The sequence below is a fragment of the Lytechinus variegatus genome, chromosome 1 (genome assembly GCF_018143015.1).
Source record: "Lytechinus variegatus isolate NC3 chromosome 1, Lvar_3.0, whole genome shotgun sequence".
NCBI lineage: Eukaryota > Metazoa > Echinodermata > Echinoidea > Temnopleuroida > Toxopneustidae > Lytechinus > Lytechinus variegatus.
Window position 1 is genome coordinate 70,382,640 of NC_054740.1, and position 72,089 is coordinate 70,454,728.

Below are 72,089 nucleotides of genomic sequence, written 5' to 3' on the forward strand. Positions count from 1 at the left end.
ACTAGCCGAGTTTACAGTACCTGTATTATCCTCAAATGTCGCGTGTGACAGTTTTTAAAAGAAGAGTCACGTTCTTAATTTTCAATGCAAATATCATATGTTTGTCATTTTTTTTTCAGATTATATTTTCCCTATCCTAAAATTCACAAAGTTTACAGAAACGGCAACTTATTTGGGACGGCCGTCTCGGCCTCCTTCATCCGCCGCCATTGTTATATTGATAAAATTTTGATGAATAGATCTTAATGATTGAGGTAATTCCTCAGTATATTAAATGCTAGGGTATATGAAGCAATTCTTTCGTGAACATGAACATTGTTTATTTTCTTTTATTTCATTTACAGGAACACAATTACACTCATAACAATAGTTAATTTCAACCGGAACATTATTCATTACAATACTCAAGTGAAGTGTTATGGCAGTATCATTTGCCCCCTTCTTTATTGTGTTTTTTTTATCCTATATTCCTCCCCCCTTCCTTCTTCTTCGTTTTCTTCACTTTCTTCTGCTTTTTTTATATTCTTTCTCTCGTTTTTATTTTCACTGCCAATAAGAAAAAGGGAGAAGCAACTCCCCAAACCCGCCTTTGATTTGGGTTAGGTCTATTTTTCACTTTAGGGCCCCATTGCACTACCAGTTCACTACCATGGCAACAGCATTGAATAGCCAATCAAAATTAATGATTTCATGGACGTGACTGTAACTTTTATGAAATGGGACCCAGGATTTCATTTTCAAAACTTCTGAAGGTAAAATGCATGTAATGGGAATATAGAACATCTTTTTATTTAACAAGGCCACACTGTAAGATACTATTTCAATGTATCGATTTTGGTTTTAAAGACCTAAGATGGATTTACAATTACGCATTACAAACTGATAACAAAATAGCAAGCATGTATATCTTTCAACTCTTAATTTGGTTAAAAATATGATTATATCGTTTGCACGTCTTAGAATTTTCTATAAAAGGAAGATCGCAATATCAGTGAAATTCATGGTACACATGCACTGTCCTAACAATTCCACAGATATATGACAACAAAAACATGTGTGCTACAGTTTTCTAGTTCATCATTCTTTATCATTTTTATTATTCTCCTCAGAAACTTCCTTTAATGGCCAAAATTTCCCTGGAAAAAATCTTTACGAAATGCTGAAAGCCTTCATTAAAAAAATATATGATGCATTTAAGTGAATATAATTTGTCAAAAGCCATTCAGAAAAATCATGGTTAAATCTTGTTAACGTAACTAGACTATAATCTGCATAGGTATGACTACATAATAGTTTCTATTACATTAAGGGTCGACTTCCTTCTCATCTTGTTTGGATATGGGTCCATCACAAAAGGGGCTCAAAGACAGCTTGATATTCCCGTGACTTCAAGAAGAACGCACTGAAATTTTCTTCGATATCGAATTTCATTTCCGACGACAGAGTAATTTGGAAGTGTCGGAGCAGGCTTATGGTAGTTTTGAAGAAAGTCATCCGAGGGATCAGCTCTCCTGGACAGGATCTTTTCCCTGCATGGATATCAAAGGGTTGGACAAAAGAGAGTGAAATAGGTGTGAAACTGAACACAAATTATTAGAAATCTGGTTTGGGTAAAGCTGTATGGTTGTCATTGAAAATTCGGCTTTATCCTTTGATAAAAAAATAAAAAGATATTTCGGATCCGCCCAATTCATCAATGTTGTCAGAGTGATCCATGTTGCAAGAGATCCTATTGACTCAAAGCAAGGTAAATCAATTAAGACAGAATGTGATATACGAGTTTACACATAAATAATGCAATACACATTTCAGTTACTGTGGATTATTTTGTCTCCGCGCAAGTATAACTGTGGATTACCTGTCTCTTTAGAAAAAAGACTCACCCGCAGAAAATGGTGTCACTCTACTGGCATTGACAGATATCGGGTCAAACGTCAGTTCTTCGCCATTCCATCGCAGAAACCTCGTGGCATTGAAGACGTCAGGGTTTTTCCAATCGTCCGGGTTGTTATGTATGGCATACAGGTTTGGTATGATCCTGGTGTTCTTCTTTACATCGAAGCCACCTATTTTCCCATCAGCGTTCGCCACGTGTGTCAGTCCAAATGGAACCAATGTATGGGCGCGGAGAATCTCGTAGAGGAAAGACATCGTGCGTGGAATCTTCAAGCGATCTTCGTAAGTAACGTCAGAATCAACACCATTGATTTCCTGACGAATCTGAGGGAGAAATATATAAAAACAGAGAGGGAGAGAAAGTGGGAAATCAATAAAAAGAAGTTTGACAAAAAGTTTGTATTTCTTTGCTTGTATTTGCTATTTTAGCATTTAGCGGTGTTGACGGATCATTATTAAACCTTTTTTTTCTGTTTAAAAAATATATCGAAACCGCGACCTCCCGTTCTGAGGCGGGCGTTCTACCGCTGAACCATCATCTAAATTTTTAGTCAAATCATGCTACCTCCATGGTCAAATGGGATCAGGCCTACAAACGTATCGAAAAAAAAGAATTACCCTGTTCTGAAGGTCCTGATCTTCAGCAAGATGGTAAATAACATAAGCGAGTCCTTCAGCAACGTTGGTCCTGCCTGCCAAAAATATGTCAAACATAAACCGCCAAGCGTCCTCTGGCTGTGCAATAGGGGAGTCAAGGTTAGCTAGGTAATCTTTTAGACGTCCTGCAAGAGAATCTGTGTTGCTGGCAGCCGCTGATGTACGATCTTGAAGGTATGATACCACGCCTCTCAACTGAAATTAACAAAATGGTTAAAAGAAAAAAAAATGACATTTAAAACATCTGGAGCCAAACAAGATAAACCTCATTTCATAATTCTAGCTTTAAGTTTATTTTAGCACTATATTATGAATCAGATAGCAAAATGTAGAAATTTATTGCACTGATACTATTTTCGATCTTAAAAAGTAGCGAGGGAAAGTTATAAGTAAAACGAGGATTGGTTTATAGGTACAAAGTATTATGTACACTAAATTGAAATAAGACTATCTTGGCATTAGAATAAAGGACAAATCGACCTAGTGACGTTTGTAACGCGGACCTACAATGGTTGGACGTATCAAACGGCAATCAGACCTTCTAGTAGGCCTAATCATTGCAATTGATAGCAAACCAAAGGGGTTTAACCATGATGACGTTAGACGGAGAGGTACTGGGATTAGGAAACAGCACTAGCGTACCTACGGGGGGCAGATTGGGCAGACTGCCCCCCCTGACGAGTCACAACCCATGCAAGGGACGTATCCCTGCCCCCTCCCCCCCCCCCCCTGACGAGCCATAATTGAATCTGAAGACCTTTTTTCTCTCTTTTTTTTTTCTGGTACAAATCCGTTATTTGTGGTTGAAAACCTTTATTTTTTTTGCTTGTCAAACTTTTTTCTGGTACAAAATCCATTATTTGTGGTTGAAGACCTTTTTTTGACTTGTCAAATATAAAACCGTATGAAATAAGTGGCTTGTGAGTGGTTAAAGGACAAGTCCACCCGAACAAAAAGTTGATTTGAATAAAAAGAGAAAAATCCAACAAGCAAACCACTGAAAATTTGTATCATAATCGGATGTAAAATAAGAAAGTTATGACATTTTCAAGTTTTGCTTTATTTCAGAAACAGTTATATGCACATCCTGGTCAATGAGGGGAGTGGTGACATCACTAACTCCCTATTTCTTTTGTATTTTATTATACGAAATATGAAATATTTTAATTTTCTCCTCTATGGGATATAAAGTTTTATTCCTCCCTGATCTAATGTGGAATTAATATTGTTTAACATGTTGTGGTTGAGTCAAGTTGGTCATTATTGTCAAATCTGTAAATTTTAAACTGAAATATTGTATAATTCAATGAAACACAAAAGAAATAATGAGTAACATTTTGTGAAAAAAAAATCGAAACTTCAAAATGTCATAACTTTCTTTACATCCGATTTTGATGAAATTTTCAGTGTTGTGCTAGTTTGATTTTTCGGTATTGATTCAAATCAACATTTTTCTGAGGTGGACTTGACCTTTAAGAGCGAGACAGCTCTCTACTAATGGGGATGCTGGGGAATTAAAGGACAGGGGGAGAACGCGTTGGCCATTGAAAAGCGTGAAAATGATATGCGTAGGAACGGCTGGCAAGGCGTCAAAGGAGGGTCCGAGGGGCCACACACCCATACTTGCCGATTGGTCATAAACTGAAAAGAAGAGATCCTCACCTCGGATGAATCGCCTGGTCTGGGAGTAAATAAGAGTGGTTCGAACAGTTGGTACGTTATAGTATTGAGATTGGATCCAAAAGAACCTGGTGACAAATCATAACTGCCAGGTCCATCAAATGCTATGCGTTGAAAGAGGTCTTGGCTGTAACCAAGCAGCGATTCGATGACCGTGACATCGCCAGTGCTTTCCTTCAACTTATCTATCAAGACTAGAAGCGCCTCGTCGATTCGTGGAGCTACAATTTCCTCCATGAAGTCAGGGTTCTTGATGGTGAGCTTGACAAAGTCTTGGATTTCTTTATGAGCCGAACCATTGTTTCGAATAGTACCTATATCGAAAAAGAGTTGAAAGTTAATTGAGCTGTATGTAGATATTCTAGACATGATTGACAAGGGAATGCTTTTGCCCTACGTACAGCGGAGGCGGTTTTATGCTCTGACCGTTGTACACAATCTGAATTGAGCTGTCAAATGAGAACTGTATACTCGATGTTAAGTGAGGGAGCGGAATTGGTGGGAAATCGAAGTTACCACTTGGCGCCAACGCACTGTAGATTCCCCGCCAGTTCAGTCAAGCTGAAGAAGTGTCCCGGATCTGATGTGAAACTGTTCTCCGTTTCAGTAAAATTAAGTAAAGATGAACAGAATTATTTTTTCATCGTATCAGTGAATTTGACAAATATTGACAAATGGACATTGTCGGGAATATAAAAAAAGGAGTTTGTTGCTCGTTTTGTTGGTTCGTGATTGAAAAGTGAGTTGACCAAATAAAAAAGATCTGTGGAGCAAAAATATGATATAAATGTATGGTTTTAGATATGATCTTTATTGCCTGATTTTATAATTTACACTTCAACCAACACTCGTTCCCTTGGAGAGGTGCCGTGGCCGAGTAATATCAAGGCGCCAGACAAAACAATGAAAGTCCGGGGTTCAATTCCCGGTACGGCCAGATCCAAGTATCTAAATTGTTCTTTTATCTTGCATCAAAATAATTATATGAAAATGCTTTATGCATTTGTCGATACCAACGTTTGCATGCATTTAAAACAAAAATCGTTCCCTGCGCTCGCTTTTATTACAGAGATTCGGATGGTGATGCTAATAGATGCAAACGGATTCTTCCGGAAGCTTAAAAGTGCAAGTGCAACCCAGATGTTCATATAGTCATCTGGTCATGTCTACATCTCTTAGGCAGTGAGGGAAAAGGGTAAGATGACGAGATCTCGAATCTCTCGTCATATATACATCCCGTGGGGGAGATGATCAGATGACAAGATCTTAGATCTCGCCATGCCTAAATCCCGTGTGAGAGATGATCAGATGACAAGATCTCGGATCTCGTCATGTCTACATCCTGTGGGAGTGATGATCAGATGGCAGGATTTTGGTTCTCGTCATGTCTACATCCTGTGAGAGAGATGATCAGATGATAAGATGTTGGATCTCGTCATATCTATACCGTTTAGGCATGTTAGGAGAGAATTTATCAGATGGCAAGATCTCGGATCTCATCATGTCTAACATCCTGTGGGAGAGATGATCAGATGACAAGATCTTGCATCTGAGATCTTGCCATCTAATCTCCCCCCTTTTCTATTTTTCTTGCTCCGCCCATAGGGGGCTCGGAACCCTCGGGCCCCCTTGATCCGTCTTTGCTAAAGTATAGTTTTGGAAAGTAAAAAAATCTATATAGATGAGCGAGATGGTCGAACTTTACCATCGTCCCTGCTGTATTTGATCTTGCCTTAACGTAAATGTATACCCTTTTCTTGCATCGCTCGCTCGCTTGTAAAAATCAATGACAGTGTATAAAATTTTGACGAAGCCAGGTATCAATATAAATTTTGTCATGTATTTTTTTTTATTTGCAAAGAATATTTTTACAAAATAAATAACTCCTTCTGATTTTTTTTTACCTACGTGATATCCATGGCTCGCTCTCAGATAAGAAATTTCTCTCCTCATTGTAGAAAGTTTCACAGAAAAATCTATAAGAGGCATATCGATCCACAGACGTATTGTTTGAAATTCAATGTCGTGCACGCGGGAGGGAGCGGCGGTCGTGAGACATATATGTAGGCACCATCGCAACGAAATCTTGGTCTTCACTCTGCATCAAAATGTCCAAGTGACGCCCCCATGTGAACAGTCCATGCATGTTACAATCGTAAAAATGAAGAAAATTAATTCTTTACATAGAAAAGTGGAAACATTTTCCATTGGCGGATCCAGGAGGGGGGGGGGGCTATTTCGACACCGCTAAAAGATAAGCATTGAATCATCTTAATCTATTCCCTTTTTCCTGGTTCTAAACCGTCGCTGGTTAAGAATATTTTGGGCTTCCTGTGTCGTACCCGGTGCCAATCTATAGTAATCAGCGCCAACTGGTTATCAATCAGCGCCGATCAAGAAAAAAATGGCACTGCCTGACTTTAAATCGGCGTCGATCAAGAACAATAAGCGCCACTTAAAGTCGGCACCAGTTCAAGAAAAATCGGTGCTTTTCGCCTCTCAACCGCCGCCGATAAAAACCAATCAAAGCGTCTTGATTCTATACCACCGACGCCGTTGAATACTTATCGGCGCTACTCAATTCCAACACCGGCGACGCCGGTTTAAATTAATTGGCCCTATTGCGTCCGTGTGTGCCGGTGAAAACTAATCGTCGTCTATTGATTTCGATAGCGTATTTTAGCATCCACTTAGCAAACGCTTTCTTCAACTTTCACAATCTATAGAATATGCCCATCAAATCAGTGGTCACTGTCAACAGTAATTGTCTTAAGATGCAGACCAGAAAAACTATGCAAATAATTATGTCGTTTGTCCAGAATCCAGTACGACACTGCTGTTTTGATTATCCGATTTTTGACAAAGGCTGCTTGAAGGGCTTTTGATAAAGGATTATCTGCGTTATACAAAGCGTCAGCGAAGTGATTTCTAAAAAATAATGTCGTATTAACTTCGATGCCGAAAAAAAAAAATCAAAGCCTCTGGATTCTAACGGTGGGGGGCCGGCGAATGATCGGCGCTACGCAATTTCAACACCAACGCCGGTTAAAACTAATTGGCGCCTAGTTAATGTTAATACCAGCACCCGTTAAATCTAATTGGGGTCTATTAATTTCAACGGTAAAAACTAATCGGCATCTATCGATTTCAACAACGGCGACGGTGAAATCTAATCGGCACTTCTTAATTCCAACAATAGCGTTGGTAAAACCTATCGGCACCTCTTTTTTCAGCAACGGTACATGCGATAGTCTTCTTTTTTTCAAGTAATGTTACTTTTATTTGCATATTTCAAACCAAATTTTTGTACAGTTATAATTGCAGATATATGGGCAATAACAAAATAATTTCTTAACCTCCTTTCCAGCTTACTTACACTCTAAAAAATGAAGTGCTGATTTAGCTCTTAAAGAACGTGTATAGTGACTGCACTTCGGAGTGCTGATTTGTCTAGTTCAAATATTCTGTTTTTGAAAAATAAAGTATTGAAGGTTAAAGATTTATATTATTTTCAACTTGGACAGTTAATGTACAAGTTTATTAATAAACAATTACCGTTAACTTTTTAATGATATGTTTGTAAAAAATAATACAATCCATAAGCACTTCACTCGTTACTCGCCAGGCAAGTTCCTCTCATTTACCTCTGAATAGAACATCGTTTGCACAGAAGACATTTGTTTTTACTGGTCCAAAATTATGGAATTCTTTTTCAAAGGATATTATACAATGTAATTCAATACAAAATTTCAAAGGAAAAACTTAAAAAATGTCTTCTGAATTCATACTAGATTATCGTTTTTTTTCACAAAGTAATTCAGAACTTAATATGTAAATGTGTTTGCTAATTTCTCTTTGTATATATGTTTAATCGTTTTATGATTTCTGTATACAGTATATACTGATTCATTTATTTTTATTTATTTTCAATTTTTGTTTATTTTTTCTTCATCATATATATGTATTGTTTATTTCTTTATTCTATCTCATTTTTTATTCATAAAATGTACTTATGAAAGGGGACCTTCACCCTACAAGCTCTGCTTTTTAGTTGGTCTCCTCTTTCGATTTCATAGTATTATTGTATTATAGAAATGATTTATATGTTATATATTGTAAATATGTATATTGAACTATCATTGTAAATGTAAAAAGATTGAAAGAGAAAATGAATGAATTGAATTGAATATGTTGCCCAACATTTCTAAGAGTGTATAATTTTATATAACAAAATAAGAGGATAATGGCGTATGGCATCATCAGCTCGAACGCCGGAATAGCACGGTCTATTATGTGATGAAAATAAACTTTTATTCTAGCACCCATTTAATACTAGATTTTTAAAGGTTAATGTGAATCAATGTTGTTGTGGTCATTATGCGTACAAAAGTTTCTTTATTAAGATTTATACCTACCAGCCAATGGCAGCGGTAAATTGGCAAAGTTGGACTTGATGTCCGTATCTAAGAATATATCTTGTTCAAATGCCTCCCTCAAGTAATCAACGTTGTTGATGAATGTCATCTTTGTTCCGATATAGTCGACGTCGAGTTGAAGAATCCCACCATCAAGTCCAAGTTCCACGTTCTTTTGAGCAACCTGAAAGAGCTGCTCATATGCCGGTGTCTATATAAAAGATACATAGAGAGCTGAAAGGATGAGGTGAAGTCCTGACAATATTGAGAAGGTTAACGACGAAGAGTATAGAAGAGTCGGTGGAGAGTAAATCCGATGAGGTTTTGGCGTTCTGAGCAGCTTGGCTGTCCGTCACCGTAGTCGCTCCTTCTCAACTCATATCAATCCTCTTCTACTCCAAGTCATTATTTTCACCTGATTTACAGTCCTGTATAAGGACTACACTATCACTTCTCACTCTCGCCATCCCCTGGCACGCCTCTCAATGTTCATTTTAATATCTTCTCCATCCAAGAGTCATTTCCTCAACGTTGTATTTACTTATTGTTTGGCATTTAATTTGTTTTTGAAAATGGAGAAAATTAAGGAAAATGAAATGAAATGAATTACGAAAAGGTTTTAATATAAATCATAGAAAAATTATTTCAGCACTTTCCTCTTTGGCAGATTAAGAGCTGCTAAAACATTTTGATGTTTAAGAAAAAGCTTGATTTTTTTTTAAACAGGTCTATTTTAATGAAGTAATCTTCGTTTAAAAATGATCAAAGAAAGGGTTAATGCTAAAATCAATCAAGGTATCATATGATACTTACAGTTGGCGGAAGATCTTTCAAAAATAATTTCAGGAAAAGGAACCAATTAGGAGAAGGAAAAGAAGGACCGGGTGGAAGGTTTTGATCGGACTGGGTTTCGTCAATCTCGTCAGATCTGCTGTCGTCCGAATCGTTCTCGTCCGATCGATCGTCAATGGGTTTAGGTCTGACTTTGCCTCCATTGCTGCTCGTGGTCATTATCATGACCACCATCACCAGCCAAAGAAGTTTCATTGTCGCCTTGAATGACATTCTTGATCCACTACCTCAAGCTTTCTCTGATGATTCCAGAGTGCGCCGAGATTCACATACATAATGAATTTTATACGTTTCAAAAAGGCCATAGTCATCCTCATTTGTTCGCGTATGTAATGCATTTATTTGCATTTGACGATTTTCTTATTGAATAGATATATATCTATTCATGTCTCGCATATGACATTCAGGTCTACCAACCCAGTAGACATGGTAGATAATAAATATTTTTACTTTTATTATCCTGAAATATCACGTGTGACAGTTTATGAAAAAGGAGTCACGTTTTATCGTGATTTTATTTTATATATATTAAAAAAAAGGTCACATGCAGTTATCATTATGTGCACGTCATTTGCACGTGACGATTTTGTTTTATATAACTATATGTCTAGTACGTCTCTCGCAAAACGGTCTACCAAAACATTTCAGTATAATAAAAGACAAAGATGTCATTACACCAGCCGAGACTATATACATTTTCTATTGTATTTTCCTCAAACATCGCGTGTGACAGTTTATAAAAGAAGAGTCACGTTCTATTTTTTAATGTAAATATCTTTTGTTTATCAATATTTTTCAAATAATATTTTCCCTGTCCTATAATTCATAAATTTTACATAAACGGCATCTTATTTGGGTTGTCTTGGATTTGCAGATGATCTGTCACTGTTAGCTCCAACAAAGAAAGGATTACAGAAATTTATATGCACAGAGTATGCCCATGAACATGATATATTATTCTGTGGAAACGAATGTCAGTTTTTAATGACATGTTTTAATGAAGATGAGTTACACCAATTGATTTTGCGTGTGTGTGTTTGACATGATAATATATTTGAGTGTATGTATGGTGGTGCCGTGGCCGAGTGGTATATTCATAGGTCTATTCACCTATCAGCTAAACAAATCTTGCAAGGCCAAAATAATTAAGCAAATAATAATAATAGAATATATCAGACTCGCCATCTGGCTGCATGGTAGATTATTTACTTCCTTAGGTGCAGGATACTGCCCAACTACCCTAATAAGGGTCAAACGGGCAGGGGTAAGGTGCACTGATGGTCGTTACGCGGAGGCGAGAGGCGTTATTAGTATTGATTTTGGTTTGTAAAGTACTTCATACCTTAATTTTTTCTTTGTCGAGAATTTATTATTATTATTGGCTTGAAATATGTTTCGTGACATGCTTGATTTTTTGCCTTCTGGCCCTGCTTTTTGTGTGATTTTCATATATGAACTTTTATTGATATATATTCAGGCCATGATCTTAAGAGGGGCGTCCTTCATTTTCAAGCCTTTAATTGTGCTTGTCCCCTTCCCCCCTTCCCCGGGCCCCTCCCATGCAGTGACTGTTATTTATTGTTATTATACCGTGAAACATTGTCTTTTAATTTTAATTAGGTTGCATGGAAATAAATAAAGCAACGGTTACTAAGCTTGAGTCCTTGCTATAGAGCCATGAATCTGACGTTGAGTTTCTCAGTAAGTTTTGTACTGGGGTTTTGTATCAGGCAAATCGGGCATATATATATATATATATATATATATATATATATATATATATATATATATATATATTCATAGGTCTATTCACTTATCAGCTTAACAAATCTTGCAAGGCCAAAATAATTAAGCAAGTATAGTGATAATCATAATAAAATATATTAGACTCGCCATCTTGCTGCATGTTAGATTATTTACTTAATTACTTAGTTGCAGGATACTGCCTAACAACTCCCCTAAAAGGGGTCAAACGGGCAGGGGTAAGGTGGGGGGGGGGGGTAGACAGCTGGCAGCATTGGCGGCGGAAGCCAAAAATTTTAGGAGGGGACAACCAAAAAAATTTTGACAAGCAAAGAAAAAAAAAAGGTTCTCAACCCAAAAATTTTAGGGGGGACGTAGGAAAATAAATTAACAAGCAAAAAAAAAAAAAAAAAAAAAGGTCATCAACAGCAAATTTAGGGGGGGGGGGACCGTCCCCCTCTCCTCAAATTTAGGGGGGGACACGTCCCCCCCGCTTCCGCCGCCTATGGCTGGCAGCCGTCTGTTTCGAGTTTTTTTTTACATTTTTTTTTAAATTTCTCCTCTTTATCTGTATTTGGTGAGTAAAAGCCAACGCCACCAACACAACAGAGCTAGAGACCGAAGCCTTTGGTCTGGGGGGGGGGGGGGGGAGCGGGAGTATCCTGCCCTCTTGTTTATTGCTGATAGATCGGACTCGAGATCGGAGACGGAGTCAAGAAAAAAGGCAGATGAATGGAAAGCTGAAAAGAAATCTCTCGTCTCGTCAACATTTAAACAGTTGCAGCTACATGTCAAGATAAGATAGAATGAGTTCTTTCTGGCAAGTTAGTACAAAAGCAAATTATTATTATAAAGATCTAACCGTTACGTTACAGATGTTTTGGTAGTTTGCTACTTTGTTACTGTTAGTGTTAGTATGGTCCCATGTGCTATTTTCTGTGTCTGCTGTCTTATTCTTCCAGAGACAGAGTAATAAGTTTAAGGACGTTCCACAATTAAAATTAAGTCCATGTCATTTTCACCAAATTTTGCAGAGTTACTTTGGTAAGGCATTGGTATCTATGCATTATGAAAATGCAAAAATTAATTTAGGTTGATGTGCTTATTTTTTTTCTACGGAGTACGGGTCTTCTATGACTATGTCTCCATATTTGAATGATATGCAATCTTGCGCAATCAAGAGAATTATGCCTCTGTAGACCTCACGAATTCACCAAACGAGATTAAATCATCTTTACTGAGTAGATGCCGCATCAAACTTCATCAAATTTTCAAAATATATTACACCAAAGTAAGAGAAAGTCTTTTAATTGGTAAAACTATATCTATTTGGAGTCAACAGTGCCTCATTTGGCGAGAATGGTGCTTAAAAATTCGGAAAAGGCAAAATCTTCAAAGACATGAATCTACTCAAAAGTTTAAAAGGTATTTTGTAAGCTGCACTTTTTCAAAATCCATGTCATTTTCACAAAATTCTGCTAAAATGTAGATCTAGAGGAATGCATAATGAAGGTGTAGGGAAGTTAAAAATATGGGGTCCATTTACTGCGGCAGCCCGAACATGTACTGAAGACGTGTCGAGGTCCCCGGGGCAAGGGGTCCATGTGCTTGTTTTTTAACTACGAGTGTCCAAAGTGATGCAAGTTGGCATGAAAATCGCTGAAAAAAGTGCCCAAAATGTGCAAAAGTCTAATTATACCGCCTAAAATGCAAATGGTTCAGTAGTTTTGCTCCCAAACATTCAAAATCCATGTCATTTTCATCATACTCTAAATTTGTAGAAGAATATATTTTGAAGACATCAAAATATTAAGAATATGGGGTCCATGTGCTCGTTTTAAACTATTGGTGTCCGAAGTGTTGCAAGTTGGAAATCGTCTAAAAAGCGCAGAAAGCATGCAAAAGTCTCTTAATACCCACTAAAATGCAAATGGTTCCATATTTCGTTCCCAAACATTCAAAATCCATGTCATTTTCATCATACTCTCTAGATTTGTAGAGGAATATATTCTGAAGACATTAAAATATTTGAAGTATGGGCTCCTAGGGACAGTGATTTTCAATTTCAAAAAGTTGCCTTTTCCATTTCAAAAATCTCAAATTCTGTTTCAGCATGTCAAAAAAGGGAAATTCGGTTTCCCCATAGACTTTGTACACACGGAAAAGTGACAATTCCGTTTACACATTGAATTGCAAAATCACAACACGTAATGTACATGCGCACTGGTCAAAATTTGTATCTGCTACCGTACCAACAACACAATAGAATCCGTTCTAATTGGATCTATGCCGGTGCACAAAATATTTTTACAAATACACATTTAGCATGCATACATCCTCACCTTTCACATTATTAGCATATTTTACCATGAAATTAAATTTCATTGATAATTTTGGTTGTTTTGGGACATCATTGTCATCAATCCGCCATCTTTGATTTTAAGACCACGATATCGTGCAGTTACATCTTCAAACGTAGAGGTTAGCAGCACACGACCGTTTAGTTGGAGCGATATGTGTGCATGTAAAGCCCAACCCGGCTGGCAGCCCGGTACGGGCGTGGGGTACAATCGAGTGTACATGTGCTGATGTTGAGTGCAGTCACGATTTATGAATTGTGATGATTGTAGCAAAGTGAGATCGCGTTTTCTGGGGTTTTGTGGCCATTTATAGTATTAAATAATACTCATTCCACATGTTCAGGGAGGAATTAATCGTTGTTTTTCGTGACAATGAGGAGAAAAATAGAATATTTCCTATTTCATATAATATAATAAAATACAAAGAAATAGTGAGTGGATGATGTCATCAGTCTCCTCATTTGCATATCCACCAGGATGTGCATGTAACTATTTTGTGAAATTAAGAAAAATTTAAAAATGTCATAACTTTCTTATTTTACATCCGATTTTGATGAAATTTTCAGTGTTATGCTTGTTGGATTTTTCTCTTTTATTCAAGTCAACTTTTTGTATGGGTGGACTTGTCCTTTAAATACAATTCTTTATGAAAGGTCCCCCCCCCCCCGAATCCTACCAAGATCAGAAAATACCAAGTATTACATGTATGTCAGTGTAAACATAAAGTAGTGTAATTCTAATTGGAAATCTTTGAGAAAAGCCTAAACTAACAAACATAGAACAAATAAGAAAAGAAAAGAAAGAAAAGAGGTAGAAAAAAAGAAGAAAAAGAAAACAAAAAAAAGAAAGATGCACAGAAACAAAAACAAAAGGAGAAAAAATGGGGAAAATGAGAAGGAAAATAGGAAAGTAAAATATATAAAAGGAAGGATGAAGGGAAAGATGCTTTTTATCCTCTCAAAGAAGGCTCCAAATTAAAGCAGTGGCAAAAATAATCATTTTTTGACTGGTTGCCAACACACCACAAGACAGAAAAAGAAGAAGAGGGCGGCTACATATGGCTGCCAGTTTTGCATCATTAGCAAACAATTTAAAAAATGAAGGAATAAATCATCAGTATATTTTTTGTATTTTATTTGAAAATTAGTAGTAACAAAAGAAAGCATAGAGTCTAAAGAAAAATGTGGGCCATCGTTATGATGTTATGTCATTTAGACCAAAATAAAAATCTAGACAAACACTATACATGTAAGCCCGAATTTGGCGACATGATTACACATGCAGGTATCAAAATTTGGTATCAAGATCCAGCCGGTCACGATACCGCTGCATTTACCACACAGGAGTGCAAGCACGGAGGGGGAAATAAAGTTTTCTTCCTCCCTGTCATACAGGTACTGCATCACGGAAGCGATATCGGCAGCAACGCATTGAAAATGGGGCCAACGTACACATACAAATTTCAAGCACATCTGTGGCAGCGCCATCTAGCGCTCATTGCCAAGCCTATTCATGTTGTTTACTTCAGCTGACCTGATTCATATTTCAAACTTAAATTCTTTAAAAGACTAGAGAATGGCACTCAGTCATTTAATGTGAAGTCAAAGAAAAATAATCTTGCAAAACTGATGTACTGTAGCCTGTGATTTTATAGCTGATTAGCAATTACATGAAAGGTGATATCATCTATCATCACCAAGCTAATTCATGGGAAATATACCTTCCTTTTTCAGGTCTGAGGTGAGCCAAATATGCCTCCATTCAGAGAAGGAAACGGCCATGGAGGAATGGAAGAGAACTCGTACTAGTGTGCATCAGATTACCATTGAATAGACCATGCAATGACTTTTTTTTTAATATTGAATGATGTAAAGTACAAGTATCGTCATGGGAACAGGAAGCTCCTTCCCCAATGATGGGGATGACGATGACCAGCCCGGGGTCATCAAACGTATCCCGATTGAGATGAAACCGAGGCGGACACTGGGTAGTGCTCTGCGTTCGGTGGGGTCTTTTGGACGCAGACCCAAGGGCATGAGTCTTCGGTCTTCATTGTCTGTGGAGTTGGAAAGCACAGAGGTAGAGAAGCTGAGGAGGGATTTTGAGATGTTCAAAATTGCAAAGCAGAATGAGATGAGCGACCTGCTGAAGAAGGAGAAAAAACTGGAGTCGGAGAATAGACGTTTGAGAGCAGAGTTACAGGTGCTTTTCTCTTTATTTTTTTTCACTGTAACCACCCACCCCACTGATTGCTTGTTTTTTCAGTGGATTCTCCATTTCATATTCAAATTATGCCCATTTCACAATTGGATTCTATACCTGTGAACTTTTTTTTATGAAAAGCTCATGTATGTGTGTGTTGGGAGGAGTGAACTAGATTTAGATTCGGTTTAAACTCTGGTCTAAGGTTGTGGTATAACTATGGACAGTCAGTTGTGACACAAATCTCTAACAATACTAGATTTTCAACTAGTCAACAAATTTGGTGCTTAATTCTTTCATAACCATCTATGAATAATGAATTCCTAGTTTTTCCATGAAAACATGGGCTGAAAACAATGTTCATGTCCGTAAGAAACATACAGTGTAAACAAGATTTTTTACATTTTTGGCTTCCTGCAAGTTTAAGCACTAGAGCTAGACATTGGATCAACTTCTACTATACTTCATAATATGAACCATTGTGCTCTGTTCACCTACAGGCTTTACAGAAAACGTGCAATAAACTAAGACTTGAGAGAGACATGGCACTGGATGCTGAATACCAAGCTCTTGAAAGAGCAGCAACCTTTGAACATGATAGGAACAAAGTTCAGAGACAATTCAAGGTCAGTATAGTGTGAACATGATCCTGTGTGTTTCATAATTCCCTAGAGTCCCCAGTTTTTCCATTTTCAAAATTACTACATGTGGATAAGTGTTTTAAACATCACATTCAGTATTCTTCTGGGACATTAAAAAAATGTAAAGAAATTTGATGATAATCTCATGTAAAATAAAGTTTCAATGCAGATAAAGCATGCTGATTTTTTCACTTAATCACAGGTTTGCTCTTTTAGATATTGCTTGGAATTTCTTAATTTAAATTTTTGGGGCCTGAAAATCGTGTTTTGTGTAAAATTCTGAGAATTCTGTATTATTTCTGAATTCTGTGAATTTGTTCCATTTTCTATGTCACCAAAAAACTGGGCATTTGACTTGTACCAGTTAATAGTACTTGAACATTAGCTATATTGTGCAGAAATCTAAATGTAAATGCTTAGTTGATAGTGTTTCTTGAATGTAATACCCCCACTTTAGGTTACTAGATTTTCATTACTTGTGACTTGCTACTAAGCGCCTGTAATTACAAAATTGACTGAAGTCCATAATTTCTTAGATTGTTCTGACTTTTGTTTAATTGCCGGATTGTTTGTGTAATCTTGGTGGGTTGTCATCACATTCTATGCAGTAAAGTAGAATACTCCACTGATGATGTTGATGTATTAACATCATGTACTTGAATCACATACAATCTGAACAGGAAACTGATGTCAAATGATATCCATATCATACATGTACCTATTTCTTGATGTGCTGTGTATGGAGAGAACAGAAGAAAATTTTCATCTGCATTGATATAGTCGAAGCCAGAAATTAAGAGTAACTAGGCCGCTGAATTATATGTTGCCCAAGCTGATGCCAAGACCAGCTTGGGCAATTGTTATTCAGAGATAGGCCTACTGCTATAACCATCCATGTAGGTGAACTATTTCATCTTATCTTTGTCTTAGACTTATGCATTGAGGGCGTTGTGGCATGCGCCAGTAATCCAAGCTGTGGGGAAGTTACAAATTGATGCAGAGGTTCGAGCCCTGGTCACGTCTTTCAGATGGTGACGTTAAAGGTCGGTCTCAGACGTAAATAATCATTTCTGATTGATACACGTCTGAAAAAACTGAAACACACACACACGCATTGTTATTTCTTACATTTTTGTTCTCTCACTTTGACTACCGTACACACATTTATCCTGATAGCTTTTTCGAGAGAGCAAAGAGAGTGAGATTCGTGATCTGTTGAGAGTTAGACAGGACCTGGAAGAAACACTTCATTGGGCTAAACCAGTTGATGGTCAACCTCAAGACTCTAACATCCAGGAACCACAAGGTGAATTCATTATCTTTTCATCATGCAAACATTTTAATGAATACCTTGGGAGCAACTCATTAAATTCTTGATTTGTCAGACTTTTTTATTCATGAAATAAGTAACTTATTTTGGTATAAATAAATGTAACAAAACCCTTAGTCCCCCCTCAGTTCCTTCCTTTATTCCTTTGCTCCATCTTTTGCATTTCTTTCCCCACCTTCTGCCATTCTCCCTTGCCCCTCCCCCCACCCCTTTCAGTCATTGATTGTCTCTGAAATATATCCGGTACTTGTTTTATTTAGTTCAACTTGACTTTGATATTTGCAAAGAGAACAAATTTTAAGGGGGAGGCAAAATAAAGGCGAGAGTAAGTGCCATTTAGTGAACAACAGATCGCAGAGAGTGTTTATCATCACCTGTAGATCTGTTACCTGTGAAATATAATGTTCGGGTTTAATTTCTCTTGACAGGTGGTAACCCAGGAGATTGGTGGACAGTATTAGAGAGTGAGCCCTCTCTTGGCAGCATGTCACAACTCCAGCCTCTCAGGGATACCAATGTGTTTGATATGGATGGTAACTCTAGCAGTGATGGTAAAGGTAAATGAAGTTTATTCTTGGGCTGTATATAGCTCTGCGGAAGTTATGTTAGTTATGTGTATTGGAGGTGTTCGTAATTAGTATTTGTAGGAATAGAGGAAATAAAGATAATTCTGCACAAGTTAAAACTCTTGGGACCACAGAAACTTGTTTGACATAGAAGTTTTTGTAGAATAAGTAAATAACACAATTTACATAATAATGGCTGTAAAATTGTTTTGGCTATTAATGTATGGAATGTTGACTATAAATATATACATGTACTTTACTGTATGTAATCACAGTATGACGTTGAATGGTGTAATTCATCTTATTTATCCTTCGTCCTTTCACTTATTTTTTTATTATTTTTTATCATTATTTTCAGGAGAGATAAGTGGTATTGCAGCCTCTGCACTCAATCAAATGCTGAGTAGCCTCTCCAGTCCTGCCCTGTTCAATGTGATAAGAGTCTACATATGTGCACCACACGACATGAGTGAAGAGGCGTCCTTATTACAGAAGGTTTGTAATTGCTTATGGCTGAAAGTTGTGCTCCGATCATGAAACTACCACACTTAAGAAAGATTAATTAGTTTTCATCTAGTCTTGTATTCTAGTTTCATGCTGATGCATTTTTTTATGAAGTGGAATTATTACTTGGTGAACTATGTATTGCATATAGATTGGTCATCTTTATGAAATATATGGTGGAAGATTGCTTGATTTTTGTAAATTGAAATAATTTATTTATGTTCCAGTAAATTCCATGAAATTTACTTTGTATGTTCCATTATGTAAACTGCAATTATCATTTAGGATGCAATGAATATCTCGCTTTTACATTTATTGCCCTTTTTTTTCACAAAACAAAACAGGACTATGGTAGCAAGCTTCGCTCCTTGGGTGATGGTGAAGGTCGCTTTGTGCTTCTTGTACATCTGACCTTTGACCCTGAAAGTGCAAATACCTCTCTCTTAGATGAGGATCTACTTAGACTTCACTCGGTGAGACAGAGGGAAGTTGAGTTCTGCACCATCTTTGTCAGTTTCTTGGGCGAGCTTGTTGATAGGTGAGTTTTTGTTGTTTTTTGGTTTTTAACTGCACTCTCTCACTTTAAAAAAATGCATCATTCATGGGTTTTTAAACTTTTTTTCAAAAGCAGAAAGGGCATTTTGAAATGTCTTTGTTAAACTCTGGTAAAAGCATGGTAGATCAAGAAAGTTCTGTTTAGCCTCATTCTTTAAAGGCTTGATGCTCTGATCTATCAGCTTACATTGCAAAGTGTATTTAGAAATAGTCATCTACATGTTTGTTGAGAGTGCCAGTTGGCATGATAGAAAATCTGCAAAAATTAAAGTAAAACACGAACATGATCTCAAATCCCTAACAACAGCCACCATAAATATAATCAAAATTTTAATGCTAATCCTCTAATTGTTCTGAGCCCATAACTCTATTTAACCCTAACCCTAGGACTGGGGGCATGGTGTTTCCCCTCAATGTTTCAAGTTTTTCTGAAGCTCTTCTCATAGCTATTTATGATGTTTTCCCCTTAAAATCTTGTGCAAGTATTGGAGAACAAATTGACATGAGGATGGAGCTTAGTGATGCCACATGTGTGCAAAGTCAATGGAAGATGAGATTTTATTCTAATTGGTCCTTAATGAATACCTCTGAAATACCTCAGTGTTGAGACAGGAGCAATTGTTGGAGGATTTTTGAAGTCTATAAAGTTTATGAGGCTTGTGTGGTCATAGGAGCTATTGTTGCAGTTCACATATAACAAGTTTGGATGTAATTGATTGGTTTTATCCAGGTTTACCTTGGAGGAAGTAGAACTTGGCCATCTTCATGATCCTGGGACCAAGCCAGCCATATTCTGTTTTACCAATAATAGGTAAGCTTATTGACAGTGATAGTGTAAGTTACACTCTGGGAACATCATATTACTGTCAGAAATCATATGTGAAAGTAAATACTGTCTTTCAAAACCTGATTGGGCTTTCTTTTTGTACATCTGTGGAGTTAACAGAGAATAGTTATTAAGGCCTTAAGACTCAAATCAAGAACAGTGGGACTGATATGATCATGGGAGGTTTAGACACCACTAGGGAGAGAGTAGATGTCTTTAAAAATCAGATATTTCTTTTGTCTTTTGTTGATCTGTTGGGCCAGAAGAGAATAGTTCTGAAGGCTCAGATCAACCACAGTGGAAATGCTAAGATCTTGGAAGGTTTAGACACCACTAGGGTGAGTAGATGCTGTCTTTTAAAACCTGATGATATTTCTTTGTCTTTGTGTAGGTCTGTTGAGCCAGAAGAGAATAGTTCTGAAGGTCTGAAGACTCAAATCAAGAACAGTGGAAATGCTAAGATCCTGGAAGGATTAGAGAACACCAGGGAGAGAGTAGATGCTGTCCATCAAGAACTTGAGAAAATCATCAAACTGGTGAGTAATAATGCAACTTCGGATTGTAAGTTCTAACTATTTCAGTTACTGTGTTCAACTGAACCTGGTACAACCTGTCACATTGATTCAGATTTGCAGCGTTTCAGTGATCCATTGTTTCTGAAACCATGTTTGAAACTATTCTTCATGCAGAAATACTTTATAAATTAATATGCTTAATTTAGGTTGTACATTGAGAAACATTCGATATTGAGAGCATATACTTATCACAGGATGCTTGATTTACAGATATTTACTTTTGTTCTGGTGTGAGACCCTTAAATGGTGTTGTCATGGTGTAGTGTTAAGAGATATTTAAGCAAATGTAATTATTTTTAAATAAGCCTACAATGTCAAATTAAAATTTTATTAATTTATGTAGGAATTTTCTTAGGAATTTATTGAAACCATTCAATGTCAAAGGTCTTTGGCACAGGAAAAGGGTTAATGATATTGATATCATCCAGTATGCTGTGTTTGATTATGACCTCTGACATTTCTTCTTCTGTTCAGGAGCTTGGTATTGAATCTGCAGTGACCTCCGAGATGTCATCAGAGTTTCAGAGTGAACTGGATGAGAGTACAGAAGAGAGATGTGGTGGACTGCAATGGGATATTCACGGAGATGGAGAGCAACAGGAAATATTAGCTAACATCGCCAAGGAGGCCACATGTGAGCTCACTTTTGAAAAGGTAATCCACCAGATGTTGTTTGTAAAGTCTGACCTGCCCTTATTATTGACCATTTCTATAGAAGGACCACCTTTCTATGAAGATGAAAATTTCATTTTCTCCTGAAATATTTTCCCACTTGAAACAGGTATAAAAGGAACCTGTCCGTAAAGACCACCTGCTTATATTATAAAGACCATTATTTTGTGTCTCTTTTAGGTGGTCTTCACATGTAGGTTTTTCTTTATAAGGGACTATTGTTATGACATCAACATGAGCTACAGCTCTATATTGATGCATCAAACAGTTTTGATGAGTTGTGTTTTCTTATAAGTTGACAGCTTGAATAAAGAATTAATCTACAAGGCTATTGGCTTTTGCAAATGGTCATACAGCATTTTTGTTTGTCATAGGCGGCGGAAGCAGGGGGATGGGGGGGGACGTGTCCCCCCCTAAATTTTCTTTTGATACTTTTTTTTTTTCCTTTTTTTGCTTGTCAATTTTCTTTCCTGCGTCCCCCTAAATTCACATGGACCTCCCCTGAAACGTGTATTGTCCCCCCCCTAAAATTTAGGTTGATGACCTTTTTTTTTATTGCTTGTCAAAAATTTTTGGTTAGTCACTCCTAAAATTTAGGTTGATAACCTTTTTTTCACCTGTGTCCATCCCAAAATTTCAGGTGGACTCTTCCTAAATTTTTTGGCTTCTGCTGCCAATGTTGTTTGTGATATATTATTCAAACATTGCAGTTTTGAAAGATTGCAATCCATGAACTGATTAATTGGCATTTCATGGCTTGCCATTGAGTATCTATGTTTCGTCAAATCGCATTATCGTCAAGAATTTTGTTTCATCCTTCCTAGGTATTGGTGAAGTTTTTACCAGCTCTTATTTGTCTTAGGAATTGTATTATGACTCTAGGGTACAATGTGATAGATATGTGTGATACACCTGTGCTCCTGAACATGAAGCATAGCAATTGATTGTGGTACTGATCTTTATGATTGCTCATGAAGAAAAGTCAATGGAGTCAATCATAGAAATCAGCCTCATGATCAATAGCTATTAAGGCTTGGGCCCACAGCACAGAGAGGATATAAAGCGGAAAAGAATCTTGCCATCCTTTGGAAAACGTTATGTATCCAATATGTACTCTTTGCATACATGTTTTATACGCTCTGTATCCATCGAGCATCTGTCCACTGTGATTTCATTGTTCGCCCATTTTGTCCATTGTCTTGAGCGGATGAAAATGGATGGAGCCAACCCGAAACTTTGCCCTGTCCACTGTATCCGTTATGAATAAGTTTTGTGTCCATGGCCAGTGGGACCAGGCCTTAAAGATTCATGTTACAGGCCCAGAACAGCATATTTTCATAAAAATCATCAAGCAATCACCTGAAATTACAATGCATCATCTCTCTCTCTCTCAGCACTATGAGAGCATCAGTGAGCATGTAGCAGCAGCCGGCCCCTTACCTCCTCTCCTGGTGAGTGGTGTCCCTGGGAGCGGAAAGTCCTTGCTGCTCGCTAAATGGGTCCAGCTAAAGCAGAGAGATGCCCCACCTGGCTTGGTTCTATATCACTTCACCGGGTCACCAAACTCGTCCAGTGCCAATGCTGTCACCATGATCAGGAGAATGACTGCACAGGTGAATAGCTCTGAAATATTTAAATCGCGAAGGGGGTGTTGCTTTAAATGTTTGCAATAACTTGAAGATTTACAGTTGATATGTCAATTGTAACTAAAGCAAGTAAATTTTTAATGCTTGTTGCAAGGAGGATACCAGCAATCAAGTGCAAATTTTAAATTGCGATACTTATCAATATTTTGACCCAAAATATACTTGTGATTAATTGCAAGTTTCTTGCAATACCCCATAAGTCTTAGAACTTAAGTTTCAGTCCATTGTCTATAACCAAAGAATACAATTAATCTTGCAATCAATTATAAGTATATTGTACATTTGTTGCTTAGAATTCCAATCAATATAATTCAAATATTTTGTGTAAGGTATAGGGTGCATTTCTTGTTGTGTTTTACATTCACATACTATGACATGTAGCCAACAATATTACAAGCCTTGCATGACTGCCACAAGTTATGAAGGACACAAAATCCAACGTAACATATGATTTATCCAAGTTTATTCCAATCAATCAGAGCCTTGAAAACTGCAAAAATGAATAGTATTCACAATTAATGATGGATCGAATACATACATTGTGATAATCTCTTCTCCAATGAAATACATATCATTCAAGTCATCTTAGGTTGTTCTCTCAATGAATTTCCTCATATATTTTATATACTGAAACTTTATCTCTTTCAGTTGATGCAGCATGTTTCTTCTCCTCCTGCTCTGTCTTGCGAACCATCGAGATTGGTAGAAGAGTTCCCTAAATGGTTGGAGAAAGTTTCATCGAGGGTAGCTGGTGGTATCACCATCATCATTGATTCCTTGGATAATCTCCAGGTTAGATATTGCATCTGATGATGATGATTATGATGGTAATAGCGGTGTTGGTAGTGATTTAGGCCATCAGGATTTGGGGGGTTTCTTCTCATTTTAGGTGTTTTTGACACTATATTTGCATTCTGCATCTACCTGTGAAAAACACCCCTTTGTCTGCATTTTCCTTGTCATGGATGTTGTCCACTGTTGAATGGCGGTGACCCCCTGTCCCCAGAGTACTGTTGTACAATTCAAGGCAAAAACATAGGTGGCCATCTTTTTTTTTCCTTCTCAGAATCGAGATTCTCACCTTGGATGGTTATTAGACCCTCTTCCAGTAGATACCAGAGTGATCGCTTCGGCCAATCCAGAAAACTGCCTACCTGCTTGGAAGTAAGTAATCCTCTGAATGTATGAGTAATTTATTTTTTTGAATTTCCACATATGTTGCCGTCTAGATCAAGCTATTTTAGGAAATGTAAGATGGCCTCTTTTAATTGGGGTTGTTGATATTATTAATTTCATTCAAATAACATGACTACTTGAGTTTTAATTGTAAGCTATAATGTTCGTAGCAAATTACAAAGAATTAAAATCAACTGTGTGAGATTAAATTATGATCATTATCATAAGCATCTTTTTCATTATGTTATCATAATTGTTATCACTCTCATCTTCTTCATAAAAAACATCATCATTATCTCCATCAACAACATCATCATCATCATTATTTGCCACCACCATCACCATTACCACCACCATCATCATATCTTTTTCATCTTCATCATATCCGTTGTCTTTATCATCTTCATCATCATCATAATGCAACTTCATTGTTATTTTTATCATATTATTACTCTTATTCACTGCTGTCATTTATACAATATCATCATGGTATTTCCTGTTAGATCATTACAAAGACCTCAATCCAATCATCAATTCCATCTCCTTCCAGATCCTGGCCAACGCTCCACCTGGAACCCCTGTCTCCATCCCACTCCAAGGACCTCATCCACGCCCTGGGCCAGTCCCGTGGTCTCCAGGTCTCCCCGGAGCACGAAGCCCTCTCCCTGGCCCACTGCCGCACCCCTGCCACCCGTACCCCTCTCTTCATCACGTTGATGGTGGATGAGCTGGCGTACAGCGATCGTTCGGTGCCCATCAGTGAGAAGCTTGCTGCGGGATGTCTGGACCATGGGGATTCAGTGGAGCTGTATCAGTATATCCTGGAATCCCTGGAGACAGACCATGAAGATGCTACGTGTAGAGGTCTTGTAAAGAAGGTAAGTTCGTATACTATATACATATTAATGATGATAATAAAGCATTTATTATGCGCAAAACATATCCACCCTATTAGGGGTACTCAACAAGGCGCTTACAATAAACTTAACTCACTACTGGTACAACTTACAATTTGGCCTTTAGATAAGTTTTCAAAGTGGCCTTGAAATGTTCTACTGATCTACAGTCTTTTAGTTTAGTTGGAAGATTGTTCCATAGATGCAAATGCACAATCTCCCCATGACCGTCTGGTTTTTGGAATAGAAAGATCGAGAGTAGAAGTCTTAGAAGAGCGAAGACCAGAGGGACCAGGTTTGCGAAAATCAAAAAGAGTGATGTATTCTGGTGAAGAGAAGATCAGCGTACGATATGCTATCAGAAGAATTTTATAGATGAGACGATGTTGAACAGGAAGCCAATGAGGGGACTTAAGGACTGGTGTGATATGGGAAGATCTCGGCTTATAGGAAACTAGATGTGCAGCGGCATTCTGAACAAGAGCCTCTTTACTTGAGACAAGGGAATGCCGTAAAATGAAGAGTTACAACAATCAATATGAGAAGTAACAAATGCATGAACAAGCTGCTCAGCCTTTTTTTTGTTATTCATATTTTTGTTGATATTGTTCATAACTTTCGGTGTGTTGGCTCAGGTTGTAGAGATATACAAAAAATTCTAAAGATTATCAGGATTCAGATTCATGTTATTAGACAATATTATATACAAAGAAACAAAGTTATTCCAATAGTACCTCCTGCTTTCTTCCTGGTGCCATTAAGCCATTCCATAGCATAATCTGGGTCTACTTGGGTGAACGTATGAGGGGATCGTTTGACAACAAAGTATCCCTTTCAGAATTCTGACTGCACTGATTGTGGAAGTTGGTGCATCTCCGCTAGGTAAAATGGACCCCATCTGGCATAATTGAAATGGTCGTATCTCATGAAGAAGGGCAACATCTGGCTGAATGATCTGAGATGGAGATCCCAATTTTCTTCACTCATGGCTCGAGTAAACTGAAGTAGAATTTATACCATTTCAATGTAATTCCAGCAGTACTTTCAGTTCATGTTGTCAGCTTTACTTTCGACAAAGTTTTTGACAACTTTGTTAAGCTGTTCTTGCATCACATACATGGTCAGTTGTGCAATCTGCTCTGGGTTCTCCACAGTTTTCATCTCCGTGAGCACATTGTGGCTTCTTCGTTTCTGCAAACAAGATGAATTCAGGGTTTACAAAACACTCCACAAGGACTGCAAAGTAATTTTATGTGCTCTCATGGCCTTGTTATATGACTTCCCCTACATGGCCAGCTGCATAGCCCCCTCTCCAAGCAGTCCACTTTCTAACCACAGTTCAGTTAGACCAGAACTAGCCATGTAGTCTTGAGGAAATTCATTGTGGTATGGACACTACAAGGCCTGCAAAGTAATTTTATGTGCTCTTATGACCTTGTTAAATGACTTACCCGACATGGCAAGCTGCATAGCACCCTCTTCAAGCAGTCCACTTTCTAACCACAGTTCCCTTAGTCCAGAACTAACCATGCGATCTCCAGTAGTCTTGAGGAAATATTTTGAGGTGTGGAGACCTCCAAGGCGAGCAATCAGCTTCTCTTTGTATTCATCAACACTCCACTTAAGTTCCATAAGTCTGCAATACTGAGCTTGATCTACTGTAATAACCGTGTTCTGTCCAAAATGTGCGGATATTGTCATGCACCTTTTAACAACTGTATTTAGGGTATCAAACTCATACGCATTATTTTTTTTTTCAATATATCCAATTATTCATATCTGTATTCTGGTTGAGCAAATCATAACACACCAAGATACATAAATTCTTGAGGCTGAATTTTCCGACAAGGTATGTACAATATTGTACAATTGTAAATCCAGAAGTCCCCCTACCCTGGGAGGGGGACACCTCGCATACCCACTCCCCCTCGGTCGCTCTGCTCCCTCGCAATAATAGGTTCGGCTTTCTGCATTTCAAATGTTTGCAAGTCTGATATAGATCCATATCTAAGAAGTTCCAAAGAGTTCTTGCAATTTCTGACATCTTAACCAGCACTGACCCAATGGAAAAACTCACGGGAACTTTTCATTCAAGAGAAAATCCTCATTTCATACAGCTGAAAAAGGAAATTTGAAATTAGAATACAAATGGAGAAAATGAAAACTTAATACGATAAGGCAATTTATTGAGAATTAATGAATCCAAATTCACAGAAAGTGTGCAGGTCTATACTGTGCGAGTGTATTACTTTGTGAAAGAGCATGTTTCTATTCCTGTTGAAGTGTCTCCTGTTGAAACAGTTTTATTGATTCGCATACTTTATATGAAAATGGATGAAATGTCAATCAGAGAGAAATAATTGTTTATATGAATTCATGTTTGAACCAAAAAATTATTTCTGCTACATCAATGCCAAGCTGGTATTAACCAATTAGTGAAGTGGTTTCTCGGTTTCATGGGCATATGTTGGTCATGTATTCTTTTGTGGGCATACATATATGTTGGTTCTGAAAAGGACCGAGGATCAACACATGCCCACAAAAGAATACATGGTGTACCACTACACTCTTGTTCCTTGCCTTGGAAATCTTCAGAAATTATATTAATCAATTACATATTAATTATTTTACATCTTAGTTAATCAGCCATAGTGACTGAACTTATAGATGACAGAATTACTCTCAGGCCTCTTTTTTATGAGATAGTGGAGATAATGGCCGAGCTGGAATTCAAACTGACAACCTTACAATAATCAGTCCAATGGTCTAACCACTAGACCACATGGCCACCGTAGTGTGCATGACAGTGCGTGTGAGGGTGTGTTTGTTTGTGCACTAATATGTATTTGAAGGTGCATTAAAAGCTAATAAAAGAATCATTTAATCTTTAGGTTTATTCGTTTCCCACATTGATTATCAGTAATTTTGCCCTTTCTGGAAACTAAACATGAATGAAACGAATGGTAAAAAAATACAATGGAAAACAAAAGATTTTTTTTTTAATCAATGAATAAATGAGCACTGACTATGATATTATACTCTAAGGGTATTGTGAAGTTTATTTGTACCAAAAATTATGAATTTTTGAGCTTATTTAGTTGTATTGTAGCATAGTATTACAAACAAGCATAAATTTGCATATACATGTATTAAATGCATTGCACATTATAAGCAATTATATGAGTTCTGATGATATAGCTAGGCTGTCTACATTTATGATTGTTATTCTTGTCCATGTCAGAATTTACGCTATCCATGTCTGTTACTGATAACATTGAAAAGCAATGTTATAGAAATAAGCATGAAAATTGTCAATTTGACAACTATTCTTTTCATGCAAATTAGGTTGTGAAAACATCAGAAATCAGCTTGGGACCAGGTCTTATCAGATTCAGTACACTTGAATAGACATGTCCCCAACTTTTACCCCAAATGCCTCTAGAACTTCATATAGGCCCCTTTTTTCAAAAGTCTAGTTCTCGTCTAGAATATACATCATTTATATAAACATTAAATACATTTTCATTATGTCTTAATTCACGTATAATTTCTTTATATACTTTTTTCATTTATTTTCTGAATTGCTCTTTTGTAGGTGTGTTTGTTGGTGTATGCCTCAAGGAATGGTATTTCTGAGTTGGAATTGTTTGATCTGATTCCTGATCTTACTTGGAATCACTGGGCTCCTCTCTGCCATGACCTCATCAACAGACATGTCATGACCTTTAAGGCAGGGGTCGTGACCTTTGCACATACACAGGTTAGAAGTTTCCCTCTCTCTCTTTGATTGAATCAATGTGGAATTTTTTTACAGAGGAAAGCCATATTTGTACTCTTCATACATTAAGAACACAGATACATAGACCTGTATCCTAAACTCGGGTTTAATTCAATCTCTGGGCCCCGTGTAAGTCTATTTTTTCTACATAAAATTTTCAGAATGTCCTTCGTAAACAAGGGCGAACACACCAAATTTTCAAGAAAACAATGAATTTATGAAATATCCAGAAAACAGTTTGAACATATGAGATATCCAGAAAACAATTTGAACATTCATGCATTTAGATGTTGACGTTGCTAGCCATGCATAGTTGTGATTGATCAGATCAATTGCAACTCTGTAAGATGGGCCCCAGGTCTTAAGTTTTGGTTTAGATATGGATAGCCAGAAATAGGTATCTCTAACAATACAAGTTCAGTTTTCGAGTTCATTTAACACTCAAATCATTCATTAATGACTGGGAATAATTACTGAAGTAATGCTCTTCATCATTAAACCTGGAGGAAAGAGTAAAGATAGGAAACACTAAATTGCGTAAATAGAGTTTTGACATTTTTGGCTCCCAAAATTTTAACATAGAGGTAGACCATGGACTGAGTTATACTCAACTTCAGAATACAGGTCAGTGAGTTCTCATAATGCTAACAAAGGTAGTTGGTTGGTAACATATGATTACACTTGACCTGTAATAACATTCCTCCTTTTGACAGGCTTGTGATGCAGTCAGACTGAGCCACTGCACTGAACCACATGGCGAGAGAGAACTGCAAGCTGTCATCAGCAGACTTGTCCATTACTTCAAGAAGCTTCTCAAGTAAGTGCATTTACCTTACTGGGGAAACTTTTTTTCGTGGGCAGTTGCATGAAACCCAAGATGTCCTAGATAGTTGCAGTTATACCTAACCACACATGTGTAATTGTGGGCGTCTTATCTATTTAGATGAATATGAAGTAAAAGTATACTGTAAGGGCACTAGTATTCAACCCGTTTGGAGAGTTTCCTCAAATATATAGAGATATAGAATTTACCTGAATTTCAGACCCGTCTTATTTCCAAGAGCAAATGCTGGTTATGCTTTTTCCATTATTTTTTTCTTCAACCGTTGACTGTGTGCGCGGGCGATCAAATTATACGGCGATGGTTTTTGGCACTAGTATTCAATCTGTTGGCATTGGTATTCAACCTAGCGATGAAAGATGTCCTTGTCTCTCAATCTGCCCTTGTCCCATCTGACTATGGACTAGACCATTTGAGATGAGACCAAACAGGGAATTAATCAAAGCCAGAAACTTACATAGATCTAGATCTAATTTAGCAATCTAAACCCTTTTGAGATTCGCTATCTATCCTCACTAGGTTGAATGCTAGTGCCATTCAGTGCAAAAGGCCATCGCCGCATAATTCGATCCTCCGCGCATACAGTCGACAGACTACTAAAGAAAATACCAACAACAGATTACTCTGGAAATAACAAAGGTAGGAAATTAAGATAAATGCCATATTTCTAAATATTTGGGGGAATATGTCAAAATCTTTGAATTATGCCGGTTTGAATACTAGTGCCCATACGGTACAGGTACTGTAGCTCTGTTCCACAAAAGTTGTATTTGTAAGGGATTGGGTAAAGGTAAATTGTGAAGTGAAGTATGCTCAAGTACTATTCATGCCTTGAGGGAGCCATATAATTCTCTTGTTAACTATTTGAACTTGTAAACATGCAAACTCGTGGGTTTGTGTATATTAGTATGCATATTTTTTCTTCTTTCTGTGATTTGCTCTTTATGTAGACACACTATGGTCCTTCCAATACAATGAGAATAGTTTTTGCCCTTTTTTATGCATAGGAACAAATCAATTATTTTCCCTCTTAAAGAGGGCTGCTGACTCTAACAACATGATGACACTCTTTCCATTCACCTTTCATTCCAATTTCTGTCTGTCTGGAGCCTACTCCTCGCTCAGACCCACATTACTGCTCTTGACTTTACTTTATCTTTTCACATCATCTTTGCCCCTCCTTTCCTCTTGTGCCATCCACTTTGTCATCTTTCCTCCTCAACTTTTATAGGCCCATCCATCCCTAAAGAATTTTGTTTCAAAAAAGGAATATATCACAAGCCATCAGGAATTTTTTTTTCATGTACTCTTTATAGGCCTGGCTCCACGACTTCCAGACTGACCGAGGAGCTCCCGTACCTGATCCAGGTCTCAGGGAGCAGCTCCAAGCTCCAGGAGACTGTCAGCAATTTATGCGTCTTCAGGATCATGTACTCCAGAGGGCGCTGTTCAGATCTGCTGACGTACTGGCAAACACTCGGGGTGGACCGACAGGCCATGGCTAATATCTACTTCACGACCATCAAAAAATTTGAAGAAAGTAAGTTTTACCGGGTGTGGGGGGGGGGGTCGCAAAGGAGGTGAGGTAGAGAGTCTTCCTTATACAAAGTGAACATGTACCATTTTTATGGGGGGAGAACTGTTCCCTAGATCATAAAAGGCCTTTATTCAAAAGAAGATACTTTGTGTACATCATTGTGCCTGTTTCATGGCATACACAAAGAAAAAGTCAATTAGACCCATGATTTTGGCAAAGGGCGTTGAGAGTAAAGCATGATAATATGAGAAATCTGAATAGTATGTGGTTTTGTACCACAATGCTATTGAAATTGCTTGAGAAAACAGGCCAAAATGAAATATTTAAGCACACACCATCCAATGTAGGTGATTAGGGTGTGCATTCAGAAACTGTTAAAAGTAAATAGTTTTCCCAAGCTGAATTATTACATTTTTCCCAGACAATCAGGGAGACCTGGCAACCAAGAGTATGCTAGATCTCTTCTGGACCCTGTAACACAAAGCTTAGTATTCAATTGCAAAATTTAAATAGTAATTATGATTAGTTGATTATAGATATGTTGAACAGCATGTGCATGGAGATTGATCTCATTTGGTCATAATCATTTTGTGCTGGATTGCAATTCTTTATGTTTTGGTTCTTATGGCCATGGTTAAAGACATCAATATGTTGGCTGGACACTGCCCATGAAGATATATGAACAAGTATTTCAATAAAATTTTATGAAAATTGTTATCACTTGAGAAGCATTAGTTTTATGTGCATGGATATTTTTTTGTGTGCTACTATAGATCAGAATGGCCAGATTCCCTTGCCTAGGATAGCTGATTTGTACGAGATGCTGGCAAGATTTGTTAAAGACCTTGGACTACTAAATCAGGTTAGAGGATTCATCAATTTGTGTACGATTATTCTGCTCCAACTTCACTATTTATATGTAAAGTATAGTACTGACTTAAGGATAGATTTAAGTTTAAGTAACAATTTCAAAATGAGTTCATACAGAATCCAATGAAATGACTACCAAAGTGTCTTTATGTATGAATAAAGAAATATTTACCAAAGAAGTCTGGAAGAATTTGTGAAATTGCTCAGAAATCAGCAAAATAAGCATGGCATTTCAGCCAGATTTTGGTCTTTTCTTTTTAAATATCAATGTGCTTATCTGTGTTGGTGATATTCAAAATCAAGGATATTTTTAGGTCCAACAACTTGTCAAACAAAACTGTTGATGAAATGCCTACAGGGGAATCATGAATCACTTCCCAGGAAATGGTACTTTTCTTGATCAATGTTTTTTTTTCCTTCTGCAAATGCAGGCTATCTGGTCAGTGCAGAGATCCCTTGAGATCCGTGAGTCCATTGATCCTGATCATCTGAGTGTCGCCCAGTGCTTTCATCTGTTGGGTGCCATCCATGGACAAGGTGGCAAGTTTGGCTCTGCTGAAGCATACTACCAACAGGCTTTGATGATCAGCGAGAATGCCCTGGGGAATAGCCACCTGGATGTGGCCAAGGTTCTGGACTCGCTGGTGGTCATCTACCGGAAGCAGAACAAGTATGTTGTACCAAATATTATAATAACATTAACCAGGACTATCCATTCAGTCACAATGGGGCTCGACCCCTTGCAAGCACCTAAAATGAGTTTGCACAGAATCCAATAAAATGACCACCCAAGTGTCTGAAAGTATGAATAAAACATTGAAGTCAAAGTATTCTGGAAGGAATCTTGTAATTGCTGAGAAATCAGCCAAATAAGTATGGAATCCAATATGAATGTTTGATCTTTTTCTAAGCAAAATAATGTAATCGTCTGTGTTAGAAATTATTGAAAATCATGATTCAAAATATTGTTTCATTAACACACAGCGTCCTTTTGAGTGTATGATAATTCTTAAAACAGTACTTTGTGTTGAGAATCCCAAGTCGAACAAAGACTTGTGTAGTAATTCCTAAAGATTTACATCAATATATTACTCCAGGGAGCTTTACTGCAGTATAGAACTTGTTTGTATTTTAATGAAAATCTTTATTTCCATCAGACATAATTTGGCAGATCCTCTCCAGAAGAGGGCTCACATGATCCGCAAGCAAGCCCAAACTCAGCTATCTGCTCACCAAGTGAGGGCTCTGTCCGCCCTACGGCGTCGCACTCTTCAAATGGAGCAGCTGACGCAAGGAGCAGAATCGGCTGATCTAGCACGCACTCTCAATGAACTGGGAATGCTCTATTATCTACAGAAGAACTATCGGTAAGAAAGTTCTTTTCTTTCTGATCAGTAATATCATGCTTTTAGTATCAGAACTGTTAGGTTTGATAGTACACAGCTTGTCGTCATTAAATCAAAGCTAACCCAAAATTTTCTGTAGAATCTGATTTTTGAACAATTGTTCTTGAACGAGGATTATTTTTTGTCTCGCCTGAACTAAGTTTGGCAGAGACCTAGTAATCTCTTTTCCTGTTGGTCTGTTACAATAATGTTAACATATTTTGTTTATCTTGCTGTCATGGCCAATAAACCATTTTATTCCCATGGTAGGAATTAAAGTAATTTATTTGAAATATGAAGCAGAATAAATAATCGACCAGAAAAGGGTGATTGCCATCAATCTTTTTTATTAGACTTATAATCTGAAATGGATTAAGAAGAAAAATAGACCCTGCACAGAAAAATTCCTTACCCAGACTTAGTAGAAATATATGATTAAATGTCAGCAAGTAGGAGATCCTTTCAACTGATTTTCAAAAAAGGATATGTCAAAGGGAGCTGGTCATGTGAAGCACTTAATGAATATTGAATTGCATTGGTTTCTTAAACTAAGGCTGAAAGTTCTTGTAAGTCATTTTCATGTATGTTGTGCTCAATCTCTAGGTCTGCAGAGAGTTATTTCCAGAGAGCTCTGGACATGCGCGAGTCAGTTCTTGGTCCTCACCACGTGGACGTAGCCCAGAGTCTTCATAGTCTAGCCACTCTTCACAATGACAGAGACCAGACCAACCAGGCTGAAGAACTATACGAGAGGGCGCTAGCTATCAGGAGCTCCAACATGCCTCAGGATCATCCATTGGTGCTTGCTACTGCACGCAGTCTGGCTGTATTGTACAGGAAACAGGTGTGTTAATTGGGGTACCCATTCCTGGCGAAGAGAGGTCATAGCAGCCTCTCTGCTACCTCCCTCATTGCTCCCCTCTTTTTATAGAAATGAATAGAATATCTCTTGAAGTCTTTCCTCATAACAGGTGTCCAATCCACTCCTCCCCATCTGAAACCAACATGAAAACCTTAATGAAATCATGTTTTTGGACAATTTTGTGTTCAATCAGATAATTAACTTGATGGGATTGTGTATTTGAGTCATCCAGAATCTTGGTTTAATATCTTTTGGTACACATTCGTAACATCTTTTATTACTATATGAGTTTTAACTATATGGTTGTAAAAAGGTTATTTCTTATCATTTTCTTGTAGGGTCAGTATAACAAAGCTGAACCTCTATACCTTCAAGCAGTTGAATCAAAGCAAAGGAAACTTGGTGGAAATCATCCCAGTCTGGCCACAGCTCTGGTGAACCTGGCTGTTTTAAGATGTCAACAGGTAAGACTGAAAACTGAATCACATACGAGTATTAAAGTTCGAAAATCAGAAAGACTAAAGTAGCTTTTCGGCCATAATGATATTTTGATAACAAAATCATTGGTAGCACCTTCACATTTTGTGAAGCTTAAGTCCTTAACTTCCCAACATCTCAGTAGATTTACTCGGTAGAAGATTGTTCAGCTTTGTTTCCCCAGTCATCACTATCTTTGATGTTAGGCTTTATGTTTGCCAAACCTTCCTTTGATGTACTTTAATTCCAATTATTTTAATTACAATCTTAAAGTACAAATCAGTTTCATGGCAACTCTTCCTTTTTCTATTATTCCCATTTATCAGTAATTGTTTGTTGATGCTTTTAAAATCAGATGTATGTCTTTTAATCCCGCTCAAATCATGGATATGGATTTTGTTTCTGCAAGAATTAAAGTGGAGTATATATGGATATCCTGTATGATCAAATTTTGTAATGTAACATACTTTGATTTGTATTCTAACAGTGACTGATTGAATCCAATGACAGGGGTTATAACATATCTGTAAGTGCTTATGTTGTAAGCACTATATATATGACCAGATCATTTCTATTATTAACAGGGTAACCATGATGAAGCATCACCTCTTTACGAAGGAGCTCTCAAGATATACGAGGAACATTTTGGCCCGACGCATCCGCGTGTCGCCGAAACGCTCCGCAACCTTGCTGTTCTACGTTACGAGCAGGGTGACTTCCAGGAGGCAGCAGTACTGTACAAACGTGCCAATGAAATCAAAGAATTAGAAGGGTTTGGGAGTAAGCCAATGTCGAGGAGGTCTTCCAGCGCTGGGTCAACGATACTCAAGATGGCTGCACAGTTGAACGTCAGTACAAGGTAGCATAGCATGGAGAGCTCTGGGGGCTGATTGTCAAGAAGGTATTCCAGCGCTGGGTCAATGATACTCAAGATGGCTGCCCAGTTACACGCTAGTACGAGATAGCACAGAATGTTGAAATCTGGGAGTTGTTTCAAGGAGCTGTTTGTAAGTTACTCACAACTGGTGGGTGTTTGTTGATTGGAATGCAAAATAATGATTATTGACATTTAATATACTGCCAATTGCAAAACTGCCTTAAGCCGTTTTGAGAAAATATGTTTTCACTGCAAAATAGAATATACATTATCAAATCACAACCAATCTGTATAGTTATCATCAGGTCATGGAATTATGGAATATACCTTTCTTACTTCCACATTTCACATTATTTAACTTCTGTCTCTACATTTCCAATGACAAATGCAGTAATGGTTACCAGTTTCACCAATTGTCATAGTGAAATTGTCTGTATCTTCTTGAAATGTACAAGTGACAATTTTACTTTATAAACGTTCTGGCATTAAAATGTTCTGGGGGAGCTGAGACCCTATATCATGTTTTCATTTAAAAAATAAGTTTGATCTGGACTTATGTTCTCTGTCATAATAAAAGAACTTGATCTTTATAGCCAGTGTATGCCGAGGTGCTTTACATGTGGCAAGGCATTTTCTTGATTTTTTCTTGATTTCAAGCATCCCATTCTTTATACAAATATTCCATTTTGCTGACACAAAATATAAATTCATATTCAATATATGAGGAATCTTTTGTGTTGGCAGTGTTATTATCAAAATGCAATTATTGATGTAAAAAAAAAGATAAGAAAGTGGCTTGCCATATGTACGTTAGCATACACTAGATAGAACTTTCAGGTGTGGAAACTCCATCAAGAAATTCTCCACTTCTCCTAATGTTATTACTGGGATCCCTGAACTTGTCTTCCATATATATATATTATCTCAGGGTAAATCATATTCCTTTGATAGCGCATATCACATTTTGCATTTCCAAAAGACAAATGCAGCAATGTGGCCAGTCTTTATGTACAGTATCACCTTGATATTTTATTTATTGAATATTTATTATTTTTACTGTAAAATGTATATTTTTCTTCTAAACCTATCTATTAGATACATGTACATGTAAATGCAACTGGGGCCTGTTGCATGAAACTTTTTACCTGAGAAAACTCAGGTTGTTTTTACCAGAGTTTTTGCCCTGTGTTAAAGTCAATGGCAGAAATCAGACTACCTTTAGTTTTCAGTTTTTACCAGAGTTTTCTCAGGTAAAAAGTTTTATGCAACAGGCCCCTGGCTTATATATATTGAAACCAGTGCTGTCATTCCACTTATGAATTGAGCGTAAAGTATGATGATTGATGCATTAGAGTTCACCAGGAATATATTCATCTGGGTTGAGCAGTAAATTTCTGAAAGTCAAATTTTCAATATCTTCTTGTAGTTCATGGGAAATCATGCTACGTATTCATACCATTAACCCTTTTCCGTAACAGGTGATTAACCCTTAGTTAACTGGGAAGGGGGTCAAATTGACCCCCCCCCTCAACGATTTCCTTGACTACAACGTTGCACACAAATTTTTTACCTCAATGCTCCGTTACTTTTTAATTACAAGTGTCAAGTATCTTTAAGACCAAATTTGCTTCACCACAGTACACGGATCTGAAATTGTGCAACCGTTTGTAAATGCATGTCAGGCTCCCCAAATTACTCAAAAATGTCATTGTTTCAACCAAAAATCATAACTGTACAATTATTTTCACCTCTGCTGGTTTAAATGGATTTTAAGCCATTCATGATTGCAGAAGGATCCCTGACAAAGTTCATTAAAAAAAAAATCAAAGTTAATAAAACAAAGAAATACCTAGGAAATTCACAGTATAAAAATAAAATGATTTTTAATATTTTTTTTTAGAAAATGTCAAACCTCATAGTTTCTACGGGCTGTTTAAAGTTATTTGAAGGCAAAAACATGATCTTGCACACTTTTTTGCATAAATAATTTGAAAGTGAAAAAATGTATTATGGGGAAAATTCTGAACGGGCAGGGGGGGGGGGGTCAAATACAAAAGAATATGTAAGGATATAACATCAGCTTACTCATTGCATATTCAATAATGCAAAGCTTTAAAATGTCATTCAGTACTTCCTTGTCCGAGTTTGATGACATTTTTAGTGTTTTGTTTGTCTGATTTATTGTATTATTTTCAGCCCGGATTACCCATTTACTATATGATATTTGACATTGATTCATTGCCGTATTGTATGTTTTTAACAGTTGGCAGTAATCGAATATCCAACTATGCAATATTTTGCAGTAGAGATAGTAATTCATCAGTCAAGCAAAAGAAGAATTAAAAATTATTAAAGTTTGCAGACCCTGATCCAATACATATCTCCATTATCACAAAATGTCAGCTTTTGTATTGTTATGCAGAGTCTGGTGAGCTGTGATTGTACGACATCTAAGGAATTGAGTGAGACTACATTTTACAGTCTAGTTCACTATTTAAACCCAATTTTTTTTACACTTCATGAAAACCAATGATATGGAGACATGTTTAGTGCAATAGATTACATGTATAAACTTGATATAATAGAATTCATTAGTTTTTAAACTTTTTTCCTGTACAAAATAGTGTTATTTAGAATGTTGAATTAGTTTAAGCTAGGTGCATTTTGATCAAAATGCATATGCTGAACAGGCAAGTATTAGGAATTCATGCAGTAAATGTAGAGAATACAATACATCACAATGTGTGTGAATAAATTTGTGTGGATTATATTTGTTTGTAATTTGTTATAAACACAGAAGTGTTATAATCATTATTTATTAAAAATAACTAACAGTATTTTTATTCACATTCAAGCAGTTCAGTATTACCAAAAACATAGATGGGAATTTCACATTTATGTAGCGTTCATTGGCTGACATTTTTATGATCCAATTTTTAATATTCAGATTGTGACAATGTATATTTTTTATACAAGATTGAAGTATAGTTTTGATACATATATTTATACCTTTCTTTTTGTAATATCCAAGATGTTTGTAATAAAACATGTTTTTAATTCAGTTTGTGTATTGTTTTTGTTAGCTTTGTGATTCATTCAAATTTTTAAAGAATCTCTCAAGCGTATTTTATACTTATCCGTGAACTCCCTCAATATTGAGAAGCATCTCTCATCCTTTCTCTCCTATCTTCATTACTTTTGTCTTTTTATCCATTCATTAACCCCATTCTTTAAACCTGTTTATCACCATTTTTTTTCTTTATAGTTTCATTTCTCTTTTCTGCTTTTCCTCATTTGTACAATATACAAGATAATTCTTCCATGTAATATGCAAAGTGAAATGAAATACCATTTATTCCGCAAATTGCAAAGAATGGATGAACATCCAGTGCTTTGTAACAGGAAATTTGGCTGAAGATGACAGCAATTGTGTGAAAGAGAGCCTAAATTAACCCCAAATATTGATTTTCATAGCAATTAATATCAGTTTACATATATTAGCACCAAACTTCGATTGAAAAATCCACTGTCAAATTTTGTTACTGAGTTTACATTAGTGATTGAGTAGAGTCCTGAAGGTCTATTTCCTTTCTAAACATTCAGATATGGTTTTCAAATGTTAAAGTTCTTCACTTACTTGTGTAAGTTATATCAATAAAGACTGCAGAAATAACTGTAATGTGAAATACATTGCACTTTTCAGTATGTAAGAAAGTAGAAATTAGACGAAATGATTTTAAGTGGCAGTAAATATTAATGACATATGACGATTTCTTTAAGTGGCAGTTCAACAAAGTTGACTCATCTTAACCTTGCAAAAATAAAATAATTTAATCTTTGCCCAATTCAAAATGACCCTCTTCTCTGACTATCTGTTGTTTTATTTTCTTCCTATAGATCAGATTTACATAAAACAATGTTATTTCATCAGTTCTGGTAAAATTCACCAAGACGAATTGTGATTTAGACCATATGTCAAAGTTTCCTAGCTGAATAAATTTCAATCCCCCTTTCGTTGTCATGAAAAACGTGTTCAACTTGAAACTTTGTCTTCATCATATCCAAAAAATTGTTGTCTCTCTTGTATCTGATGCGGCAAGAAAGAAGGATCAAGGTGTTCTCGTTTGAAAGATGCAAAAGTGTTTGAAGCAATTCCCGAAATGTATCTTTGATATAGACAATGTCCGCTCCAAGAATGATGTCAAAAGGTGCAGAAAACTGATGCAGGTCCTGACCCCATTCTAAAACTTTCACTTTTGGAGGAGATGATTGTGGTTTAAAAGATGAATTTACTTTTGATGGAGCATTGGTATTTGAGCTTGAGGATACAGGGGAATCAGTAGTCGAAGATGAAGCTGGTAGTGATGATGATGATGACGATGTTGGGAAGTTGAGCAAAATATTTTTCCTGAGAGGTTTGAAAATGGAAGCTCTATCTGTTATCGTGACGCGACCTGTAGCAAATAAAGGGAACAAAAAACATTGAAAAGAAATCATCGATGCTATGGATAACAATATCATATATCAATCAAATTACGTCAATCAAAGGTATTGATCAATAATATTACTCTATGGTGTAAACCAGTATATGTTTGTTTACAAATGACAGGACTGTTCACAGACATTGCTGACTGTTTTTCTATTGCTAACATTAATATAATTGAGCATCTTTTAGTTAAGTGTTTGAAATCATTCAACTTCTACTGACTCCTGAAAAAAATCAACATTAAACACTTATCTTGTCATACCAGAAAAAAAAAGCAATGACTGCCTAGTACAACATTAAACAGGAATGTCATACAATAATCAATTACAATGATACCAATCAAATACAAGAGCAAACATTTTATGTTGGGGGGTGAAGTTGAATACCAAAGTGAGTACCACAAATATGTTTGGTAGAACAAAACAGGGTGATTAGTGCTATATGTATTTATAGGGAAGCGAGCAAGCCTCTCAAAATAGTTTGGAGAAAAACAACAATTTTGTGATCAAAATAGACACAATGAAATATGCAAGTGATTGATCTAAATTTGGCATTTTAGATTAAAATAGGAAAATGATATTAAAATTCAAGGAAAAGTAATCCTCGACCCGAAGTACATTATATGGGGGGGGGGTATGAACATGGTGCTCCAACTCATCATTGCCTATGCTCAAATACCTTTCAAATGTGAAGCAACCATGCCCACTAGGCCTGTCCCTGCTCCTAGCTCTATTACTCGCTTTCCTTCTAGTGACAATCGTTTCAGTTTTGTTTCAACTTCCAAGTATTCACAAAGAACTATTGCCTGTAACATAAATGAAAAAAAAGAGATAGATACCATGATAAATAGTGAATAAAAAATGATTTGGAATCTTGACAATCCTCTAAACTAACTCAATACCTTCAATGTTTCCCCCCTCCCCACTTCCTTTCAAACTCTCAACACATATAGCATTGTCATTTCACTAATGTACATGTAGTATTTATGATTTCCCAGTACATAAAGTCAACAAACATGACAAAAAATCACACTTGAGTTTCAGGGCTAATAAAAGGGATAAATGCAGAAAGAGAAGGAAGGAAGAAAGATGGATCCGGATTTAACTCGATTATTATTACTCAACAATACGAAAGGAAGTTTAATCAATCATGAAAAAAAATAGAAAATATTGGAGACAAATTGTAAAAAAATACATTAGAGAAGATAATAAAACAAGTATAACAACTTGAACAAGTTTCAAACAGTGAGCAAATTTGACTTACAATAAATTGATGTCTAAATGTTCTTACACATGGAGTATATAGGGTCAACAGCTTCCTGTTAAATGGTTATCCCAATGCCAGTGGTGATATATTATTATTAATGATTCGGCATAATCGTGATATAGTCCCCAAATCCAAAAGTGGGGATCATTAGAATCACACCTACCAGAACGCATGAAAATCACTTCCTTTCTCCAGAACACAGTCCCCAACTCTCGCACAGCTCTGTAGCAAAATGAAAACACACACAAATGAAACACACTGTATATAAACACTATACTATAGGGTTCTCTCCCTATTATATACTCATGATACAGTCCCCACTCAATGGGAAATCATGTTTGATTTTCACGGCGGTGGGGACAGTTTCAACAGTATAATATACTCGTGATGCTGTCCCCACGCTATGGGATACACAGTTCACTTTGTACGCAGTGGGGACAGTTTCAACAGTATAGTATACTCGTGATACAATCCCCACGCTATGGGATACACAGTTCGTTTGGCAAGGAGTGGGGATAGCTCCAACGGTATCATACTCGTGATACCGTCCCCTCACAACATAAAATCGTGGATGAGGACAGTTTTAGATGCAATGTGACAAGGATAAAGCATTTTAGGGTATGGCTGCGGAAGTTGGGGGGGGGAGAGACTTCAGCCCCTACCTTTTTCCAAACATAAACGTGAAAATATGACCATAGAATTGTGATTTTATGTGCAGCTTCCCCCTTTTGCACCCACAAATGTAATGCACTTTACCCAAGAATGTAATAATTTTTGATCGCCCACAGATGTAATAATGACTATTTACCCACAAATGTAATAAATTTGAAGGGATTTTTAGCGAATCCTTCTAAACTAAAATCCTATAGAAATGCCTTCAAATAGCACAAAAGTGCAAAGTCTTTTTTCCAGACCCGGTTGATTAATAAATTATAATGTAAGCCCAAAGGCTTTTTTCCAGACCCGGTTGTTTCAAAAATTATATAAGTTCAAAGTTTTTTTTTTCCAGAGCCGGTTGTTTCAAAACTTATAGGTTCAAAGTCTTTTTTTTCCAGACTCAGTTTTACAAATCATTTCTTAAAGAGTAAAAAAGTAACAAAGATCCCCACTCGATCTCTTATTAATATTAAATAACACGGAAACATAGCATAGTCTTACATCCAGACCCAGATCTTTCGAATAAAAATGAATACTACTACTAATGAATTAATAATTATATTAATTTATTAGTATTCAATTCATAATAATATTAATTTATTAGTAGTAGTATTCATTTTTATTTGAAAGATCTGGGTCTGGATGAAAGACTACGCTATATTTCCATGTTATTTTACATTAATACAAGAGTGGGGATCTTTGTTACTTTTTGACTCTTTAAGAAATGATTTGTAAAACTGGGTCTGGAAAAAAATAATAAGAATTTGAACCTATAAGTTTTGAAACAACCGGCTCTGGAAAAAAAAAATTTGAACTTATATAATTATTTAAACAACAGGGTCTGGAAAAAAAGACTTTGAACTTACATAATTTTTGAAACAACCGGGTCTAGATAAAGACTTTGGGCTTATATTATAATTTATTAATAAATCGTATAGTGCTTATATACAGAGTGTTTCATTGTGTGTGTTATCATTTTGCTACAGAGCTGTGCGAGAGTTGGGGACTGTGTTCTGGAGAAAGGAAGTGATTTTCATGCGTTCTGGTAGGTGTGATTCTAATGATCCCCACTTTTGGATTTGGGGACTATATCACGATTATGCCTATGATTCTATCATTTCACTGTTATTATTGCTCTTATTAGTAGTAGAAGTAGACTCCTCCTAGGACTAAAATTCATGATAATTATTTTGATAAGCTTGTATAAACAGGTTAGATCTCTACTGGTTTTATGAAGTTCATTTTGAAATGGACTTTTGCCTCTATAAATGATGAAAAACTATTATTTAATGAGTTAATTAAAGAAAATTTTCAATATTTATATTTAAAATATTTAAAGTTAGTTACCGCATCCCAGACCACAGCAGCTACTCCAAAATCTGCCCAATTCTGTTTGATTGAGAAATTCCTGTTAGCTAGATGAAATGTCCTTTCAGACCGATGAAATCTCTCAAGAATCGGTGGACTATACAGTACTAATGCATTTTCAGTAGAAGGTGGCGAAGAACATTCATTAGTTTCCTCTGCCATGGTCCGTTTTCTCACTAAATGATTCCACGGACTGGAAAAAGAAGAGCAACTCGAGTCTGCTTCCGCGACAGAGCCAGCAGGGGTAGAGGTGATGTCGCTACTACCGGGAAGCACCGGCCGAGGCACTGCTCTTGAATCGTGAAGACTTTGGCTGCTTGAATATTTAATCAGACATGTAACCTGAAAGAGCACGTATAAATACTCAAACCACAACCATGTTCTGGACAAAGTGAATTGTCGTCTCATCTGTAATCACTCAGGATATCATTTGGTCATAAATGTTAAAATAAAGGCATTTTAAGGCCTCGGAGTTGGATCCTCAATCAGACAGTGCATGAGATGACGAGTGCCGTGACTAGCTGTGAGCTGAGATGAGGGGAATACCCTTCCCAAAAAGATGCCAATGTCAGAAGAGGCGAGGCGAGTGTAGGAGGTTCTCCAAAGAGTGTAAATTAAGGTAATACAACTGAGGCGAATGCTCAAGGATGGTTTTTGGGGGGGTTTGGAAAGATGGAAGAATGTAATCCGGGAATGTGATGCCACAGGTGCACTCACCTCTATTGTCCTGATACAAATAAATGAAGAAATATCGAAATAAGTGTACCAATACAAAGAAATTAAAAGAGACCAAATGAAGGCAAGAGAAGGCGCATGAGGGATAAGCAGGGCAAAATTTATTATTGAGATATACCTATAAGGAAAGAGCTGCGATATAGAAAGAGAGAATGGTAACCCCCCAACCAAAAATAATAATGATAAATATATAAACAAGTGAATGAATAAAATGAATGAATAAGTAAATGAATATTTTAATGAATAATTTATAAATAAAAGATGGAAAATGAAGTAAATCCTGAATTGAGATCAAGATCTAATAGAAAGATTGGTAAAATATATAAAATAATAAATGATGATATATAGAGGGGAAAACTTAACAAAAATCATTACAATACAATACATCTTGATATAAAGGTGGGACAGAGGTAAGACAAATTAATAAAGTCGCCATACAAGAAACATGAACAAAACAACTAAAATATATAGCACGTTGTTTAAGCCTGAAACTTTAACAACAAATTTAAACAGTTTTGTAAGTGTTTAAACGCTTTGAACAACTTATTTGAAAAAGTTTAAACAGTTGTTTAAAAACTATTTGTTAGAGTGACGGGCTTAACGTGCTTAAAATTTTAAAAACAGCGTTTATTGAGAAAGATGCCCCGGCCCCAAATAATAATAATAATAATAAATAAATAAATAAAGTGCGAGATCCCGTGCGAGATAGGCCTACAGATGTAGGCCTATCATTGCAGAGAATATAAAGTTTAAAACGAATTTGATGAAGAAAGACAGAAATCAAGATACCGTCCGTACCAAGAGAGATAGAACATTGTGAAAAGGCATAACACATATACAAAAACAGAAACAAATAAAGCACTGAATTAATGAGATGGGATCATGTTATATAATTTTGATTCAATTTTTAGAAAGTATGGGAAGTAATTAATTTATAAGAAAATAATGGGGCCCCTTCCGCTATCAAGTATACAAATTTACACTTTCACAATTAAGCCCCATCTCATTGTACAATAAAGGCTCACATTTTATCGACTGTATATAGTCATATAGTGCTGGGATTTCAGGAACCAACCCCCTTACTAACTTAGATGGGGGTATATCCATAGGCTAAGGATGCAAACATGGTTTTAAAAAAAAAGAGAAAGAGAATAGTGTTTTTTCCATTAATACACTAATCACTGCATGAACCAATACGACCCATGTTTAATTCAAATCATTAGATCTTAATGAATGTTATCTTTAAATGAAAAATGAAATTTGGTTATCATGTGCGCCAGACTTGCTAAACACTTTTCTTTTATTGGATAAAGTATCGTCATGTGCTACACCGATGCAGTTTTCACAAAAATGTTTTTGTTTACATAATATCCCCAGAGTTGATTTCTTAACTGACAAGGCAAACGTTGTATCCAACAAGCATTATGATTACTAACATTTCATCAAAATCGGACTCTGTAAAATAAAACATATTTATGACATTTTAAAGTTGGCGCTTATACGTGTACGATGATCCTGGGGAGCGTTTTGTTTCATGAATTGTCAGACGTTTTATCCGACAAGTATATATTATTTTATCCGATAATACATTGCTCTACTATGTTAACAGTGCCTCTCAGCCAAAGTTGTCAGACCTGACCGTGACTTGTTGGACGAAAATGTTGACGAAACGCCCTGGCCCTGCTCAGTATGCAAATAAGGGGACTGATGACATCCCCTTCTAACTATTAATTAGGGGTGCTGTGTGTATACCATAGGCAGCAGCACCACCAGGAATTCTTGAAGATGTGACAAAATTGAGAAATGTAACAAAAATTACCTTCATTTTTTACAGAAACCTTTTTTTTTTCCTTTTCTTTTTTTTTTGCTTGTGAAATATTGCTCGGGACGAAAATGACCTCCATTTTGTAGTGATTTTTTTTTGCTTGTCAAATTGACATCAGCACCCCCAGTTCAAAACTCTTTCCAAGGGCCCTGAATTTGTGGTTTAAATCACTATGAAAGTTTTCAAAAGATTGCTGATCCAGTTCAACTGATTATTAAACCTATAATGAATTTTCAGTTAGAGGGCGCACTAGCGCAGCGTGGCCAGTACGCGGCCAGTACAGAGATACGATCTTACGTATACGTAAGCTCCCGAAGGAAGCGTGGCGCTATAGCTAGCTAGCCAAGGCCCTATATAAACAAGGTTACGACACCGGAAGTAGCCGTCATTTTCTCATGGAGCTTTTCAATAGTTCCAAACTCACCGAAGTTTGTGTACAAAGTCTATGAGGGAGATTTTTCGACAGCAAATTTCAGGTAATTACAATTGTTATTAAGAAAAACAAAATGATAGTTTTTAACGAGAATTTTATTTGCTTCATTTTGATATGATTGGTTTGCAATAATTTTGAATTTTAACATGCTTTTTTACTAATTTTTAATAGTTCCAAGGCGTAAACATGACAGTAGAGATACGGTATGGGACTGGCAACCGTAGCCGGCAGTGCGGGTGGCTCAGTTGCCCGATATACGCTGTGGTTGTGTTTCCTGACGGGTTGGGTGTCCGGACTCTGGACCTGACATCTCCTTTCAATTTTGAAAAGTTTACAAGCAATGTCTTTGATTTTTTTTAGCACAGAATGTAAGAAAATATTATAAAGAACAAATAATGATGATAAGCATTATTCAATCTATATTTTTGTGCTTATTTTCCTGAGAAGTGAGATAAAATATAAAAAAAAACAAGTGAGATAAACAACAAGTTCACAGCACATGCAGCAAGCCTACAAATACAAGGCTTCATTTTTCAGTGCCCGGACACCAAACCCCTCATTGATGTTCCACAGATCTATAACAAATTTTCCTGAAAATGAATCCCAAATTTTCTGAAATTTATAGACAATTCCTGGAATTTTCCATTTTGATTATTAATGAAAATCTGGCAATAATTAATACAGTGAGCCTAAATTTGGTCCAAGAAGTGACCAAATCAAGAAATTAAACATTATTTGTTCATCATATCCTCTTGAAAAATAGAAAAAAGATTACAAAATGACGAGCGCAGAAAATTTTGAGCTTCGACGACGGAGCCTATGTCTGGATCTGGAGGAAGATCTAATGTTAGATCTAAATCTTTGTAAAATATTACATGAATATTAAGTTGCTACTGTAAATTGTCATTTAATTGTAATCATGGGCAGATCCAGGATTTTCCAAAAGGGGAGGCACATTTTTGTGAGGAAAAGATTGACATGCAGGACTTAACTTTCAAAGGGGGGGATAGGGGCACACTTCTGCATTTCTACATTACAATTTTTAATTTTGCTTCTCAAGGGGCCCCCCTCATAATTTTGGGATTTACCTGAATTTCCTGGAATTTTTTTCATTCTGGAACCTTTCCTGGAAAAAGTAAAAATTTCTTGAATTTCGGGAAGAGTGGAAGCACCCCATCCACTTGCACCCTCCAACCACTCTTTCTGTCTTGAGTCTATGCAACATTCATGTACAATGAACACTCAAAAATTCAGATCCATCCAGTTATTTGTTTTCATTCTAGACTTAGAAATCTTTTTTTATTCACAAGAGTGCTAAAAAAACTTTTAATTTTGAGCATATTTTTGTGAGGCCCTCTGTGACTGATGTAGATCTTCATCTCCACAGACTCTCTTTTTAATCTGTTTTTAATTAGAAAAAAATTATAAATTTCAAGAATTCAATTTAGTTTTGTGCCAAGGCATTTTTTTTATGATGATGAATTCACTGTATAGTCAAAATTGACTGTTCCAAAATATCAAGTATTCATCCAGTCTAGATCAAGAGAAAATTGACACAGGTTACTAACTCCAGACAAGGTTATCACAACCTTGTGATAAAAGTGGTGTTAGCTTAGCACTGCATTTTTCTAAAGTGGTGTTAGACCACATGGATGTTTTTATATCACAACCGTGTAGTATTAGACAAGTGCCCCATCATACCACTAGTTGCATGTCCGGACAGGTTGGGTATCTAGACCAAAAATTTCTTTGACTAGGCCAAGTAATTTGAAATGGTTTGGAATTAAATCAATTCTTTGTAGTTTTTCAAAGAAACTTTAAAGGCCTAATTTAGCGTACCGGTACATGTACATGTAGACCTCTACTCTGTTGATATGTATGGTGTGCATTATGCGTGAGACTCAAGCATTTTTTACTCTTGTTCATCCCCTCAAATCTCTGTCTCATGCAACTATCACAGCCTATCCCCATATACATTGTACACAATGTCTGTGATCTCACTCAGATTCACAGAAAATCTCACGCATAGCTGGTCTTTGAACTTGGCATCTCTGGGTGTGATGAGTAATTACAAAAGCCAATGATAATACATGCTTAGTTGACAAGATATGGTAATCATTGATGCAACAAACTTATCTAAGTTAGATCTAAATGTAGATTTTTTTCTCAATTTGATTGTTGACAATAAAATAGGCCCTAATTGCTGCTGATTGATCTGTTTTGGATGAGAGGAACTACTGGATAAGCCTGTAAGCTGTGTAAGTATGATTGTTTGATTTCCATCATGATAGTAATAAGATGTGATTATATTACATACATGTAGGGCTACATTGTGCAATCAATCTTTCTTGTTTCCTTGAAATCTTCTCCTTTAAATCTTGCATCATGTATCGTTCCGCCTGTCTTCTGACCGCATTTTGTGCAATGTTGGATGAGTTCGACTCTCATGAAGTTCCAAATTTAAATTCAGAACTTTCATTGGTGGCAACAGCATAAAATGAGGGTCAATCTCTCACTCTCTACCTCTTGTTTCTTTTATTTCATATTTAGTGTACATGTAATGATAATATAGTTGGATCATGCGTTAATTTAGATAGTTGTAAAGAGATTGTTTTATTAAGCAAATACATTTTCATGCCAATATGAACTTTATATGGCATTGGATGGGTGAGGAAGTGTCATGGCCGCATTAGTCTGCAGGCACAGACCGAATGAAACTTGTTCTAAGTGTGGCTCCACGTAAAGACTAGCACATACAAAACTTGCTGTCTGAGCGAGGGCTTTCAGTACACAGGGCATGAGTAGGACGACAAGAACACTTGTCGAAACGTCAAGATTGGGTGGTCCTTTTCAGGACCAACATTTGCCCAAGAAAGATATGACCGTGAAACCTACTACACTATCTCAGATGATTTTTTCTACACTATAATCTATTCTTCTTCGCCATGGAAACTTCCAAAAGTTACAACATCTGAGATGGTGAAGAGATTGAAGATTTTTCATCTAGGCCCCTAGAAGATGTACAAAGTATTGGCAGTGCAGAAATGAAAGTAATATTTTTAAAAAAAAAAGGAAGCTACATGCAAACCAACTGGATTACTTAACTCATTTGTCCATGTACTGACACCATGAAAGCATTTAGGGTTATCACTGGTCAGTGATGTTCGAATATGCCTCGTGAGAATTGAACTCACCCAGTACACAACAAAGAGTTTATAGCCAAATTGGTACTAGGCTAGACAGAAATAACCATTTCTGGGGAATTATTTAACAATTTCTGACACTTTACTAAGTGAGAGAAGCCAACGCAAAACAACTAAATACAGATACTAATGCTTTTGGTCTAGTATTGTACTAGGCCTACTTGGGTATTTCACTTTCCTTAAGAATAGTTTTACATCACAGTGGCAACTATAAGGATAACCCTGGCCTGTATCATATATGAAAATAAAATAAAGCATGTTGATCTCGAGAGCACCGAGGTACATGTATGTAAGGCATTGAAGTGGTATAAAATCCAAAGAATACCATGAACACCATGAAATGAATAAGTATTTATTTACTTTCTTTTTTATGTTCTTTTGATCTAAACTGGATAAAGCACTTCATTATTTGGTACAGTCCTGGATGCAAATTCATTTATGCATTGGCCCCAAAATAAATTGAATTCTTGAAATTAATTTTGTTCTTATTAAAAAAAGGTTAGTGGAATTGAATATCTGCATTCTGCACAGCACTTATCTCACTTTCCATCAATTAATAGGCAATATATGTTTCATCTTCAAAATCTAAATTCACAAGTTTGATTCAAATTGTCAAATTTGATTTTAATATTAAATGAACATAATTCCCAATTAAGGATGCTAATGATCTTTCTCATAACATGTTTGCATAAATTTTTTGCCTGTACATTTTGCCATGTTTATTTTAACTCACTGCATGTTCTGATGTAGATCTAGATATATTGAACGTTAGATCTATTTGGTATTATTAATAGATCTAGTATAGTAATATTTTTGCTGTTCTTTTCTGCTAATAGGGCCACATTGAAACCACCAATTTGATGATATGTTCCGCCCTGTGGCCTATTTAAATATCAGAAATCAAAAATAAATAAATAATTAAGGTCCCACTCGTTCGTAGGATGAGTGTCAAACTCAAACTAAAATCTAAATAAAGACAAGCACAAGATATGCTCAAATCATTCAAGTTTTTGAGTGCTCTGGTAAAAAAAAATCAAATTCAGCTAAATTTATAACGGTGCAACATCTACAATAAGAATTTAGGATATGAAACTAGTATTTATGGCACCACATGACATACCCACTTGTTCTCTGCTACCACCCTGCCTGTGGGGAATCTACAGGTAGGACTATGGTATGCCAATGTTGTACAGAGCACACACTTTAAAAAATCATTAAAATATCACTTTTGTGACCAAAATTACTAATTTCCATACAGTTGCAATTTATTTTTCATTAGTAACTTGGGAATAATTTTTGTATTCACCAGAGCGCTCAAAAACTTGAATTTTGGGCATATTTTTAGGTACGCCCTCTATTGGTGGAAAGTAATATGGCAAGAAAATTTTCATTTTTTATCTCTATTTTTAATTAAGAAAAAATAGATTTAAAGAATCAAATTTAAATAAGAGCCAAGTTATATGAATAATAGGTGTAATGGAAACTGTCAGTGTAAAAAAATCAAGCATTTGCCCCAAAGAAAAAGAGAAAATAAGCCAAACATTGCCACCCTTATTTTGCCACACATGGAGATATAACTGAGAACAAGGTTATATTATAACCTTGTTCATTGAATGAGTGGACATACCGGTACATCTCACCTCTCGCTCTCCAAACGACCCGTGGGGGACCAGCGGAACCTTACATCCAGCCGCCCCGACAGTTCCGGGGCCAAATTAGTGCAGCGTCCTGCTCGCTACAGCACCAGTGAGCATTTACGGCGTGCGACGAACTCGGTTGCCATTTTTCAAATAAACGATATTTCACGTATTTTGTTATAAGATCGTACAAATTTGATAAATTTAGGTGGTCGCTAATATATTGATATGAATGTGCGGCGTTAAAATAAATTTCTAACGTCAATTTCCGATATATTTATAAAAAATGATTCAAAATTTTGCACGCATTTCCAATGGTAGCAGTCGACAAAAAGGCCCGGTTGGAACTATTCGAGATCCTTCAAATTTGACCTTTGACCCCTGTTTTCGCAACTAGCTAGCGCGCTACTTGAAATCACCCATATCGATCCTGCCTGAAGCCGATCGACACTGCATATACCGTACCGGTACGTATGCAATGTACTGAAGGCTGAACTATGCTGGTTAACTGGAAAAACTTAACAACATGGAACGTGATAACAGCTGTGAGATTTTGAGTGGTTTATGTTCTCGGCCACAAAGGAATGGTGTGATTAGTGTTCTTCTACTCACTTGTCATCGTAAATTTTGCCTTGAATTGCATGGTGCATCTTCGGTCAGACTCAAGTCGTGACAAGAGTCAGACTCACAGAGTGATGCCACTTTCATTCAGCCCCACACATGTAAGTCTGTGTTTGGAATTTAATGAGGGAGGGGGGGCGGGGGGAACATAATTTCCTAGAGAGTAAGAATAATTTACTAACATATGGACGCGTCCGTAATGTTGGCGAAGAACAGTGAGAAACAAGATGGCGGCTATAATATATCATAACCTTGTTCATTCATGAGTAGTCTTGAGAAGTTGAGGACTCCATGACGCGATGACGATGTCTTTAATACTTCATCATCATTTGGAGACTTGAATCCCTTTCCCTATAGCCTTAAGAGAACCAAGACAGTAAATACAGATGGATTCCCCTTGGAAATGGTCGTGATTTAATTTATCTCTACACATTCCTACACCTAATGTAATGCATAGGAAGGTTTAAAAAAACAGGAAAAAAAGGTGAAAAATAAAGGTTTCTTACCAGACCGATGTTTCGTAGACCCCTCGATCCACATGTAAAACCAATGTGAACAACGCAAATACAATGGCGTCGACCATTGAACCGCTTATGTATCACAAACTTCCGATACGCAATGCCTTTTAGAAGAACAATTTATAGATAAAAATATTTCACAAATATTAAAATTTCTTACGTAATTATTAATAATTGACATAGTACCGTACTGCTAATTATTTAAAGTAAGCACATACCGTAAGGGCGCTAGTATACACCCAACCCAAAAAGTGCCTCGCTGAGGTCAATGACCCATTCTTGACCGGCCTAGTTCCGTAACGCGTACTCTAAATTTGATGCGCATCGGCACACTTATGCCTGTAGCTTAGTTCTGTACGCAAACCGCCATTGCACATCGCACATACGAATAATTAAATAGAAGAAATCGAGTGAAATCTCACCTTTCAGGTACGCTGTGCGACGAAGTTGGTGTTTCCAGATTGGTGAGTAACTTATAAATATTCCATTTTTATGTCATTTTTTAGTCTAAAATGTTTTAAAACGCTTAGTCTCGCCCATCAAGGGGAGCACGGGTTCTGTGCGTCTAGACTAGTCGCCTTTCTTATCGATAATGGCCGTTTCGTTGTTGTTAGCACTGATCGAAAATGAACGTACACGGCGAGATGGCGCTCCTCTAGTATCCACCCAGCGTATGATTAAGCTTGGCAAAGGGCCAATGACAATGTAGGATATATGTATATTCTAGATCTAGTAATTGATTGATTTGGAAATGTATACCCAGTTGTTGTGTATCCGGACGGGTTGTGTGTCCGGACGATCAATTTTAGAATGTCATTTGGAAAAATTTTCAAGCGAAGTTTCATCAATTTTTAGTACAAAATGTTAGGAAATATTATAAAGAACAAAATAGATAATGATTACAAGTAATGAATTCATATTTTTAGCATAATCCACAGACAAAAAGAAGGCTTCAAAAAGATATAAAGTGTCCGGACACCCGACCCCCCATCCTACTTGTACTACAGTCATGATGATGATGATGATAATGATGATGACGATGATGGTGAATGATGATAATAATTTGGTGATGATGATGATGATGGTGAATGATGATGATGTGATGATGATGATGATGTTGATGATGATGATGATGATGAAAGAAGATGATGAATGATGGTGGTGGTGGATAATGATGAAAATAATTTGGTGATGATGATGGATAATGATAATATTTTGGTGATGATAATAATATGGTGATGATGATGATAATGACGATGATGGTGAATGATAATAATTTGGTCATGATGATGATGATGATGACGATGATGGTGAATGATGATAATAATTTGGTGATGATGATGATGACGATGATGGTGAATGATGATAATAATTTGGTGATGATGATGATGATGATGACGATGGTGAATGATTATGATGTGATAATAATGATGATGATGATGATGTTGATGATGATAGAAGATGATAGAAGATGATGAATGATGGTGGTGGTGGATAATGATGAAAATAATTTGGTGATGATGATGGATAATGATAATAATTTGGTGATGATATCAATATGGTGATGATGATGATAATGATAATGACGATGATAATGATGATGACGATGATGGTGAATGATGATAATAATTTGGTGATGATGATGATGGTGAATGATGATGATGTGATAATAATGATGATGATGATGATGAATGATGCTGGTGGTGGATAATGATGAAAATAATTTGGTGAAGATGATGGATAATTTTTTGGTGATGATAATAATATGGTGATGATGATGATAATGACGATGATGGTGAATGATAATAATTTGGTCATGATGATGATGATAATGATGATGACGATGATGGTGAATGATGATAATAATTTGGTGATGATGATGACGATGGTGAATGATGATGATGTGATAATAATGATGATGATGATGATGTTGATGATGATAGAAGATGATAGAAGATGATGAATGATGGTGGTGGTGGATAATGATGAAAATAATTTGGTGATGATGATGGATAATGATAATAATTTGGTGATGATATCAATATGGTGATGATGATGATAATGATAATGACGATGATAATGATGATGACGATGATGGTGAATGATGATAATAATTTGGTGATGATGATGATGGTGAATGATGATGATGTGATAATAATGATGATGATGATGATGAATGATGGTGGTGGTGGATAATGATGAAAATAATTTGGTGATGATGATGGATGATAATTTTTTGGTGATGATAATAATATGGTGATGATAATGATAATGACGATGATGGTGAATGATAATAATTTGGTCATGATGATGATGATAATGATGATGACGATGATGGTGAATGATGATAATAATTTGGTGATGATGATGATGATGACGATGGTGAATGATGATGATGTGATAATAATGATGATGATGATGATGTTGATGATGATAGAAGATGATAGAAGATGATGAATGATGGTGGTGGTGGATAATGATGAAAATAATTTGGTGATGATGATGGATAATGATAATAATTTGGTGATGATATCAATATGGTGATGATGATGATAATGATAATGACGATGATAATGATGATGACGATGATGGTGAATGATGATAATAATTTGGTGATGATGATGGTGAATGATGATGATGTGATAATAATGATGATGATGATGATGAATGATGGTGGTGGTGGATAATGATGAAAATAATTTGGTGATGATGATGGATGATAATTTTTTGGTGATGATAATAATATGGTGATGATAATGATAATGACGATGATGGTGAATGATTATAATTTGGTCATGATGATGATGATAATGATGATGACGATGATGGTGAATGATGATAATAATTTGGTGATGATGATGATGATGATGACGATGGTGAATGATGATGATGTGATAATAATGATGATGATGATGATGTTGATGATTATGATGATGTGATAATAATGATGATGATGATGATAGAAGATGATGAATGATGGTGGTGGTGGATAATGATGAAAATAATTATCCGATGATGATGATGGATTTGGTGATGATGGTGAAAATGATGACGATGAATGATGATAATAATTTGGTGATGATACTGATGGATAATATAATTTCATGAAGATGATAGTGATGATGATGATGACGATGATAAGTGACGATGATGATAGTGATGATGATGAACAAATTCTATTTCTCCCTTAGATCATGCCCCGTGCTCCTAAATGGAAACAGGACGACGTAGATGCGGCGTTACGAAGAGTACGGTACGGTGAGCTTTCGATAAGAAAGGCTTCACAGGAATATAGAATTCCCTACGAAACCCTGCGTGACAAAGTATCAGGGAGAGCTCCGACATCGGTTTCAAGATTCGGTCCACGACCATTCCTCACAGAGAAAGAGGAGGAGGAGATAGTACGATGGACGATCAAGATGGGGAGAATCGGTTTCGGACAAACCAGGGGAGACATTCAGTCTGTAAGTATGCAGGTTTTCTTCCTGATGCTGCGTTAAATGTTGAGTCCATCCTAGAAAAATGTTGATTTGTAACAACAGAGAACAATCAAACAAAAATATCGCTGAAAATATCATTATAATCGGATGTAAAATAAGGAGGTTATGATATTTGTAAGTTTCACTTATTTTTCACAAAACAGTTTTATGCACAACTCAGTGACATGCATGCAAATGAGAGAGTGGATGATGTCCATTACTCACTATTTTTTTTTTAATTATCATGTCAAATTACAGATTTGACAATTAGGACCAACTTGACTTAACCATAAAATGATAACACAATTGAACTAATTCTACATATTCAGGGATGAATAAAACTTTTTGTTTCACGTAAGAATGAGAAGAAAATGAAATTATTTCATATTTCATGCACATTACATAGTGAGTGACGTTGTCCATCCCCTCATTTGCATACCGACTGGACCAGGATGTCCATTTAACTGTTTTGTGACTTAAATTAAAGAAAAATTTTTAAATGTTTAAATCTTTTATTTTACATCCAATTTTGATGAAATTTGACTTTTCTCCTATTAACTTCGGGTTTGGGTGGACTTGTCATGTAGCTAACGTGATAAATCGATAAGAATAATGTAATTTTGGTGATGCTGCTTGAGGGCTGCTGCTTTTCTTACTGTTATTACAACAACAATAATAATGATAGTAATAATAGAAATAATATGAATGGTAATGATAATAATAACACCAATGATACTTATAGTAATAATGGAATTTAATTTTTGACAATTATATTTGTTATATAGATTATAATGCTATTAACACAGCTAATAATGCAATAAATTAAAATAAAGACATATCAAGTAATGAAGAATAATAATTGTATAACACTAAAAATTAATCTTTGGCTCTTACATGTAACTGTTAAATAAGAAAAGGAAATATTCATCATAACACCATGATCTTTCAAGAAAATTGCAGAAAGGTATTTAATTCACTCAAATAAAGATGGAGAATAAAATGAAAGTCGTTGCTTTTCTTGCTGTTCAGGTCGTGAAGAAAATGCTTCACAAAGATGGCAGGGCAAACCCGTTTGTAGAAAACAAACCTGGGAAGCGTTGGTGGAGCAGTTTTCGTGCAAGGCACCCTCAATTGGTTTTCCGGAAGCCACAACCAATTGGAAAGGAGCGTACAGCAGTTACGAAGAATCGAATAGACAAGTATGTCTTCACAAATATATAATTCTGTTAAAATAGGTTCAATACAGACTGAGTATTCTTTTTGAAATAACATGTTGCCATTATACCCTTCTTTCCTTTTTCTTCTTCCTTCTAGTTTTCTTGTTCCTATTATTTTCTTATTCTTCTCCTTTTTTCCTTTTTTCTTCTTTTTCTCCTGTTTCTTCTACTTCTTCTAGGAAAGAGACAGTTTCCATTATGATATTTTGCCCAAGATTTTCATGGCATAATCCTAGTTGTTGTGTGTTTAGACTATTGATTTTTAAACAGCCATTTGGAAAAAGTAACCCCAGCTAAGTTTCATTCATTTTTGGTACAAAATTAAATGGATGACAATAAAATATTGAACAAAATACTGAAATAATATTTTGTGTGTGTGTGTTAATCAAAATACAAAAATAAGACTTCAAAATATTAAAATGTCTGGACACCCAATCCCCATCATACATGCAAGTCATTAATCAAATACATTTATGAGTGAAGGTGTTCCCCAATCCCCATACGTTTGTCTTTCTCCCTCATTCACAGATGGTTCAAAGAATTAGAAGAGTTCTTGGAAGAAAACAATGCAAGAAGCATTCTTGATGAACCAAATCGACTCTTTAATGCCGACGAATCAGGATTCCCGCTTGGTGGGAGAGCATCGGATCGGGTCTTGGCATTAAAAGGCGAGAGAGTCATCCAACAATTTAAGAATGCTGAAAAGGGACAGGTAACTGTGCTTGTCACTGCATGCGCGAGTGGTAGCTTTTTGCCACCAATGATTGTTTTACCGGGGCGACACGGTGACGGATCTGCATACCAAGGAGCGCCAAGGGGTGCTTTCTTTGCTAGGACCAAAAACGGCTGGATGGATAGCAAAGCCTTTTATGGTTTCATTGCCAATCTTTTCCAGCCGTATTTGGTCCAGATGAAAGTACCCCTTCCAGTGCTCCTGCTCGTCGATGGCCTTTCAGCACATCAAACGCTGGAGGTAGCGAAGCATTGTGAGGCGAATCGGATTCTTTTGTACCGATTCCCTCCCAATGCTACGCACATCCTCCAGCCGTGCGATGTGTCTGTGTTCAGATCATTAAAGGCATCGTGGAATCGAGCGGAGGAGCTGTTCCGTTACCAAAACCCCGGTGACTATGTTACAAGAGTGACGTTTTCGCGCGTGTTCGCCGGCGCGTGGAAGGACCTCCTGGGGAAGCCAGAAATTGCCTCTTCTGGTTTTCGGGCAGCAGGGATCTACCCGTTCACGAAATTGTTTCGTGAAGACCTAATACGTCCAGCAGACTTGTATAGTTTTGTAGATAAGATTCCTCACGAAGGAGAGACACCATCGTCTAGGAATAGTGCGTTTATTCCGTTGGACGATGACATGAGGTCATCTCAACCCGATGAACCTGATGATGATGCACCATCTTCGTCATCAGCTCATCGGGAACATGGAGTCAGCTGCACCGTGGATACTTCGAGTATCCATGGTGATGCTCCATGTGGAGAGAGGCCTCTAAACGAGGCATTCATCTCGCCATCGCTAGATGAATGCCTCGTTTATCCCGAGATTGAAGTCTCAAATCAAAGAAGAAGAAAAAGGCAACTGCCTGAGGCAATAAGTGGAGAGGCATTTATAAGATTTGCCGAAGAACAAGCGAGAGAGAAAAGAGCGGAGGAAGAGAGGAAAAAACAGAGAAGAGAGGAACGGGAACAGAAGAGAGTGGAAAAAGAGAGAAAGAAGGAAGTTGAAAAGGAGAAGAGGCAAAAAAGACAGCAAGAACTTGAGCAGAGGAAACTAGAACGGGAGAGGAGAGTAAAAGAGAAGTTACAGCGGATGAAAGAAGTGAGTGAGAGGAAAGCGAAAGAGAAGAAAGAAAGAGAGGCAGAGATTGAGAGAAAGAAGGGCGGTAAGAGGAGAGAGAAGAGTGCGAGGGTGGATGATGATGACGATGATGTGTATGTATGCCCTGAATGTTTGATGATGAATGATGACGAGTGGATCGGATGTGATTACTGTATGGCGTGGGTACATCACAAGTGCTCTGCTCTTTGTGATGTACCAATTGTAGATGTAAATAAGTATATGTTTAAGTGCAATTTCTGTTAAATTTGATAAGTTTAAGTTATGTCAAAAAGTGCAATTTCTCTTACATGAGCAAGTGTGATGGTGACTAAACTCTGAATATATAATGTAAACTCCGCAATCTAATGTAGTGTAAAATGTAAACTATTCTGTAGCTCTATCTCTAAACCATTCTCTAATCTAGTCTCCTATCTCTATATCTGCAATGTATTCTGGTCAAGACTCTTTACAAAACTCTTGTCAACCTTGAACTATCTTGAGCAAAAAATAATTATTCTTAATTGGAAGAAGTTGACCTTTTAGGGAGAAGATGACATAAAATTATAGTGAATAAGAAACGAATTTATGTGTATGCGTCAGAAGTTTTGCTGGAAGATGAATGAGTAATACTTTCTTAAGAAAGTTGGAGTTGATATACATATAGTTTCATGTTATTCTTCTTGTAGAAGATTTGATTAAGTATTGATTATGTGTTATTAAATATGTATTGGTTTGTTATTGAATATATTGAATATGTGAGATATAATCACATAACAATATTCATCCGTCATGCATTGTTTCTGCTAGAACGCGTAGATTCCTGCTGCTCGGTTGGCATAGCGCAGTCACCTGTCCCTTTTCTCTTTTTGGCTTTTTGTTTTCCGAAATGTATTTAAGGGGAGTATATGATTTAATATGTTGGTCTTCTACATCTATGTCAATATTTGTAAACATTTACATTTTATGTAATTGTTAAATGTGATTATTCTTTTAAAAAAAGGCTTCTACCGTGATGTACATATTATTTTGCTTGTCGTTTGAATTCTTTGATGTTTATGACGTTTGTTGATAGAGAGTGACATGAAAGTAAACTTTTGGGAGCATGAGGAGGAAAACACATAAATAGGCCTATATAATGAAGATTTTATGACATTTATAATAAAAACCATATCAAAGAGCAAAAGAGGTGAAATGTTTAATGAAGGGGGATGTAGGAGATGGAGCAGGAGAAAAAAAATAGAGAAAAACCAGAAGAAAAATATGGTATATCAATGACAATGGGAAAGGGAATTGACATTAAAAGGAAGAATGATGATTAATGAGACAAAAGTGATATGTGAAAAGAGAATGAGAGTTAAAAGTAAAGTTTTACAAAATTAAACAGCATTTTTAGTAGAAACAAAAAAAAAGTAAAAGGGGTATTTTTATATCACACAGAAATATATATCACTCATATCATATAGCATCTTCCGGAGATAAAGTACCCTATTTGGTTTGGGATTATCATCAACACTTTTTTTTTGGGGGGGGTAGATGTTTATAAGTTGGTGTTCATGGTTATATTTCCCAGAAATAATCACAATGACAATATTACGTCTGTTTATTGTCATGGAACTTCTATCTGTGCATAAGGGAAGTCAATTATCCCACTATAAGATATGGGAATAGCGCCATCTATCAGTGGGTGTATACTAGTGACGTCTGGGTGGAAACTAGTGTTGAAAATGACCTGCGCATAATTCGATCTCTGGCGCGTATCGGCGAAAATTTTTTCAAGCGAGCTCTGGTATCAAGAAGCACAGTATTTCCTCTTCAAAGTATGATAGGAAAGTGAGAGAGGTAAATTCAATTTTCTTGATTGTCTGAGCAAGTTTCCGAAATTGGGTGGATACTAGCGCCCTTACGGTATTATATTTTATTATTTTCAGGTCAACGTTAAAGTTTACATGCAAGACTCTCTTATGACACCTATCTCCACAACCGTAAGTCGCTTTTCAACCAAACTTGGATGGTAGATGGACTTGGGGAACCTGCATGTTATGCTGCAGTCTGAGGTCATATGGTTAGGTCAAAGGTCATTTTTAGGTCAACGTTAAAGTTTACATGCAAGATTCTTATGACACCAAACTCCACAACCGTAAGTTACTTTTCAACAAAACTTGGATGGTAGATGTACTTAGGCGACCTGCATGTTATGCTGCACTCGGAGGTCACATGGTAAGGTCAAAGGTCATTTTCAGGTCAACATTAAAGTTTACGTGCAAGGCTCTTATGACAAGTGTTATTCCATCCCAGTCATTTCACAATGAAGTTTCGATATAATTCTCTTGCGTGCCCTCGCAAATCACGATATTTCTGGTTATTTTTTCATAAGTGGGCGAGACACAAAATTGCTTTTGCCTTGTTAAGTATAAAATTCAACCAATTATGATTTTGTTTTTAACAGGAGCTGAGAGAAACAATGAAATCGAACGGCATGACCAATTATGATTTTTTGTTGTTAACAGGAGCTGAGAAGAACAATGAAATCGAACAGCATGACAGACACGCAAATAAGTGAAATTTTCAGTACTGTGCATGGGGATGCTCTTGAAATCTTAAACAACGAAGCACTTAGTAACCAAAAATGCAGCGGGAGAAGATACAAAAAAGAACTCCCATTACATGCTCCATCCACTATCTGTCCCCCTGATGCTACCAACATTTAAGAACAAGTTTGTCACTACCCTCGCAATGCACGATAAGGAAACTTCTGAGTACCATAAACGGGAAACCTGGCTTCACCACAGAATCAATCAAAGCTATGAAGTAAATCAAGAGAGCAGCAGTTTGGACGTTTCAGAATTTTTGACGCGATGAACATAAGATCACAAATGAGCTTCAACATGCTAAAGGATAAAAACATTGGGTTCACAGATGTTGGGAAAGGTCAAGCCCAACCAGAAGGAGATAAGGAGCTAGCAACATAGGCCCTTGGCATAATGTGTGTCGCAATGATGAAGCTGACAATAGGGTATTTTCTATTCAAACGACTCACTTCTACCGTTCATTGTGCCCTCATCAAGGAATGCCTACGTCTGTTGAATGACCAAGGCATTAGAATATTAGCACTTATATGTGATGGTGCCTCAACAAATAAATCTACGCAAACAATGCTGGGTGCCAAGCTCAACGCACCACACAACATTGACGGCAGATTCCGAAATCCTGCGAATGGTGACACCATTTTCTTTCATGATGTATGCCACAATATCAAGCTATTGAGGAATCTCCTGGCAGACAGAGAGACACTATTCGTCAACGGAACAAAGAAGGTAAATAAAATGCCGTTTCAATGCTTCTATTTCATTGGAAGGATATTTTTAAGCAACCTTCTTGTATGAATTTTTGTCTAAACAATGTGAACTTTTCCATAAAGCAGGATCAAAAGCTTGCAAATTAAAAGTATTTCCATTTTCAGAGCTATCAAATTGAAAAGTCACAGGATGACTAAAATCTTTATTAAAGTAAATCAAAATGTTACAAATAGTAAAACAAAACAGTAATCTAACATGCATTTAAATACTAAGGCCACTGCTTTCACCTTGATTAAAATTTAAAACATCAGATCTTTCAGAGCTTCAAAATATTAATGTTATCTAAATTTCAATATTAATAGGAGGACGAGGGGGAAGAAGAAGCAGTGAAAGGACTGCATGGCTGCACTCATCAGAATCTGAAATTTGATGGTGAGTTATGATTTTAGATAGTAAGCAAATAATCACTGTTTGTGATGGTGATGGGCAAACTATCACGAGGCAAGCTGGATGTAGCTATCTTTCTGAAGCAAATGCTTTATTTTCCACATAAAAAACTGCTATAAATGAAGAAACCGATGTAAATAAGACTATTATGCTTATTTTGATGCTAGCGCATATGTAAAGTGTGCACAGGCATCAGAGATCTTGGTCCAGCAATATTTATTGTGACCTCACAAAGGAACTTTACCGTAACAGCAAAACAATCCAGGGGCAATGCACTTTTTTGCGCAAAGTTTTATTGCGTGTATGTACTGCACGCAACCATCTAGATCTAGCGCAATTATCACTGCGGGTAATGGAGAACGATGGACCAAGAAAATCAAGGGGCAAAATTTGCTCATACTCAAACTAATTCATAATGCGTTATGAATCTATGAGCTGAAAAAGATCAGCGATACAAAATAGGTCCATCATTGCGAGTGATGATTGATGGGGAAACTACCGTCCCTGGATCACATGTCCGACTTCTGACCAATCCTTTAGCAAGATTCTTAGTATGTGGAATATAATTGCATTTAAATGCAACTCTTTCTGCAACGGGCCCCAGGTGTGATATGGCATCGGATGCCAATCAGAAATATTTAGTGGTGGAAAGTTTCAAGTGGCACTAACCACCATTGCGACAACAACGAATCTAACCGTATGCTTTGTATCTATGATCATCTCACTAGGGAACAAGAGAAGAAAAAAGGTGAAAAGAAGATAAGAGAGATGTGCCAGATGTGCATCTGATGATAGGTATCGTTAATCGTTATATGCTTCAGAAGAAATAGGAGGACGAGGAGGCAGAACAAGCAGTGCAAGGACCACTTGGCTCCATCCATTATCAGAATCTGAAATTTGATGGTGAGTTATGATTTCAGATAGTAAAGCAAATAATCACCTTTGGCGGAGGTCACTTTTGAGGCAAGCTAGATGTAGCTATCTTTTGGAAGGGAAGTGATAGTATGCCTTGTCACCTAAAATCAAGAGGTGATTATATGCTTTATATTCCACATCAGGGGAGCGTTTCATGAAATGACGTTATCCGACAAGTCCTGTTTTATCCGACTGCTACCATAGTAACAGTGCTTCTAACCCAATCAGAATGATGTCAGATCTGACAACTTGTTGGATGAAAATGTTGATGAAACGCTCCCCTGGAACCACAATGAATAATAGAAGCCGATATTCATACTTTTCTACAAGAAGTTTGATTTGATTAAATAATAAACAAGGTTTTCTTTTTGGGAAAAAAAGAATCGCTGCTTGTTTTAATGCAAGTGCATATGTAAACTGCGCACGAGCATCTAGATCCTGCTAAAGCAAGAAAATTGTGACCTCGCAAAGGAATTGTACTGTCACAACAAAACAATCGAGGGGCAATGCGCTTTTATTTTGAGTAAAATTTTACCACTAGCGCATATGTACACTGTGTGTGCGATTGTCACTGCATGTGATGGAGAATGATGGAACAAAAAAAAAATCAAGTGGCAATGACCCCTTTATTTTGCGCATACTTAGTAATTTTTATATTGCGATATTACCCTATGGAATGAAGTCATCAGCGAAACAGAAAAATTCCATCACTGGAAGTGATGATCGATGGCTAATCTACCCTTTATCAGTCAGTGACTGATTTCTGACTAGTCCTACAGCAAGATTCTTAGTGTACAGATTATGAATAATAATAATTTATTACTCCACAATCCTATGTAAAATTCACGTTTTATCATTGATGAAAGCACTTAATACTCTTCATTTTTGTGCTTTTTATCTTTAGCCATTATAACAAGGGAGAGAATGCTAGAAGAGGGACAGAGTTTGACTTTCCTGTTATCTTTTTGAACATTAATGACCTGTCGACTGATCAACGGAGGCTACACGATGGTGAAGGCCGTGAAGGCACTGGTTGAATGTAAGTCAAGAGCATGTATCTTTAATCTGGTTACAATCCATGCTACCTACACTGCAGCCAACAGGCTTGATTACCCAGCATTAATTGTAATTCTTGGGGCACAAAATTTTTATATGATTAATTATTGTCACCATAAATTGATTTTCTGGTAATCATTTTTATTCTATGATAAAGCTGATACCCCATTCTTACATCATACTACAGGATTTTTGGAGGGAAACCTTTTAAAGAATGGAGCAGTTTAAAACTCTTTGATGTCTGTAATATTTCAGATTCATGAGTTTTTTTATATGACAATTTGATTTGGTAAATTTTTGTTGTAAATTCAAATGCAAAGCTGAAATGTGACATCACACAACTCATCAGGATAATTTTTGGGAAAATATTTTTTTCCTTTGGAATTAGTTTTCTGGACATAACATTGCCATTGCATCTAAATCGGGTATTAAACGTTTGTAGCAAATATTTCTTTGTGTACAGTGAAAGAAGAAGGGTCATTTGTGAAGCATAGCCAAGTCACATCACTGGTACCCACTCCTATTATGGATAACAGATATCATATCTACTTCCAATCTGGGGCACATTTCATAAAAGGACTTGCAACTGTTGTAACTTTGCCATTATGGCACCTACCATGGTAATCTTGATTATGATGGGCTGCTGAGCCCTGTTACCATGGTAGTTGGCAAAGTTACAATAGTTGCAAGTCCTTTACAAAACAGGGCCCTGATGTGGGAGTAGAATAATGACATGTCTGGAAAGAGTTTTTCTGACACTCGTCAAGTCAGTCTGCATTTTCCTAACAATGTATATATAACAAACTAAAAAGGGAAGGGAAAAAATGACTGTTATGCAAACTTTAATGTATTTCCTATGTACCGTTGTCACAGTGCAATTAGTGTTTTGAACAGGAAATGTTTTAGAATGATATTTTGTTATTTCACTTTTCACTTGCAGTAATGTCACCTAGTGTACAACGGCATTGGTGTTAATAATCTACCAAGTTTGAATGAGTGGCAGTCTACCCTAGACGAGGACATGACACCAATCTTTATTTTTTGTCTACACACAGTGTCTGATGTTAACCATCTACCAAGTTTAAACGACAGTGAAGGTCTACCAGAGACAAGGACATGACACCATTCTTTAATCTTCATCTACACAAGAATGTCTGGTGTATTGGTATTTTTTGTGAAGTATGATAGAAAAAAAAGTATACATTTGGCACATACTCTTCATCTTATTTTAATAATCTTTCCTATACTATTATCACAAGATGTTAGATAATTTGATGAATAATTGACCTCTTATAATATAGACATTCCTGAATAACCTTAAAGATTTCAATTATAATTGAAATACCACCAGAGTAATTGATTTGGAATCCTGAACAAAATTAATACTTCCTGTAAATACCCTAATATTTCTGTTAAATGTAAGTTCTCAGTGGTACTAATATTTGCAGTCATTCGTTACTTCCAATCAAGATCATTCTTGCATGCATTGGGACCCAATCAGAATAGTTGTTTTATATTTTCAATCCATTACTGAGGTATATTTTCTAGGTTTTCAGGATTTCTATTTGATTTGGGAGGATTTGTCATGTTAATCACACTGAGTGACCCAAATGTCTCTTCAAACTTCATGTCAATTTATTTATAAAAACATTTTTTATATCAAATATGTGACTTGCATATCTGCGCATTAACTCATGAACCCATTTAGTTCTGTATTTTGTAATAATTTTTTTTTTTATAGACCCAAAGGGCAGGTCCAAGCTATAATTTTTTTCTTAACCTTATATAGCCATGAATTCAAAGACAAAGAAATTCATTAGAAATTTTGAAAAACTGCCACTCTTTAATGTACATTTTTTTAACAATGCTAACAAGTGTTTAAAGACCAAAATTTAGTAGTTTTTGAGCTTTATTTATAGCTAAACAGCCAAATTCTGATTTTATCAATTAATGTACATTTTTTAACAATGCTAACAAGTGTTTAAAGACCAAAATTTAGTAGTTTTTGAGCTTTATTTATAGCTAAACAGCCAAATTCTGATTTTATCAATTAATTGAAATTTTGGAGATTGCATGGCGGGTGATGTGCGTGATGATTTTTTACTCGACCGCCAAATCTCTGTACCCATCTCCATGCAATGTTGAAATAGCCCACGCTATGTATGGTTAAGTTTGGAAATAATTTGTAAGTATTGTGAAGCTCATGCTTCATTAGAATTAAGGTGGTTTGGTAATTAGGCCATGGAGATATTTGTAGAGTTAACTCGTTCTCAACTTCCATCTTGATGATTTATGACTTGTGTTTAGGCTGAAAAAATGGTTATGTTGCCTTCATAGCCCTAAATCCAAAGCTGAATTCGTCGGTTAGTCGGTTTTCTGCATAAAAAAAATCTTGAATTGTGTATGTAGTCAAACATTGAATTCAAATTTGAAGAAATTCTTCACCCAAATCTGACATTTTCTCACAAAAAATCTTTGCTTTTCAATATGATTTTGGTCCGATTTTAAAAAAGAATAGCGACCCTGTTTTTTTTTTATGATCGGTTGGATGAGGGCAACACAACGATTTTTGTGTTGATTATTCTGTAAAAGTGGACCCAAAGGTTTTCCAGAGTTTTTCCTTCTGAGTTTTATCTCTGGTTTTTTACCCTGGATCTACTTGTCGTAGAATTTTCAACACCACCCCCCCATGTAATAAAAAATACTTAGTTTTCTATGAATATTTAAATATGGTAATATTTTTTGTAAAATCTTGTCAATTTCTACTCAAAAGTTTTTATTTAGATATTTTGAATGCACAGAATACCATGTATTTGGTATTTGTTTAGTCCTGTCAGCAACAATATTGATTACAAGCTAATTCAAATAATTGAACTATATGAGAGACCATCTTTAATTTTGGTTCATGTATGTATATTTGATAGAGGATGATCTGATTAGATTTTAGGGTCAAGGTCACAGAGGTCTTTATCTTTTTTAATTTTTTTTAGAAGTTCGGTATGTAATATACTCTAGATCTGGCAATAACAGAGGCATACATAACTTTTGATTGTTTGCCATCAAGATTTCATCAGTTTTATCCATAGTCCCATCAATATAATGATGCCAGTCATGTGTTTCTTTTTTAATCAAGGAAAAAACTTCTACATTATTTAGTATTCGAAAAGTGCTTTTTTGTCATCAGATCATTTTAAATCATGAAAAGCTTGTGACCTTTCATGTCATAACAATTCTAGGGAGTGTTTCACATAACGTTAAAATTGACTAAAAGTCATGCTTAAGTGTTACTGGTAATGCACACATGATATTTGATCCAAAGTCTCATTGATTTTTCACCGTAGAGCAAATCCTCTGAGCATGATCCAATGAATACAGTGATCCGCTATTTTCCGAATATACCTGGGAAATTTTTGGTAAGTTTTGGTCACTCTTAAAAACTTGAATTGATGAAACACCCCTCTGATTCGTATCTTATGTTAGATGAACCTGTATGTCAGATAGCTTGGACCTGCCCTATAGAGTATGGTTGTCTTTACTTTACAGTATACTTGCTTTGTATTAATGATTTGATGTTTTTTTTCTTTGAAAAAATGTAAGACCAGCAGCGCAGAAAATTCATTCAAGTTGGAGTACCATAGCAGTTGACCTTCTTGATTGCTGGGGTAGGCCCTGGACTTCACAAACATGGCTTCCTGTCTGGTTTGAGCTGGGATCATCCTGCCAGAATCACACAATAGGTGACATCACTACCAAGAGATCTATTTTTTAGTGTGCAGAGGAGGGCACCGGACACTGCTGTGCATGGTATACAACATCCGTAATGTAAGTGCTTTATTGGTAATTTTAATGATATTCTGTGTAGCTTAGAGTATGCAAGACAATGCAATAGGTTTTCCAGCAATTATTACACTCGAGGGTTCACATAAAACTATGATAACAATTTTCCTGAAGGATATTTTGATAAATATTTTGGGACTGATATAACTCTCTGTACTATCTGCTCTAGACCTGATGGTCTGTTAAATCCATCTTATCTTTCACTCTGTAGCAACATGATATGTGCCATGACTGATACAAACTGGGATAGGGCCGTATGAATAATTTTGCAGTGAATTTACTCCCTTTTTCTGTACGTGTTACTATTTTGGGCATGCTAATTTGAGTTATTCCCCATTCACCATAAAATTCATGTTTGTGACGTTTGCTGAGTGTGTATCCATCATGAAATTACAGAAATGCGCAGAGATTTAGCGTCCTGCATTTTAAGGATCATGTGATTGTAGGTAGATTCTCGATATCGGTACGTCTGCCAAAAAGCATTGTACCTACTTAAGATCCAGATTTATAAAATTTTAACCTATTTTTATGAGGATTGTGTTCTTCAATGTTTTTTCCACAATTTAAAAACAAAATGATCCTTCAACCACAAAGAAACATGTTAGTCTGGAATCTAGTTTCAGAAGTGCAATGTCAAATGTTCTATCTTGCTGGCAGTTGTCATTTACTTTGCATGCTTTTATACAAGAGCATTGCCATTGTTGTGTTTCAAGTTGACCCTTCTGGATATTTATTATGGGAATGTTGCACGTTTGTCAAATTTCATCAATGGAGCATTTCAGCCAAGATGGCTTTGGGGCTTGGTGACAAGAACCAGTTTTCTCTCAAAATTGACCCATATAAACATTAATGTCTGCAGAAGAAAGGAATTCTTTGCCTATGTTTGACAAGAGAGCTGCTGACTTCTGGAAATTGTTTCCTTTGCTTGTAAATGAGAGATACTTGTATTTGGTGTTAGGAAATAACCTTAACCCTAACTTATCTTGGAGGGGGAGGGTGCCCCCCCACCACCTCAACATTTTTGTTTATAAATCCACCACACAAAATACTTTGATTGCACCCTTTGCTGACTTTTTACTTTCAAGCCTCGTGGCACTTTTTCAACCAAATTTGTGACGCCTGCGTTCACAGTTTAGAAATTATGCAACATTACATCGGACCAAAAATTGCTTAAAAACGTAATTTCATGTACAAAGTCAGTACATAATGTGTTTTCAGCTAGAATACATAAACGGGTGATTGTTTTTACTTTCATTGACAGCAGCCATTCAATTTGATGCTGCCTATGGCCAAAATGTCACAGTCAAATTCTGTCTAAAGAACAAAAACAAAGAAATGGGTAAGGAATTTAGAAAACAATAAAATACATAAGAAATCGAGCTTGGTACCAGATTTTTTTTTTTGTTAAACATTGTTATGATTACTATAAAGAATATTTTCACCAAATATATAACCATCTAGGACCTTTCTGTAGTGAATTGGAGCAAAAAGTATGCTATTAATAATAAATTAACATGAATAATTAATATAAAATACATGAGTTTAGTGCAATTTACCTATGCAACCACATCAAACACGTCATTAAATTTGTGTCGCGAACCGTGGCCGAGATCTTTTGGGGCCATAATCAGGCCCCACAGGAATTTAAGCTTTAAAAATAGCCCAGGTGTAAGTTAGGGTTAAGTACTGTCTTACCAAGAAGAATGGATTTCTTTTCAGCTTACAAGTGATATCTTGAAAGTGGCACATCAAGTGGACATTCAAATACTGATAAATTGCAGTATGAGGCTTCGATGACCCTGTTTTACTCATGTATGGTGCAATATGGCTGGTTTGGACAACATCTTGAAGTCTTTTCCTCAGGAAACATTTAAAGTCTTATCCTGTGTGAACCAAAACTGCAGATGATCTCTTAGCTGGAATTGTGTAAGGGTTTGCTATGTCCGTGAAGGCGATTGATGGAACTTGATATACCTGATTAGGTTGTAGTCGGGGATTCAATCATTTGAGTCATAAAGGATGTTGACGTGGCCTACGAAGTGAGTCCTGACCGTGATGATGTATGAAAGAGGCTTGTAATTCCATCACCCACAAGGAGGCAGAGCGAAACAACTCTAGGAGACTTGATCATAGTGATCAATTAAAGAGCTAGCTTGTTATACTTTGAATAGCCTCGGCAGCATCCCCACATCTGGCAAGGAATAAAGGGAAATCTAGCCTATTAGTAAACCAGCTTTCAAAGTTTCTGATTAAAGATAGTGAAATGTGATGACTTTCTCTGGTAGCTTATACCTACTATTCATTACCTTTGAGCTAAATGTATAACTTTCTACATCCAGTCTGGACCGGGGCCTTGGGAACAATTTTGTTTTTACCGGGGGTGCTGATGTTAATTTGACAAGCAAAAAAAAAGGGTTTCACTAGAAAATGAGGGTCGTTTTGATCCAAAGAAATTTGATAAGCAAAAAAATTTTAAAAATTCACACCTTCCAGAATTTCAGGGGGTGCTGCCTATGGAGAATAATACATGCAGCACTCCATGTAAAATCTTGGGGTGCTTCGGAAAGGACCCCTGCACCCCGGGCCAAGATCTGGACTAAATTTTGGTAATCTTATTCGGTTTGGTCACTGAAATTCAACATTGCCTCTCTGGTAGATTGCTCCAACTCTCAGTACTCTTTGGCTAAAGAAATGGTTTCCTACATCCAGTCTGGATTGAGTTTTAGACATTTTATTGGATGCTGTTGCTGATATTTGACATAACTTCTGTGGTCGATTTTTCCAACCCCTTGGTAAAAGAAATGTTTTCCTACTTCCAGTCTCAAGTGAGTTTATTCAGTGCTGTCTCAGATTTTTCTAAAGGAATGGTTTCCTTCTACCAGTTTGGAATGAGTGAGTTTTCATTGGATGCAGTCTCTGAATTTGACATTGCGTTTCTTGACTAGGAAACCTGCATTGTACTGTTATGGTTGACAGGGATTATAAATTATTGTGGAATATGAAGTGGACTTCCTCAGGACAAGCCTATGTTGAGGTCCCAATCTTATCTAGATTCACATATCATTTTAATGCTGTGTACCTTCTCTCAGAGTTCATGGTGGAGTGATGGAGAAGTAGCAATCACAAACATTTGATATCTGTATGATGGTGAATGAATGCATGGGGAAAAAAAGAAAGATTAAAAAAAAACAAGGGGGAACAATACTACAAATTGTTGTTTTCACTGTTAACAAAATGCAGTGTTCATTGAAACACAAAGTTTGCATTATGTACAGAAAAGGGTGTGTTTATTTGCAAAATTGTTATATACTGATATCCCATGTGCTCATTTTAAGAGAAAAAGCCCACCCCCCCCCCATTAAAAATAATTAATATATAAAAAATGAGAATAAATAACTAAATTAATAAATAATAAATTTATAAAAAATTGATAGATAAAATATTTAAAA

At 36.4% G+C, this 72,089-nt stretch overlaps 5 protein-coding genes across 9 annotated transcripts; 3 read left to right on the plus strand and 2 right to left on the minus strand.

The window, feature by feature from the left end:
* Nucleotides 1-561: 561 nt before the first annotated feature.
* On the minus strand, nt 562-4,814 carry LOC121406527 (farnesoate epoxidase-like). Its single transcript, XM_041597538.1, has 4 exons — nt 4,216-4,814; nt 2,515-2,748; nt 1,884-2,220; nt 562-1,529 (listed from the first exon to the last, which is right to left on the minus strand). The coding sequence occupies exons 1-4, from the start codon at nt 4,600-4,602 to the stop codon at nt 1,348-1,350; spliced, it is 1,140 nt and encodes a 379-aa protein (XP_041453472.1). The 5' UTR covers nt 4,603-4,814; the 3' UTR covers nt 562-1,347.
* A 7,116-nt stretch (nt 4,815-11,930) lies between these two features.
* On the plus strand, nt 11,931-36,076 carry LOC121421556 (nephrocystin-3-like). Of its 2 annotated transcripts, XM_041616312.1 has the most exons (24): nt 11,931-12,067; nt 15,337-15,805; nt 16,306-16,431; nt 17,623-17,752; nt 18,205-18,333; nt 18,701-18,837; nt 19,191-19,384; nt 20,132-20,212; nt 20,619-20,763; nt 21,277-21,456; nt 22,869-23,087; nt 23,769-23,912; nt 24,187-24,284; nt 24,847-25,174; nt 28,788-28,952; nt 29,684-29,787; nt 31,128-31,351; nt 32,122-32,210; nt 32,650-32,888; nt 33,376-33,585; nt 34,207-34,447; nt 34,804-34,929; nt 35,527-35,772; nt 35,875-36,076. In XM_041616312.1, the coding sequence occupies exons 2-24, from the start codon at nt 15,491-15,493 to the stop codon at nt 35,905-35,907; spliced, it is 3,903 nt and encodes a 1,300-aa protein (XP_041472246.1). In that variant the 5' UTR covers nt 11,931-12,067; nt 15,337-15,490; the 3' UTR covers nt 35,908-36,076. The 2 variants fall into 2 exon arrangements, with proteins under 2 accessions (XP_041472246.1, XP_041472240.1); XM_041616306.1 differs by having other exon boundaries at nt 35,527-36,076.
* A 2,544-nt stretch (nt 36,077-38,620) lies between these two features.
* Nucleotides 38,621-44,104, minus strand: LOC121421571 (protein N-lysine methyltransferase METTL21A-like). The gene is made up of 3 exons (XM_041616323.1): nt 43,576-44,104; nt 40,984-41,110; nt 38,621-40,273 (listed from the first exon to the last, which is right to left on the minus strand). Exons 1-3 carry the CDS (start codon nt 44,002-44,004, stop codon nt 39,795-39,797), a joined length of 1,035 nt encoding a protein of 344 aa, XP_041472257.1. The 5' UTR covers nt 44,005-44,104; the 3' UTR covers nt 38,621-39,794.
* Nucleotides 44,105-51,957: 7,853 nt separating this feature from the next.
* LOC121421590 lies at nt 51,958-70,634 on the plus strand. Of its 4 annotated transcripts, XR_005971007.1 has the most exons (7): nt 51,958-52,151; nt 61,597-62,403; nt 63,561-63,735; nt 64,652-64,786; nt 65,744-65,982; nt 68,401-68,625; nt 70,360-70,634. XR_005971007.1 is itself a non-coding variant. In XM_041616346.1 (4 exons), the coding sequence occupies exons 2-4, from the start codon at nt 62,071-62,073 to the stop codon at nt 63,593-63,595; spliced, it is 438 nt and encodes a 145-aa protein (XP_041472280.1). In that variant the 5' UTR covers nt 51,958-52,151; nt 61,597-62,070; the 3' UTR covers nt 63,596-63,636. The 4 variants fall into 4 exon arrangements, 1 of the variants encoding a protein (XP_041472280.1); XR_005971006.1 differs by having other exon boundaries at nt 68,401-70,634; XR_005971008.1 differs by having other exon boundaries at nt 65,859-65,982; nt 68,401-70,634.
* LOC121421580 lies at nt 55,711-60,244 on the plus strand. Its single transcript, XM_041616334.1, has 3 exons — nt 55,711-56,032; nt 57,077-57,246; nt 57,793-60,244. Exons 1-3 carry the CDS (start codon nt 55,763-55,765, stop codon nt 59,351-59,353), a joined length of 2,001 nt encoding a protein of 666 aa, XP_041472268.1. The 5' UTR covers nt 55,711-55,762; the 3' UTR covers nt 59,354-60,244.
* Nucleotides 70,635-72,089: the final 1,455 nt, after the last annotated feature.

Coding starts and splice junctions, on each gene's coding strand:
- LOC121406527 (XM_041597538.1), bottom strand. CDS start 4,602: ATGTCTAGAATATCTACATACAGCTCAATTAACTTTCAACTCTTTTTC. Junction 2,749..4,215: donor GACCAGGCGATTCATCCGAG/GTGAGGATCTCT, acceptor TGTTAATTTCAG/TTGAGAGGCGTGGTATCATA. Junction 2,221..2,514: donor ATCAGGACCTTCAGAACAGG/GTAATTCTTTTT, acceptor TTTCTCCCTCAG/ATTCGTCAGGAAATCAATGG.
- LOC121421556 (XM_041616306.1), top strand. CDS start 15,491: ATGGGAACAGGAAGCTCCTTCCCCAATGATGGGGATGACGATGACCAG. Junction 21,457..22,868: donor GTGAGCTCACTTTTGAAAAG/GTAATCCACCAG, acceptor TCTCTCTCTCAG/CACTATGAGAGCATCAGTGA. Junction 23,088..23,768: donor TCAGGAGAATGACTGCACAG/GTGAATAGCTCT, acceptor TATCTCTTTCAG/TTGATGCAGCATGTTTCTTC.
- LOC121421571 (XM_041616323.1), bottom strand. CDS start 44,004: ATGAGACGACAATTCACTTTGTCCAGAACATGGTTGTGGTTTGAGTAT. Junction 41,111..43,575: donor CTGCTGTGGTCTGGGATGCG/GTAACTAACTTT, acceptor TTTATGTTACAG/GCAATAGTTCTTTGTGAATA. Junction 40,274..40,983: donor GGTTGCTTCACATTTGAAAG/GTATTTGAGCAT, acceptor TATTTGCTACAG/GTCGCGTCACGATAACAGAT.
- LOC121421580 (XM_041616334.1), top strand. CDS start 55,763: ATGCCCCGTGCTCCTAAATGGAAACAGGACGACGTAGATGCGGCGTTA. Junction 56,033..57,076: donor CCAGGGGAGACATTCAGTCT/GTAAGTATGCAG, acceptor CTTGCTGTTCAG/GTCGTGAAGAAAATGCTTCA. Junction 57,247..57,792: donor ACGAAGAATCGAATAGACAA/GTATGTCTTCAC, acceptor CCTCATTCACAG/ATGGTTCAAAGAATTAGAAG.
- LOC121421590 (XM_041616346.1), top strand. CDS start 62,071: ATGTGTGTCGCAATGATGAAGCTGACAATAGGGTATTTTCTATTCAAA. Junction 62,404..62,747: donor TCGTCAACGGAACAAAGAAG/GTAAATAAAATG, acceptor CAATATTAATAG/GAGGACGAGGGGGAAGAAGA. Junction 62,818..63,560: donor TCAGAATCTGAAATTTGATG/GTGAGTTATGAT, acceptor TCATCTCACTAG/GGAACAAGAGAAGAAAAAAG.